The sequence below is a fragment of the Poromitra crassiceps genome (genome assembly GCF_964638095.1).
Source record: "Poromitra crassiceps genome assembly, chromosome: 7".
Taxonomy (NCBI): domain Eukaryota; kingdom Metazoa; phylum Chordata; class Actinopteri; order Beryciformes; family Melamphaidae; genus Poromitra; species Poromitra crassiceps.
The window spans coordinates 18,755,359-18,827,447 of record NC_139628.1 but is presented as its reverse complement, the minus strand read 5'-3'; the positions used below and the strand labels follow the sequence as shown (position 1 = coordinate 18,827,447).

The 72,089-nt window shown below is 43.7% G+C and overlaps 1 protein-coding gene across 1 annotated transcript; it reads left to right on the top strand.

Annotated features, from left to right (window-relative positions):
* Positions 1-58,132: 58,132 nt before the first annotated feature.
* On the top strand, positions 58,133-61,541 carry LOC310779452 (NLR family CARD domain-containing protein 3-like; the record flags this gene model as incomplete). The annotated part of the gene is made up of 3 exons (XM_083639985.1): positions 58,133-59,379; positions 60,462-60,528; positions 61,461-61,541. The coding sequence occupies 3 exons, from the start codon at positions 58,133-58,135 to the stop codon at positions 61,539-61,541; spliced, it is 1,395 nt and encodes a 464-aa protein (XP_083496111.1).
* Positions 61,542-72,089: the final 10,548 nt, after the last annotated feature.

The following is a 72,089-nucleotide window of genomic DNA, read 5'->3' as shown; positions in this document are numbered from 1 at the left end:
CTCTGGTGGCTGTGTGGATTTGTTGTTTGAACCGGGGAAGCGACTTCCTTAGGTTGACGTGGTTCAGGTCCCCCATAACAAAGACAGCTGAGTGCGGGTGGCCGTTTTCCAGCTCCGTAATGTGTGCAGCTAGCTGACGGGCCGCTGACAAGGCTCCAGCCTGAGGCGGGATGTACACAGCAACCAGGATGATTGAGGCGAATTCCCGCGGGAGGTAGAAGGGTCTGCAGTGAATGCTAAGAGTCTCGAGCTCCGGGGAGCATGAACGGTGAAGAGTTTTAGTGTCTGAGCACCATCGGTCATTCACGTGGAAACAGACTCCGCCGCCGCTGCGTTTCAGCGAGTCCTCTGTGCGATCCGCACGGTGAAGAGCGTAGCCCGGTAGTTGTACCGCAGAGTCGGGCACACCTCCGTGCAGCCAGGTCTCCGTGAAACAAAGCACAGAACAATCAGAGACGTCGCGCTTCGAGTTGATGATAAGACCGAGTTCATCCATTTTGTTGGTTAGAGACCTAACGTTGGATAAGAGAATACAGGGCAGCGGGGAGCGGAGTTTCCGCCGGCGAAGCCTCACCAAGGCACCGGCTCTCTTGCCTCTCTTCCTGGGTAGAGTTTGGCGGCGACCGCTGCGGCCTGAATCATTGGTCTCGTCCGTTGTTCGTCTAACAAAGTCATTAGACGAGAACAAAAGTTGCGGTGGGGACTGCTGAACGCTAACTCTAATGTGCAACAGTTCAGTCCTCTCATATTTCAGTAGACAATCCACTCGTTCAAGCATAAAACACGCAACAAACAAACGAAAACCCAGAGCAGCACTATGTCGCCATACACCGGCGCCATTTTTGACCATGTTTGTATGCATTGTCCTATTTTTGTGTCTATTTTGTGTGTTTCTTAACCTGTGAAGCACTTTGTGAGTCCTCTCTGTGATAAGTGCTATAGACAGGTTTCCTGGGCACTTCCGGTTTGCTTCCGGACTCGGCCGCGATCGTGTCTGTCTCTTCCGGTGTTTGTGAATACAGAGAAGCGTAACGTACTACCGTAGTAGCCATAGCGACCGCCGGAAAAATGCAAACGGGATCATTCTGCGAGTCTCCTATTTAACGAAAGAGTGTCTATCCCACACCCGTTGACAGTGGACACATGGGAAGATAATATGTGTAAATGGCCGAACGTAACTACAGGCAGGATTATAGCGTATTTTGAGGAATCAATGGCGGTGGACAGCAACGCGATGAACAATCTCAACAGCTCCGAAGCGTCAGCCAGACTAACGTTAGTTTACAGTCCTCTCCTCTGTCACAGTCAGTCAGACTAACATTAGGCTACAGTCCTCTCCTCTGTCACAGTTAGACTAACGTTAGGTTACAGTCCTCTCCTCTGTCACAGTCAGTCAGACTAATGTTAGGTTACAGTGACAGTACTCTCCTCTCTCACAGTCAGACTAACGTTAGGTTACAGTCCTCTCCTCTCTCACAGTCAGCCAGACTAACGTTAGGTTACAGTCCTCTCCTCTGTCACAGTCAGCCAGACTAACGTTAGGTTACAGTCCTCTCCTCTGTCACAGTCAGCCAGACTAACGTTGGGTGTCTCTCCATTCAAAAACAACACAGTTTGCCTTGATCACTGCAAAACATGACATGCCATGTGTAGCCTCCACACAATAGGGCTACACACGGTAAATCATGGTAAATCATGGTAAATACGCAGCACAATACCCGCCGTGGTAAACAGAAGAAGACTGGGATATTAACTTTAAGGCGACTCACTTCTAGACTTGAATGAAATTGTATTCACTTACTATCTGATCCGTGGATTACCATTTTACAATTTCGGAGATGAAATTGTAACATAGCAACGTTGGTCCACAAACGTTGCTATTTAAAAAAAAAATTGAGATCGGGTTGGGATTATAACGTTAGTTTGCCGAGTCGCACCTGGTAATCCAGAAATGGCGTTATGGTACCTTTGTCTACTTGTAGATCATCAAGAAACTTTAAATTAATAACGTTAGATGTGTTTAACAGAGCTGTATATCGGGTCTAGCAGCTGATCAGCAGCTCAGACAGCCTCAAACACGAGGTGATTGTCAGCTCTATAATTCGCAAAATAGCAGTGGATGGAAACGCGCATTGTTTCGCATTTTATTTTGCCGACTTGCAGGGACAAAGCCGTTTGGTAGCGGGCTGATGCTCAAAACACTGTCGATCCAACCACTCGTTCAGGCGTTTCTGTGTATTGTGACAGACAGCCACGCACTGCACAATGTGTTCCAGAATAACCCATTGTTAATAACGTCTGCTAACGTTAGTGTAGCTGATGTTATCGATCGTTGTAAAAAAGTTTGGATATTCCGGCTGCTGCCTTCTGATGTGCTCGCTGCTGTGGACGCAATGTGGACTTAAACGGAAGCCGGGGACACGAAAGGCTGCTATGGCGCCGCCCTAGGGCAGCGCTGGGAAACTCATCTATATAAATAAAATGTACTTACTTACTTATTTACTGAAGGCATCCCAGTCCCATGTCATCAGTGCCTGGAGCCCAGGTGGACTATCTTGTCAAAAGGGCATTTCTGTGTAGGGTTTGCATGTTTCCTCCATACATGACCAACTCCCCCCTCCCCAATTCCCCCCGCAAAAAGCCAGCGCACATAGTGAGAGGGCTGCAACACCTTGTATGCACATAATAAGAAACTCAACAAACAAGTTGTTACGTATTATGCCTTGGGGAAAATATTTGTATAGGTATAGGGGTGGGGAGTCCCTCCAGCAGGGTCACTGGAGAAAGACAGGTGTCAGGTTCAGGTAAGAATTTAGAATATGCACAAAGAAACACTGTGGAGCTGCAACTTAGAGCAAGGAGGTTTCTTGGCTCTTGGCTTTTTTATTTGGAAAAGTAGGATAAGACTTAAGGTCCTTACACATTGAGAGCGATGCGAATATACAGCACGAAATTGCGATGCGAGTTTTGACCCACCTGTCAATCACTGCCACAGATGTGTGCACGTCTGAAGCGATTTTCTGAGAAATCGACCGTGGTTCGAAAAAATAAACGCCGCAATATCGCTCCCCAAAACTTCGCCGTTGGTATGCACAGTTGCATTGACTGATATAGGTTCGGAAAATATTATTGAAGTGCGAATTAAACGCACAAAAAAAACGCTCCTGATGTGTAAGGATCTATAGGGAACATTCACACCAAAAGCGTTTTTGGATCTGCCAGCACCTTTCTGCAATTCATTCTCTATGTAAGGATGCGCTAAACGTGCTCTTCTTTCAAGGAATGCACCTGGCATTTAAACGCTGGTGGCGTCTAGTTTTTTTGGCGGAGCGCTCTGGGCGTTGTAAAGCTGACAAAGTTGAACATTTGGAGGAAAAGCGCGCTGCTCGTCTTTTCACTCCTACCTTTTCTCCTCCCAGAGGGATCCTCCACTAGCCTGGTAAACCAGCCCGTCACGTGAACTCACATTTCATTTGGTTCTCCGTGACGGTCTGCCCCCGACGCCATGGGGGGGGGGTTTAGCAGGGGCGAGAGCATGGGCGGGCGTAGTTGCCTTGACAGACAACTCCTTCAGCCAATCAGCGTCAGATCCAATCAAACCCAAATCCACTCGGGAGAATGGCAAAAACATATTTTCCGCCGAGAAACTCTGCGGTTGCCGCGATACTCCTGTACTTGTTTAATTGTTGTTATTGAGTCTATTTATGCAATAACTGCACTTTATGGCTGTTTAAACTAGACAAACGCTGACATGACTCCTCGAGACGATCAGGCAAGGAGGTGGCCATTACTGTTTTGTTAGTGCAGTGCTAGTGGTGTTCCTGATTGGCCAACTTGCGCTGTCAATCATGGACAATGATTGGCTCTTCCGCTCTTCCGCTTCTGCTAATAAATGAACCAAATGAAATGTGAGTTCACGTGACGGGCTGGTTTACCAGGCTAATCCTCCACCTCCGCTGCTGCCAGAATTGGCAATAATCTGGCTTTGTTTGTTGACAGTGAACAACATCAGACAGACAAAACCAGCTGGCTACCGTCTGTGTGGTCGTTGTGTTCTAGTGCACGCGACTGCAGGGGAAAACAAAACAAAATGCAAAAAAAAAACGCTCCGTGCGCTGTGTTTTGTGCACAATGGAAGCGCTCTCAACATGATTTTCATAGCGTTCTAACCACTGAGATATATGAATGGAGAGAGTGTCCCTATCTCCTCCCTGCATGTGTATTGAAGCCAAAATCCTGTGAAAATCAGTGAACCAGAGTCTGCGCAGTAGCTCTGTTGAGTTAAAACCTCTGAGAGCTCCCCGCCCCTCTGAACTTTCTTATGTAGAGCTGCTGTTTCTAGAATGCGCAGAGTGCGTTGTGTATTTATATACAGTCTAGCTCTGTAAATATGGCACTTTAAGTTGTAATATTTTTTGTCTCGTCAAAAGTAACCAGGAAGATTCCCACTATGAGATCAGTTTATCAAAATTACGCCTGTACGAAAATCTGATTTTGGTTGTCGGAGATTTCAGACCTCCGGGCTGCTGCTGACTGCTGAGTGCTCTCAGCGCTCTCAGCCCGGACTGGAAGTGGAGGCAGGCCTCACTCACTCACCCTCAGCCTCACTGGGGGGATTATCCGATGCACTGCTGTGTTGATTAAGCTAGCCTAATGTTTCCGTGGCATTTTGATTAACTTTATGATTTAATTCCTTTTGGAGCAAATGTTGGTTTTACAAATCTAACCTTGACGCTTTACGCTACGTTGTTTACTGGTATAGTGTGGGTAGCACAGCCTGTAACGTTCCATTTAATATAGCTCAGTGGTAACGTTAGCCTAGCTGCCTAGTCTCGTCTCTGTTAACAACAGCTAAGAAAGGAGCTTGTGAAGAACGAACATCCCCACAGTCAAAGCATTTCTCTGAGATATCCATATATCCGTTTGTTGCTTTAATACCAAAAATAAAACCTCTGTTTATGTGACGCTATTACGGCTAACCCGTTAGCGATTAGCTCATGGCTGGTGCTTGCGTACTAGGCCCCATCTGACCCGGGACGTGAGTTAACGTTATAAAACACATTTCCTGGCAGTTGGACAACCTGGTAAGTTCTGAAAATATGTGTATATTATTGTGTTATTCCAGCTATCGTTATCGGTTGTTAAGTTAGTAATATTAAGCCGATAAATAATGAAAAACAGCCGACTAGCGAAAGCGGCTAACGCTATTGCTATGTTAAAAACGCTGGAGTAACTTATAAAACACACATACTTTCTGAACTTACTTCAGTCCAGGCCCGTATCTAGCTATGAGGACAGGGAAGTCCGGACCTCCCTAATAATTTCAGAGAAAATAAGAAAAAAAACATTTTTTTTTTTTTTTTTTTTTTTACAAATGTAATTAAAAATATTTTGCAGTGCACTATGTTCCTTTCTTGTTTAAGGATGTTTCGGGAAATGAAAATGTAGCCTATTTAAATAGAATTATCAACAATAACAATCAAGGAAGTTACATGCTTGTAGGAGAAGAAGCGCGCATGCACGCACATGTTGTGTTGAACCAACCAACAACCAATAAGAATTGTTTAATCTGGCAATAAAGAAATGTGAACTTGACATGCTATTTTAATAGCCTACTCTAAAATGCACCTCCCACTATACAGCAAAGAGAGGAGTCAATGTTTCTTGATATATGCCATTCAGATCAGAATAATTAGTCTAGTCATTAAGTTTGCTGATAATATTTCTATCATGTTAAGTCTGTGTCATGTTAACTGGTGTATTCAGAGCAAATAGGGAGATATAGAGCATTATCATCATGCTATATATCTCCCTCTTTGCTCTGAATGAGTGAGAAAAGGAGAAAATACTGAATAATTACATCACAACAGTATCCTAATGTTAATTAAAAATGAGATATTCCTCTAAATATGGCTAAAAAAGGTAAAAAAATTTTTTTTTTTTTTTTTTTAAATGATATATTACTCTAAATATGGCTAAAAAGGGGGGGGGGGATAATTTTTTTTAAAATTCCGCCTCCCCTTTCCATGTCTGGACCTCCCCAATTTCGAAACTCTGGATACGGGCCTGCTTCAGTCCCCAACCAACGTTAATTCCTGGCGCACCTTTCTCAAAACAATGTTCTTTTTATTGCGCTCCATTGATATGTTTGGTAGCCAGCACAGCCACCCCATACCCGTGCTAAGAGCCTCTGTCCCGGCCCACACACCCAGCAGAGCCACCCAGACCTCCAGGCAGCGTTACATGAAAGCACAAAGCAGCACTGTGTCCTGTCTAGGGATGTCAATTTTCAGTTAATTTCACTTTCGATTAACCGACGCTAATAATCGATTAACCTATCGGTTAATTCATAATTTTTTAATATTAATTTTTTTTTTTTTTTTTTTTTTTTTGTCTATTTACTCAATGAGCTCATGCCCAAACAAGGCGTGTCTATTTAGATGCTGAAATGTTAATGCTTTTTGTGTTAAATTAACACATGAGACTGTATCCACAGTCTCATGGCTGTGCCATGAGACTGTGGATACAGTCTCATGTGTTAATTTATTAACACGTGTGTTTAATTAACATTAAACACACACATTAACACGTGTGTATTTTAACACATGTGTTAAAATATTAACGACAGTCTCATGTGTTAATATTTTTTTTTTTTTTTTTTTTTTTTTTTTTTTATATTAACTGATAGACCGACAGCAATAACCGAACAACGACGTTAGTGACGGTTAATCGATTAACGGTTAACCGTTGACATCCCTAGTCCTGTCTATGTCAAACTAACGCGAGTTCTATAATGTGAAGAGCCTGTCCAGCCAATGACAGCTTGAGACTGGTTGCCACAGCTGTCAATCATCCATTTTTATCCCTTTTTATATGTCAAATAACTACTTAAAACAAACTGATCAGAAAAATGACCACTTGCACAGGCATTAGCATGATAATGACTATCTAAAACATTTCTGACGTTTACTGTGAATATTTTGGTTGTGATTTTCCCATCCACTAACATGGGGAGGCGGGCCTTGTGACCTATACTGGATTCAGTCGTCAGGGCGGCGATCTGACATGCAGCGGCTTCACTAAATGGGACCTCAAGTGGCATCTATCTTTATTTATGTCGATGGTTCTAACTGAAAAAAGCGCTTTGGGTGTGAACACAGCCTTAGTCTCGCAGTAGCCAGCCATAGATGAATTCAAGATTCAAGATTCATTTTAATAGCCATAGCGAGTAATCATATTACAAACGAGGAATTCTAATTCCTCGTTTGTATGCAGGTATGCAGCGCAGGATATCGGACTTGCAGGGTCTGACCACGTATGCAAAATAAAAAGATGGAAAAGTTATTTGGCTGTCTATAGTTGTCGGCTATTATGCTTATAGAGAAAGTTGATTAAAAGTTGTATATATTATACACACAAACATGCATTATATATCATATCCGCCAACATTCCTGATTTAGGCGGGAGTCTCCCGATTTTCAACCCTTTCTCCTGCTGTGCTCCCGATTGATAATTTCTCCCGCTAACCTCCCGATTTGTAGGATATGTGTCATGGTACCTGGCAACCCAACCCAGAGGCAGTGATGCAGTGATGCATGGTGCGTAACTGCATCACTGCACTCGCTCAAGCTCTTGGTGGATGACCGCAGTCAAACACATCAATCACATCAACACATCAACACATCAACACAACACATTGTGGAATTATATGAAAAGTATAACAAATATGAATCCTAACCGACAGCACATTGTCACTTTGAATGATTTGGATAGAGCGAACGAGTTGAATGACTTCTTTCTTAGATTCGACTCGGACTCGTCTAAGCAGACGGCAGCGGATTTAAATCTTGATTTTAATTCAGTTTTATTTCCCTCGTGTAACACTTCTGATCGTCTGTTCATTGACCCACAACAGGTACAGAGCATTTTCAGTAAGGTTTGTAACAAGAAATCCACAGGGCCTGACGGCTTGTCGGCTTTCGTGCTAAAAACATGCTCAGCAGAGCTTACAGCTGCCTGGTGTCCGATCTTTCATCAGTTTGTAGACAGTCACATTGTTCCTGCCCTGTGGAAAAAATCACTGATTATTCCAGTACCTAAAGTATCTTGTCCTGCTGGGAATAAGGATTTTAGACCTGTTGCTCTAACATGTGGGGTAATGAAATGTTTTGAGAGAGTGATTGTGAACCATCTTAAGACAGAGATGACCTCTTGTATGGATCCCTTACAATTTGCTTACAGGGAGGGACGCAGCACAGAGGATGCTGCTGTCTGTGTGACTCACTTGATCAGTAAACACTTAGACTCAGACCCCAAAGCCTATGCACGCGTCTTATTTGCCGATTTCAGTTCGGCATTTGACACTCTCCGACCTCAGCTGCTTGTCCAGAAGCTAAATAATATGAACATTAATCCGTTCATAATTAAATGGTTCTACTCTCTTTTAACAGACAGGACTCAGCAGGTCAAGGTCAATTCTTCCCTCTCCACTGCTAAACACTGCAGTACAGGTGCCCCCCAGGGGGGGGTGAGCTCACCCTTTCTTTTCATGGCGTACACCAATGATTGCAGGAACAGTCAGCCAAGCAACTTTGTCATCAAATTTTCAGATGACACTATTATTTTAAGCTTGCTGCAGGGTGATGAATGCCCCTCTGTTTACTACAGGGAGATAGCTACTTTTAAAGAGTGGTGCGAGAGGAACCACCTCATTTTAACTACCTGTAAAACTAAAGAAATTATCTTTGACCCGAGATCAGTGAGAGCACATGACCCTGTGGTCATAGGTGACAATGAAATTGAGCAGGTCGGCTTGTATAAGTATCTGGGGATACAAATGGATAACATGTTAAAATGGGACGTCCATGTTGACTATCTGTGTGCTAAACTGACACAACGTTTGCACTTCCTACGGAGGCTCAGACTTTTTGGAGTGTGCACAAAAATCATGACAACATTCTACATTGCTGTGCTGGAAAGCCTGATCAGATAAGGCAGTGGTGCCCAATTTGGGGCCCGCGGGCCAAGTTGGCGGCATGGTTTGCGTCTCCAGTCAAGCTCAAATCTAGAATTTTAAAAATGGTGAACACAGCCATGAAAGTGATCTGCAAGAATGAATCACTGACGCTCCAGTCCATCTTTGAGAAAAAGGTCATCAGCCTGGCTCATAGAGCTCTGACCGACCCTTCTCACATTTTATTTTCAGAATATACCTTCTGGCAGAAGATTCAGAGCCAGCAGATACAGGAGCAACCGCTATAAGCTCTCCTTCCTCCCTACCTCAATTGCACTTCTTAACAAACAGCCTGCTCTTCCCCCAGGCTGCAGCAACCCATAGTATGTAGGTGGAGGCACTTTTAGTAGGAACGGTAATCTTAGCCCCATGTTTTACCTTCTTATTTTATTTATTTTACTTTTCATTTAATCTTATTTTAATGTTGTTTAATTAATGTTTTAATGTATTCTTTTATTCTTTTTTCCATTATCTCGCTGCTGGTTTTATTGTTGATTTTATATTCTTTTACCTATGGGTATGTATGATTTAAACTTTTTTAATTGTGCAATAGGGCTGTGCAATTTTATGTCTCAGTTGGCATCTACCCACTGTGTCTTAGTGCAATGCTGTGTCTGTCCTGTTTGTGTGTCACATCTCATCACAAGAAGAAGGGATGTGCTGCCAAATTTCAGTGCGAGACCTTCCCGTTTCTAACCGCTAGCCACATTAGCAAATACCATACGTTTTGCAAGCTCTGTTGTGCAACTATGCATTTTGCAAGCTATGTGCAATGTTGTTTTTTCAAGCTATGTATGTTCCCCACCATAGAAGACGGTGGGGAAAATTACGTTAGCAAAACATGCTAAACATTGATGCCAAACACAAACAAGCCGTGGAAGCACAGAGGGGAACTTCTACCATATTCACTGAAACTCTCAAAGTTTACATTTGATAATTTTTGTGATGTAAATTTTAGATGCTCACTTTTGATTACACACACACACACACACACACACACACACACCCACACACACACACACACACACACACACACACACACACACACACACACACACACACATATATATATATATATATATATATATATATATATATATATATATAGCTCTGATTACTAACAACAAGTCTTACACCTGCAATAGTCTATATTATACTTTTACTGTATCTAAAGATATCACATAAAAATGACTAAATACTGTTGTAAGCAGGGTTTGCAGCTTTTAAAAAGTAAAATTCAAGCACTTTTCGAGGTACCTAAACCAGACTCTCGAAGCCTTTATTATCACATATAAATATTAATTAATTAATTAATTAATTAATTAATTAAATAAATAAATACATACATATTGCTAATGTGCAAAACATATGGCATTTGTGATGCCTGGTGAATGAAGGAATTACCTGTTAAAAACAACTCAGTCTAAAAAGAAATAATAATAATAATAATAATAATAATAATAATAATAATAATAATAATAATAATAATAATCGTTTGTCCACCTACGGCCTAAAAACGTTTCAATTTCACAATTTTCGCTCAAATATTGTTAAATGGAAACTTTTTTGGGGGGAGGGGGGAGATTTAGGTTTAGGGGTAGAGGGTCTGATGTGGTGGCGAGACCCCGCGAAGGAGACTCCCTCCCACCCCCCACGCCTAAACCTAACCTCTCCCACCCCCCACGCCTAAACCTAACCTCTCCCACCCCCCATGCCTAAACCTAACCTCTCCCACCCCCAACGCCTAAACCTAACCTCTCCCACCCCCCATGCCTAAACCTAACCTCTCCCACCCCCCAAGCCTAACCCTAACCCCTTACCCTAAACCTAACCTCTCCCAACCCTCTCAAAACTCCCACCCCTGTAAAACACTGGATCTACTGTATGCAAACATTAAGGGCGCCTATAGAACTTCACCCCTCCCCCCACTGGGCCGCTCTGATCATAATCTGGTGCAGCTATACCCCATTTACATTCCCATGTTAAAAAAAACAACCCCCAAGCACAAGAATAGTGAAGGTCTGGTCTGAACAAGCCAGTGAGGCACTGAGGGACTGTTTTGAAATCACAGACTGAGAAATGCTCTGCAGGCCACATGGTGAGGACATTGATAGTCTGACTGAATCTATCACAAGCCGTTTTCACACGCAGATCGCGCAAAATTGCAGTTCAAAAGGCCCGCAAAACCGGCAGCCTCGCCACAGAAATTGCTTTCACACACAGCCAAGCAGCACTGCCACATTCCCGTCCTGGGGTGTGCTTTCAAGTGACATCCACCCCTCCTGGATTGAAAGGCGAGCGGAGGCATTTCCACCCAGCTCCTCGCCCAAATGAATATTTTCATAGGTTAGTGTATAGCCTAGGCTACTGTATGATGAACGAATTCATTCAACAACCAAACATCGCTGATGTATGCCAGCCAACGAGGTGCAGCTGCGGTTGTTAAGGATCAAGCTGATAAAGCTGCGCTCGTTAAGGATCAAACACGAAAGTGTTGTCCACATGCAGCATGGTAACAAGGCATTCAATATTCATCTGATCGACTTTATGCATCACAGACGCACCATCATGTAGCCTATTAGGTAGGCTACAAGGCTAATTCTTATCTTTTGGTTCCAGTTTTTTGTAAAGCAAATGATTCCCATCAAGTAGCCTAATTAGGGGCCATTCTGAAAGATGACGCCCACATATCAAACAGCTGCAGTCTGCATAACGTTCGTCGGGGGAATAGCATAGGCTATAAATGCACATGACTACTATAACGCTAGTAGTTTTTGTAAGGGAATGCACAAGTGGCTAGCTAGACAGATTGCAGTTCTGGAGCTGGTTTCCAGAGGGAATATCCTCAGACCAACTCGCCACAGACAGCTATAGTCCTCTGAAGCGTATTATTATATCCGTTAATTTTACCTAGGCTACTAATGTCAACATCGTTTGAGCATAAAGCCTAACCTACTTACAGGCACGGAGCATTCCTCCTGGCGCATGATTGTATAGGCTATATTGTATAGACCCGAGTGTTGTGTAAGGCAAGTATTGTAGTGCACATTGTTCTTTATAGGGCCCGAGCACCGGGCACCGGTGGCGAAGGCCCTATAGACCCCTTATACCAGTGGTTCTCAACTGGTGTAGCCTCAGGACCCACTATTTTCCTTGTCATGAAGTCGCGACCCAAATTTCAGATTTGTTTTTAAACCACTCAAATTAATTGCACAAAAAATAGCGCATTAATTTAATACACAATGCCTTCATGCACTGTTATAAACTTCAAATGAACAAAAAAGTGCAACAGAAGTGCAACTAGGGGTAAAAACCAATTGAAATAAGGCAGACTTGAATTACAGGCCTATATGTTTTTAAATTTAAACAAGTCAAACTGGTCATGCTCAGAAAGTCTTATTTGAACTGTATGAAATATGAAATAAAGGGCAGACTTATCTTGAATTACATGCCTATATGTTTTTAAACAAGTTAATAATAATAATAATAATAATAATAATAATAATAATAATAATAAAACAAGTTAACCTGGTCATGCTAATCCAGTTTCAATACTCTGAATTGAACTAATATGAAATAAAAAGGAATCACAGGCAGGCTATAGAGCTATGCTTTTTAGTTAAACTGGGGCCATGCTAATCCAGTTTCAATCATCTGAATTGAACTAAAATTAAATATGAAATGAAAAGGAAGACTTCTCTTGAATTACAGGCAGAGCATATGCTTCAGCTTGTTAAACAAGTAAAACTGGTCAGGCTAATCCAGTTTCAATAATCTGAATTTAACTCAAATGAAATATGAAAAAAAAAAAAAAAAAAAAAAAATTGGCCAATGTCCGCGACCCAATCAAAACGGCCCCGCGACCCACCTTTGGGTCGCGACCCACCAGTTGAGAAACGCTGCCTTATACGACTACGTCACACTGACATCATGCAGCGTCGATGCGCAAGACGGAGGCAGAAAGACAGACTCCGCACAGCCCTGGCAAGTAGTTTTCCACTGGCTGGAAAACTAGACGAGCTAGACATGTCTTCGTGTTGTGCAGTGGGATGCCAGAATCGGAAAGCTATTGTAGCAGAGTATTCGGGTCCGCCTATTCACACTTTGTTAATAAAATAATAAACGATAGAGCCAGGCTGTAACGTTATAACAAGCTTCTCCCCACATATCCTGTTCTACGGCAACTCGAGGGAACATACAGAGCCTCGCACACACGCAATAGAACACAACACAACACTGAACAGTCTGTTACACTATCAACAAGTTTTACCGAATCCCGTCAACTCATACTGCTTTTAATGCTAACCCTAGGCGTCTTTGGTTGCAAGCCGAAAGAGAAAATCATAAAAAATGCCCGACTTTGCAGTGCTCGCTTATTTCACATCAGGTAAGCTGTAGCTGTAGGCTGCTAGTAACAGCCACATCGCTCGGTTAGTTAACAACCAAGTAACATTAAATAATGTCATTATTGAGTTGAACTGATTGGAACGAGGACATCATTAAAAATGCCTGACTTTGTAGTCCTCATTTCATAATCAGGTAAGCTGCCTGTAGCTGTAGGCTGCTCAGCCACATCGCTCGGTTAGTTAACGACCAAGTAACGTTACATAATGTCATTGAGTTGTGTGCATTATCAACATAACAATATATCTTTGCAAGTTACAGAATAATTATCTACGCTATCCCCAGTTATAAAGGAATGCACGATATGTATTGCTGGCCACTCTAGGCTTGGCCAATTGACAGTGGCAGTGCGTATGGTATGGGTCGACGTATCCCATTAACCAACGTTAATTTCGATGCATAACATTGCTTATCACTAGGCGATAAGCTGTTGTAGTAAGCCGAGAACTGCATTTTAAAACTAAAATCTAACTGTGTGTCGCAGATGGGCACAGAGCAGTCCTGACAGCAGGGCTTTTACACAGCTCTCTGTGTCTGTCAATGCTGGGCTCACGGCTTTTTGCCTACACGATGCGCGCGCAGCTCCAATGTTGACAGCTGTATAAGGGGTCTATTGTCTCACTAAACACAGCAGTCTCACGTAGACAGAGATGCCGTCATCTCTCCACAGGCAGGGATGCCGCGATCTCTCTATATAGACAGACATGCACAGAGTATCACTGCTGTATCTCATTGGCTCATTTTTGGCAGTTTGTAAGTAAAATATAATCAAATTACTGTAGTTAAAAAAATCCATTGTTCTCAGGTGGGACAATGCCCAAAATGATCATAAGCGGAGTATTGATCACTATAAGCGGTTGATCACTATAACCGTGATCACTATAAGCAGGCTTTTGCAGGCCGAAACAATGTCAAACAAATGATTTCATTTGTGTAAATACAAGTAAATACATTATATTGTGGGAAAGAGTGGTACCTTTTCACACAAAAGCTAACAAGTACACATTTCATCTGCAGTGTAGTTTTTTTTATCACATCTTGTTTAGCACTTCTTGTTGGGATCTATATGGTCGCAGGCAGCACTTGCTGAGCTTGAGCTATTTGTTACTGTGCTATCTTTCTGTTTGAGTTGGTTTTGCTGAAACCAGTTACATTTCAAAGGTAAAGGAATGTCAGCAGGTTGTTACATGTTATGCCTTGAGGGACATATTAATTAGGGGGTGGAGGCTCACGCCACAAGGGGCACTGGACTAAGCAAAGTATAAAATGTAGACAACTTAAGACAAGGAAACACACTGTGGAGCTGCAACTAAAGCAACAGGTAGGTGATCGTTTTCTTGGCTCTTGACAAAAAAAACAGCCTTCATTTAAGAGATGTAATCATTTGATTGTTTTCTTTTATGACAATGATGAGCAAAGCAAAATAGATGTAACTTATTTTTTATTTATTTGGAAAAGTAGGACAAGACTGCAAAGTAAAAATGTGAAAAGTTATTTGGCTGTCTAGTTGTGTTACATGAACCTATGCTCAGAAGACAGACACAGGGACATGCAGAGAGAGACAGACAGATGGATAACATGAACCAGATTATTTTGATCCTGATGTGGGTTACTATTTTCTTTTACATGCTACTTTTTACTTTATTTGTTTATTTAGACGGGACAATGCATAATTAATGAACACAATTATCATTATCGGGTGCAATCACCTGTAAATGAAGAGTGTAAAAAATGCCGGATTTAGCCCGGAGGCTATTTTCCATCCGTAGTCCCCAGACATAAAAACAGGAAATATACAACAGGGCAACATCATAGAAAATAAATATAAAACAGGACAAACAACATAGGAGATAAAAACACTTAATACATCAAGATCAGGACAGTTGACTCTAATGTGTATCTGTATGTGTGCGTGAGTGTATATGTGTTATGGGTGGGTGGGTGGACGCGTGTATGCTGTGTGTGCATAATGTACCCTTTGTGTGCATAATGTACCTGTGTGTGCATAAGCATGGGCGCTATACTGCCCTGCAAAGCTAAAAGGGGGTAACTCGCCAGAGTGTAGAACTGAGAAAAATGATTTTAAAGTTTTGTTGTTGTCCAGCCAAATGTATTGTAGGAAGAAAACTGGAAATGTGTTAATTATTTGTTTATTTAATGTAGTTATTTATCTACATAATTTTTTTAGCTCAAACTTGACCTTTGACCCTTATTTGGAAGTTACCTTACTCTGGCTTTGCATTGTCTGCAAAATAATAAGGGGTGATGCCAAGCAAAAAGACCGTAACTTCAATTTGATCCTTCACTTGGTTGCTTATCACTATATAAAACCAGTATATATGATAATAACGATAACATGGACATGAAGTCTCATGTTCATGGCACAATTACGCTTAATATAATATACGTATAAATATAATATAACTAGATTATCAGGCCGCTACACATCCTTCAAGCCTAGTTTGGTGGGACTCTTGTTGGCCCGTTGTGTGTCTGTGTGTTGGCGCCTCGGGGGTTAATGTCGTATGAGCTGGCACATCTGGGGTTAATTTCATATGAGCGGCACCTCAGGGGTTAATGTTGTATGAGCTGGTACCTCAGGGGTTAATGTCATATGAGCTGGCGCCTCGGGGGTTAATGTTGTATGAGCTGGTAGTTGAGTGGTTAATGTCATATGAGCTGGCACCTCTGGGGTTAATTTCATATGCGCGGCGCCTCGGAGGTTAATGTTGTATGAGCTGGTACCTCTAGGGTTAATGTTGTATGAGCTGGCACCTCGGGGGATAATTTTATATGAGCGGCACCTCAGGGGTTAATGTTGTATGAGCTGGTACCTCAGGGGTTAATGTCATATGAGCTGGTGCCTCGGGGGTTAATGTTGTATGAGCTGTTAGCTCAGTGGTTAATGTCATATGAGCTGGTGCCTCGGGGGTTAATGTCATATGAGCTGGCACCTCTGGGGTTAATTTCATATGCGAGGCGCCTCAGGGGTTAATGTTGTATGGGCTGGTACCTCGAGGGTTAATGTTGTATTAGCTGGCTCCTCGAGGTTTAATGTTGTATGAGCTGGCACCTCGAGGGTTAATGTTGTATGAGCTGGCACCTCGAGGGTTAATGTTGTATGAGCTGGTACCTCGAGGGTTAATGTTGTATTAGCTGGCACCTCGAGGGTTAATGTTGTATGAGCTGGCACCTCGGGGGATAATTTTACATGAGCGGCGCCTCGCCTCTGGGGTTAATGTGGTATGAGCTGGCGCCTCGGGGGTTAATGTTGTATGAGCTGGCACCTCAGGGGTTAATGCCATATGAGCTGGCACCTCTGGGGTTAATTTCATATGAGGGATGCCTCAGGGGTTAATGTTGTATGAGCTGGCACCTCCGGGGTTAATTTTATATGAGCGGTGCCTCTGGGATTAATGTGGTATGAGCTGGCGCCTCGGGGGTTAATGTCGTATAAGCTGGCACCTCCGGGATTAATTTCATATGCGCGGCGCCTCGGGGGTTAATGTTGTATGAGCTGGCACCTCGGGGGATAATGCTGTATGAGCTGGCACCTCCGGGGTTAATTTTATATGAGCGGTGCCTCTGGGATTAATGTGGTATGAGCTGGCGCCTCGGGGGTTAATGTTGTATAAACTGGCACCTCCGGGGTTAATTTCATATGCGCGGCGCCTCGGGGATTAATGTTGTATGAGCTGGCACCTTGGGGGATAATGCTGTATGAGCTGGCACCTCGGGGGATAATTTTATATGAGTGGCGCCTCGGGGGTTAATGTTGTATGAGCTGGCACCTCCGGGGTTAATTTCATATGAGCGGTGCCTCTGGGGTTAATGTCATATGAACTGGTGCCTCAGGGGTTAATGTTGTATGAGCTGGCACCTCCGGGGTTAATTTCATATGAGCGGTGCCTCTGGGGTTAATGTCATATGAACTGGTGCCTCAGGGGTTAATGTTGTATGAGCTGGCACCTCTGGGGTTAATTTCATATGAGCGACGCCTCGGGGGTTAATGTCATATGAGCTGGTGCCTCTGGGGTTAATGTCATATGGGCTGGCACCTCGGGTTAATTTCATATGCGAGGCGCCTCGGGGGTTAATGTTGTATGAGCTGGTACCTCGAGGGTTAATGTTGTATGAGCTGGCACCTCGGGGATAATTTTACATGAGCGGCGCCTCGCCTCTGGGGTTAATGTGGTATGAGCTGGCGCCTCGGGGGTTAATTTCATATGAGCGGTGCCTCTGGGATTAATGTGGTATGAGCTGGCGCCTCGGGGGTTAATGTCGTATAAGCTGGCACCTCCGGGGTTAATTTCATAAGCGCTGCGCCTCGGGAGTTAATGTTGTATGAGCTGGCACCTCGGGGGATAATTTTATATGAGCGGCGCCTCTGGGGTTAATGTTGTATGAGCTGGCACCTCCGGGGTTAATTTCATATGAGCGGTGCCTCTGGGGTTAATGTGGTATGAGCTGGCACCTCGGGGGTTAATTTCATATGCGCTGCGCCTCGGGGGTTAATGTTGTATGAGCTGGTACCTCGAGGGTTAATGTTGTATGAGCTGGCACCTCTGGGGATAATTTTATATGAGCGGCGCCTCTGGGGTTAATGTGGTATGAGCTGGCACCTCCGGGGTTAATTTCATATGAGCGGTGCCTCTGGGGTTAATGTGGTATGAGCTGGCGCCTCGGGGGTTAATGTTGTATGAGCTGGTACCTCAGGGGTTAATGTTGTATGAGCTGGTACCTCAGGGTTTAATGTTGTATGAGCTGGCACCTCAGGCGTTAATGCCATATGAGCTGGCACCTCGGGGGTTAATTTCATATGAGCGGTGTCTCTGGGATTAATGTCATATAAGCTGGCACCTCCGGGGTTAATCTCATATGCGCGAAGCGTCGGGGTTAATGTGGTATGAGGGTGGGGGTGGTATTGGTCCGATGTCACAATCATATGACATTAGGCCTGCCCAGTAATGTAACTCATACCTCAACTCAACCTGAGCATTCTGGTGAGTTACCCCCTTTTTGCGTTGCAGGGCAGAGCATTCAGAGTGCAGTCAAACCAAACCAAACAACCGTAACTGATGTTACCTCAGTCTTGCTTGGCTTTTCTAGGGCTTTTGGAAGTTACTGTAAATATGACCCCCTATTTTCTCCAAAAAACAACACAATTGACTCAAGATATTTTTCCACGTGATAAAGCAGATCTTCAATGTTCCAAAAATGACAAAAATTGAGTTACCCCCTTTTAGCTTTGCAGGGCAGTATAAAGTGAAGTGTGTGCCAGATATAAAGTGTAGCGTGTGCTTATTGGTGTTCGCATACTTGGTTGTCTTTCAACCATTTTTTAAGATGTCCCCGGAACGTGGCAAGGGTGGGGCTTTCTCTTAAAGTGCCAGGTAGACTGTTCCATGTTTGGCAGCCTTTTATGGACAGAACGTTTTGACCAAAGGTGGTCAGTCTAGGCTGGACTGCACAGTCACCTCTGCTGTCTGATCTGGTGCCTATAGTCCAGTGTTTGGTTTCATTTGTATGAATTCCTTTACAGGCGGGGGAGCCAGTCCGTGTAGGCACTTATAAATAAAACAAATTGATTGTGCAGAATCTGCACAGCACTTTAACTGACCCGAATGACTTGATGTGGTATTTTATGTTGCACTAATATGTTGGGATCTGGCATGGCTGCCTTTCTTGATGGTGTTGGTGCTATGTGGAGGCAATGTCCTCCTTTTTTTCGACTTGAGCTGACCACTCCCGGAGTTATTGTATTATGATGATGCTCGTTATTGTCAGTATTTTATTGTGCTGTTGTGTCCTAACTCCTAATGCCTGCTGCAAAGCAATTTTCCTTTGGGATATCAATAATGTTGAAGTTGGAACTCTGGACAAAATCATAATTAGAAATATTCTCAGATTTGGGTTCGAGAGACAAAATCGGGCACTGATGTGGACTAAATTAGTGGGTCCTTCATATGAAAAAGATTGAGAATCACTGGCCTGTAGGTGACCTAGATATCTCTCTCTCTCTCCAAATAATGACATAATGTATAGTAGTGCTGCGCGATTAATCAAATCGCAATCGCAATCGCGATGTCAGCACGTGCGATTACATAACCGCAAAAGTGTGCGATTATTTTATTTTTTTCACGTCTTTTTGAGTGTGTGTGTGTGTGTGTGTGTGTGTGTGTGGGTGTGAGCCTCCTCTAAACTAACGTTACACGCGACGCAGCAAACACACGTTTCTCTGCCATCACACTGGGCATCAACACTAGCGGGAGACTTCTCCCATGCACTCCCGCAAATAAGTAATGTTATGCGCAGCAAAGTTACATCTTACCGAGAGGGAGAGAGAGAACATCCATGATCGCTAACAGCAAGCTATGCTACTAGCTAGCCTGTTCAGAAACGCATGTAAACAGCCGTGTGATTAGTGAGAACGTCAGTAAAATAAGGAGAGAGCTGCAGGTGCTTATGCGGAACTAGTGCACGATTAAGTGCACAGTGGGTAATGACCCGCTGTGATGAAGAATATAACGAGATTAACAAGGTTGATAGCAGCAAAACATTGTCGCAGCTGCCAGCACTGACAGCATCACCTCCAGCAGGCTAACTAGCCTGTCACATGATGCCTTCATGGTCCCTCGTTAAAGTCTGCAGATGCACGTTACCTCACCTCTCTCTCAAGAAGCGTCACGTGAGTGTGGCATTTAAGGCCATCTGTCGCTACAAAATAAATAAACGGGGTGTATCATTAGTATTACTGGACAGACATGTAACTAACTTTGCAACTTTGCTGAGCCATCTTCTATGTGCTGTAACACAGTGCAGTTTCTATTTGTCTGGTGTTTCTTTTTTACATGTTTGGGACAGGCAAATATCTCAAAATGTTTTATTTTTTTGTAAAGATAATTTTATTTCAAATTGTTTTATTTTTTTATTTTTAATATATTTTAAATTGTAACATATTTCATGTATTTTAGTCTGTGATATGTGAGACCGTGGTATTTTTGTCCAAGGTTATCATACCGTCAAAAACTCATGCCCGCACATCCCTAGATACCATTTGTTTATTATATCGCAATCACAATCGCAAATCGCAATATTGTCCACCCTAATCGCTAATCGCACCTTTCCCCCAAATCGTGCAGCACTAATGTATAGGACTAAATTAAGTAGCCTATACCTTTTGTGGTAATTCAGTAGCAGACACAATTTGATTTTGATTTGAGGCAAGTGATCATTCAAAACCAGACAGATCATCAATGTGTTGAAGGTAAAACCTGCATCAGTGCAGATGGATCATCAACAGTAAATGACCAACCCTATGTAATGTTGGTCATTCAGATTTTTGCTTTTATATGTTTTATTACTGAACATTTATGAATTCCATGATGAAAATAGTCATACATTATGTTATTGTGTTACTTACTACTGAATGGAATTATAGTGAAAATAAATAATTGCCCTTTTTGCTGGGGACCACCTGGAACCCATGTTGGGAACCACTGAATTTGCCCCCTCCTTTAAAAAGTGGATCAGATAGGATACCCAGGCCCCACTTTCCATGTTATTTCTATAAATTCCTGGATATGCCTCTAGAGGCAGAAACTTGTTGCCCTGCTCTCTATGGGCTGAAACTATAAGCCATGTTGCATGTGGCCACACCTCACTCAAACCAGTGTCAAAGCAGTTTTGAGGGGGGGAGGGGTCTCCAGCTATGTGGACATGTAGAACAGGTCTTACACCTGCTCAGGGGACTTAAATATATATTAACAAACGCATAACTGCAATGGCTTCAGCTTCAACCATGTACCCATGTATTATTAACACAAGCAAACACACAAAGCTGATTTTGATCAGTTTTTGCATTTTATTTATGGATAAAGTTCAACATTTTAAGAACACTAACCAGGTAATGCAAATATTATTTTGATATAATTCATCTTCACATTGGCATCATTCAAGAATTTTCGTTCAACAGTGCAAACAGCAATTTTACATAGCTATTCTTTTGAATAGAACAGACCTGCAAGAGTGTAATCATTAGTGCAAAAACATTTTAGATTTCAAATGAAATCTTCTGAACAAAAGAAAAGTATGGCTTTAGACTGAGGAGCTCTGATTACTAACAACAAGTCTTACACCTGCATTAGCCTATATTTGACTTTTACTGTATCTAAAGATATCACATCAAAATGACCAAATACTGTTGTAAGCAGGGTTTGCAGCTTTTAAAAAATAGAATTCAAGCACTTTTCAAGGTACCTAAACCAGACTCTCGAAGCCTTTATTATCACATCTGAATAAACAAAAAATAAATATATATATATATAGCTATAGACAATGTCCAAAACAAATGGCATTTGTGATGCCTGGTGAATGAGGAACTTTGAGAGTGCTCTGTGTCCGGCCACTGTCCGCAGCCTCTGGCTCCTGCATGACACCACAGACAGGCTAGAACAGGGGTGGGCAACTATTTTTCATTGGGGGCCACATGAGAAACCCAGATTGTTGCCGGGGGCCGAACAAATATTGTCATGCCATATCCCATGGATGGGCAACTTTGATGATAGAGAGGGCCACAAAAAAATGTCTTTGCTACCAGTTTTTGCTGAGGGCTGAACGGCGCCAGCGCGAAACATTTTGGGCATTTGAAGCCAGGTTTAGAGGAATAACCACCAATATTTGATCCTTTTCTCACTCACTCCTATGTCACCACTAGGGATGTTCATTTTGAAAATTTTCCAAAATCGATAATCGGTGAAAATTAACGATCAATTATCGATTATCGATCATATTAATACTTAGAAAATTTTCAATATTTTTATTTTTATTTTTTATTTTTTTTTACAAAATGAATGCCTATGGCAGAAAATACGAAAGACAACGTGTTCTCCTCAATGAACTCTTTATTTCAATGTGTCTCCTCTCCAACACTGCTGTCCCCGGCGCATGCTGGTGTGAATTTCACATGTTTAAAACAGTTTTGTTGGCACAAAGGCCCGTGCCCAGCCAGAAAACTAGAGACTATATGAAGCTCCACCTCACGTTAGTCGGCTGTGCAATGGAGTGGGGCGAGGAGGAACGAATTCCACCCAAACCTAGTCCCAATTTTTTTTTTTTTCTTTTTTCTTTTTTTTTATAATTAAAAAATCGATCCAAATGCCAAGGATTCCAATCCTTAACGATCAATTATCGATTTTCGATAATTGATGAACATCCCTAGTCACCACCTGCTCTCCCTGCAGGGCTTGAAATTAACTTTTTTCACCACCTGCCAATATGGCTGCTAGATGTTAAAGTTACCAGCCAATTCGAATTTCCACTAGCCGAAATGTTTTTCTTGAAATAAACCAGAATATGAGTGGGTTAATTTAAGCATTTAAGTATCAGTAAGTGGCCTGGGATTCTCAAAGCCTGTGTTGAGGGTCACACAAGAACAAAAATGCACTCTTGAAGCTAAATAAATCCAAAACCAACAAGTTAATTATTTAAATTTCTACTTCAATGTAGAACAGTCATTTCTTACACATGAGATTACTTTTAGCCTTTTAGTCATAAATATTATTGAAAGATATTCCATATTCCAGACTGAAATGCTATAACAGAAGAGTATTGGCCAGAATGACATGAACATTTGGACACTTATTCAGCGGGTATCTTGCACGTTGCATTCAGGTGCACTGTAAAAAAAAAAAAAAAAAAAAATTGCAATTCCATTGCGGGCCACACAGGGGGCGCCCGCGGCCGTGTGTTGCCCATGTATGGGCTAGAAGGAGAGAGGCTGCGGTGCCAGCAGAGACTCCGCTGCAGTTTTCTCACTCATACAAATAGCCCTTCACTCTTTGCACTGCAGTGTTTTTCCAATACGGGACAAATTGCGTTCCGTATCAGTTCAGTACGGAACACGTCTTTTTGTTTACAAATATGGGACGATTCGTGCTGTATCTTAAGGGACCCCTTACCCCTCTAATCACAACTTGTGATCAGAGAATTGTTACTTACCACCCAACTCACTGCCACCCCCCTGTTCACCCCCCTCCCCCATTTCCTGTATCTTAAAAGCTGTAGGCGATCTGACAACAGACTGACTCTTCATTGAAACCAGGCCAGATGTCCATTCCATATCAATAGGCACATAAGGAATTGCATGTAAGATCTATGCAATGATTTGGATAATATTGCTCTCTTTCCTGTTATTGCACTTATGGGAGAGAAAACAATTACAAATGAATTACAAATTGCAAACATCATCCTAGGCCTGAAAAACATATTGTAAAGTGCTAAATGTCTTTGATTGCTGCAATGTCCCAAAATCTGGCCACAGTAGCATGGTGCAAGACATGTTGGTTGTTTTCCACTCCTGATCTATGGTTTTGGTGAGTTTCAACCAGGGTTCAGAGGATTTACTTTAAAAATGCAATCCAAAACAATTACTAATCACCTGTTATAAACAGCCCAGTCTCAATTTTATTTTATTTTTTAAAGTAGAAACGTTTTTCCACGGCATAAAAACGTTTCTTTTTCACAATTTTGGAAAAAAATGTTAAATGGAAACTCCCCCCCCCCCCCCCCCCCCCCCCCCCCCCCGAAGGAGACATCCCTCCCACCCCCCACGCATAAAACCTAAACTCTCCCACCCCCTACGCCTAAACCTAACCTCTCTCACCCCCCACACCTAACCCTAACCCCTTACCCTAAACTCTGCTGCATAACTTTCGGTCCCTCGAGTTGCTCTGAGTCTGCATACTAGAATGGACTAAAATAATTCCATCATGTAGCACTTCTAGACTTTCTAAATGTTATTGGACCAAATTCTCGATAGTGAAACAGGTCATTTCACGTGGCTTGTGTTGTGATTACTGACGCTCAATGCATGTATGTATCCAGCTCAGCTCAGCTCAGCTGACTCAAGACCAGCATACTCGCTGACAGAACCACTCAGTTCATAACGCACGTCGTACACTAGTTGCAGTTGTAATGTTGTCATTTTGCAGTTCATCTCCAAAAGGCAGTGGTTGCAACTTGCAGGCATTTTATAATTTCATGGTTAATACTTTGACAGACGAACGTGAAGTATATTCAGTCACAGGGTTGGACTTGACAAAAAAACGGCCCTGGGGCCCTATCTTCCCAAAAACGCTAATTTAGCGTTTGCGCTCGTTTAACGCCATGCGCAATGCAAATTGGGGGTGGACACAAGCGCATGCCTGTGATAATTGTAGTGGGCATTGGCTGCCACATGCCAAAGCAGGTGTTTCAGCTCTAAAATGTGGTGATAGATGGCATTATGCTATCGAATGGCTCACTCCGAGCCCTCGTTCACTTTGCGATTTCACCGTGGGACATCCCTAAGCCCTCACTCCCTTCACGTGAACGCGCCTCTAAGGGGGTGAGTCAGTAAGGGGGCGAATTGGAATTGGGACACAGTTTCTGGGTTGATTTGTCTTACTTCCTGGTTGTGTGCCAGGGTGAGACCTAGCCAATTGAAACTATGATATGGAGACTACTCTTGAGACTGTGTGTGTGTGTGTGTGTGTGTGTGTGTGTGTGTGTGTGTGTGTGTGTGTGTGTGTGTGTGTGTGTATGTCTCAACGTGCTATCGGTGCGCGCATGCAGTGTTTGTCACAATATCCTGAGGATGATGAGAAGTAGATAGAGGAAGGAGAAGAGGCCCCAAAGTGTCACAATGATCTCCTTTCTTTGTTACCTTCCTCTGTTTAATTTCAACACTTCTGCTTCAAACTCTCCCCCGTCCGTTATACTTGCCTTTGCTACCACGCTCTCCTTCCTACTAGGGGTGTGCCACCTTAGGCACCTCACGATTCGATTCGATTACGATTAAGGGTGCTACGATTCGATTAAAAAACGATTACGATTAATCACGATTACGATTTCGATGCATCTTTTCCCCATACAGGATTTCTTTGTCAGTATCTTTTTCCCCATACAGGATTTCTTTGTCAGTATCCATTAATTAAAGGAAACAAACAAATTTACCTCCATTATCTTTTATTTAGATCAATCAGACCAAACACACAATACATCCAAAACATTTTACATTTCCCACAACAAAAAGCTGCTCTTTACAGGTGAGATTAAAGTGCCTTTAGAAACTTCTTTTATTTTAACCAAAATTCTCTGCTGTTTTCACAGATTTAGGATGAATATAAAAAACAAATAGCTTATTCTGCTGTTTTCACAGATTTCTGTACTGGCAGGATTAATACAAAAATAGCTTATTCTGTATTCAGTAATAGAAAATAAAACTTTTAACCAAAATCCTCTGCTTTTTTCACAGATTTCGGTACTAGCATGTTTGTTTAATACAAAACAAATAGCTTATTCATAAATAATAAATAAAGACTTCCAAACAAAATCCTTTACAAATGACCAGTGAGCAGCATAGCATCATCCCTGCTACTTTGAGCAACAGCTCAGCTGTATTTGCACCCGTGTGGCTCTCAGTCATCACTCTTGTCTGGAGGACATAACTCACCAGCTCCCAGTCTTTGTCACTTATGAAGTGTGCCGTTACCGTGACATACGATTGAGTTGCGACTGTAGTCCATGCATCACATGTTAGAGCCACCCTGCATGCTTTCTTCAGGGATTCCAGTACTTCGGTTTTGGTCTCGTCATACAGTTGAGGAACTGCTTTCTGGGTGAAATACTTTCGCGTCGGTAATTGGTATCTCGGTTCCAATGTACGCATCATAGCACGAAAGCCTGTGTTGTCGACGACAGCGTATGGACGTAAATCCTTAGCTATGAAGGTAGCAATGGAGGTTGAGATTCTTTTCGCCCTGTCAGAGCCGCGGGGAAGTTTTCTGAACCCGTCCTCAATTCTTCGCTGGTTAGCAGTAGCAACAACCAGCGTCTTCTCCGCCTCCCACTCGGGATGAAAACGCATGAGATGGTGCCTCATGTTTGTGGTGTTGCCACTGTACTTGATTCGTGTTTTACACGTCGTACACACGGAGTAGTTTCTGTCAAGCGTCCTTCTGCCTTCATGTTCATAAAACCCGAATCGCCTCCACACGGTGGATTTTAACCCAGATGGGTGAATCTTACGCTCAGTCAGAGCAGCTAGCGCGTTAGCTGCTGCCGCCGCCATTTTCTCTGTCTAGTGTCGGTCGTATGAGTCCGTCCCTTAAAACTGTCCGGCCGGCTTTTTTCGTTCCGGGCGCTACGGCTCTGTTTCTGTGGTCAGGAAAAGTAATCGATAATCGAGCATTTTGCATCGATTTAAATCGTTACGTGTCTTATCGCGATGCATCGAAGAAACGATTTTTCGGCACACCCCTACTTCCTACCTCCTCTCATTTCTTCTCCTCCTAGGTTTCAAAAATGTATTAAATGCACATATATACTCAATAGGAAAGATTGCATATGTTGTTACCTCATGAGGTAGAATAGTAAAGAGAAAACCACAAACGTAGCCTACTTCTTAGAAGTAGAATATAAAAGAATACATTTGTAAAAATCATTAAAAATAATAAAATGATAAAACCAAATACAAGAGCTTACAAGACCTTGAGTGACAATACCTAAGTTGGGAGGAAGGAGAGCTTGTAACGGTTACTCTTCAATCGACTAGCTCTGTAACGTCTCCCAGAAGGTAACAAATCATATTCAGAAAATAAAATATGTGATATGTGATGGATTCTTTAGAACTCTATGTGCCAGACTGATTACCTGAGATAAGAGACAGAGATAACGAGGGAAATAGTGGAAGAGAGATACAAAGTATGGAGGGAGACAAGATAGGTGGGTTTTATCCTCATCTCCACTTGGACAACCATTTTGAATACCATATCAGTGGTGTAAGGGATCAGTTTGTCCCAGGCCTGGGCAAAAGACACAGGTGGCCCTGTGGAGAGGCTCTGGGTTATGGGCCCCCTGAGCTCTTAGGCCCCTGGCCCTGGGCATGGTAGGCCCATTCAGTAATACATTCCTGCAAACTTGGCTAAGTTTCCTTTACTGTGTGCTGATGAAATTTAATAGCCTAGGATTCAGTTTTAATTTCGAAGTGAATTTCATTTGTTTTGAGTTGACCTTTAAATTCAGCTCAAGCAACTAACCTTGCTAGCTTTGCATACAGAATACTATTTTATGTTAGGCTATAGTGCAAAATTGTTTTTGGTTCATTATGAAAATGTGATGGGATGAACTGGACACCATATTCTCAGTAGCCTACCCTATTTAATGGGAAACCGCAAATCAGCAACTGTTGTTTACACACAAACATTGACTTTATTGACCTCAGAGATTACTTCTGTGTACTTATACTGTATATTATTCAACTCATCATGAGAATACATGTCATTCAAGCCTAATATGAAGGCTCTATGACGATTTTGAAAGAAACTGCCTTTTAGAGCTCAAAATTGGCAGCCATCTTGGATTTGAAGGTCAAAAATAGGTCAAATCATTATATAAACACCAAATATGTATTCCTTGACCAAAATAAACTCTGAAACCATGTATTGTGCATCATTGTAGGTCAAACCATTAAAAAGTTAATTTCCACGGCAGCCATTTTGGATTTTGGTCTCTCAAAAAATGTCCCCGCCTTTTTTTTAAATACACCCTGGCTAAATTTGTTTATTAACCCTCCTAGATGACAAATCCATTGAGAAACGGACCTTCGCTCTCCACGGTCACGGAAGTGCCACAGATGACCCTACTAGAGAGGCAGTAAACATTGGCCTGTCACCTGAGTGAAAGTTCCTACTTACAGTTTGGTGACACAAAACAGAATGGTGACACCTACTGGAACAATTTGGTGTCCCCAATTACACTCTGGAAATGGCTTCTACACCCTGCTTCAAATCCTTCTTTATAAATTTGAATATAATGCAACTTAATCCCCATCCCCGAACCGACAACCTCTGGCAACCTACCGCCAAAGTTGCCCCCTACCCCTACCCACCCTAATGTAGCAGGCTAAAATCGGGCCTGCAGCTGTCTGTGACGTCAGACAGATTTTAGATCCCCTCTAGTCTGCTGTTTAGTTGACTGTAGATTATGTGGTTAATGTCTCCATCTAGTGGACATAGTAGAACTACTTCACCTGATCTGTGGTGACTCTGCGTCTGCTCTGCGGGTTCTGGCCTCTGCCGTTACACCAGTGTATCTTAAAGTGTGGGGCGCGCCCCACTTGTGGGGCGCAGTGGTATTACAGGTGGGGCGCGGGTGAAATCCGCGGAACCAATGTTTTAGCCATTTTTTGGTCGGACTTCTTTTCCCCGTGAGGAAATAAACAAACCCCGCGCTTCCGTAGTGACACGTTCATTCATCAGACAGACTGGAGGCTGTTTAGTTTAGATTAGTGCACAATGAAGAGACATTTGGCTGGGACAAACAAGGAGTCGGAGGGCGGCAGTCAACTAAAACAACAGAGACGAAAATATGATGACGCCTATCTTGCTCTGGGATTCACAGTCAATGCGGTAGGAGACGAGGAGAGACCAGTCTGTGTTCTCTGTCTGAAAACTCTGGCAGCGGACAGCATGAAGCCTAACAAATTAAAAAGACACTTGGAGACAACACACCCCACTTTCGTCAATAAGCCACTCGGGTTCTTTCAGAGGAAACTCTGTGAATACCGCAAGCAGGAAAATCGCTTTATAAAAGTGGCATCAGTGAACAGCAAAGCACAACTAGCGTCATACAAGGTCGCATACAGAATTGCACAGTGCAAGAAGCCGCACACCATCGCTGAGGAGCTCATACTCCCAGCAGCTATCCATATGGTGTCAACTATGCTGGATGAGACCAGCGCTGCAAAATTGAAGACTATCCCGCTGTCCAATGACACAGTTGCAAAACGTATATGTGACATTTCAAATGATCTCGAGGAACAACTCACGGAAAAACTGACAGACACACGTTTCGCCTTACAAGTGGACGAGGCTACGGACAGCAATAAAGACTGCTTGCTTATCGCCTATGTTCGCTTTGTCACGTCGGAGTCACTGAGTGAGGATTTGCTGTTTTGCAAGTAAGCAGAGCAACAGCTGAAGAGCTATTTAAGCTTCTGGACAGTTACCTGACACAACACGGGCTGAATTGGGAGAACTGTGTGGGTTTTTGCAGCCACTAATACTGAGAAAACTTGAGTCCTCACAATTATTATAATTATTTTCTGCACAGGTTGCACTTTATTATTGTTTTGAAAAGATTTGCACTGGAAAAACAGGCTCATTGCAGCACTTAATACAGTGATAGTGACTTGAACTCACAATGAAGATATTTGAATTTATTTTGTTTTGTAGAGGTTGCACTTTATTGTTATTGTTTTTGAAAAGATGTGCAGTGCAAAACAGCCAGAATATAGAAATGAATGGTCATTATGTCAATAAAAGTTAAACTTGGACCGTTTTGTTTCAATTTTGTTGGGGCGGTGGGGCCCAAAAGATTTTCTTCCTCCAAAGTGGGGCCTGACAGAAAAAGTTTGAGAACCACTGCGTTACACTATAGACGAGACTTGTTTCCCCTGAAGTTATGAGGTCGCACCCTCACATCAAATGAACACAGATACAGGACTGACAAAGGAGAGTATTAAGGAGAGTCTGTCTCTCTCTTTCTCTACAGATGAAGGCAGACATTCTCTGTCTCTGTGACTTGATGCTGTGAATTCACCAGAACATCTTCCAAGGTAATGCTCACTACATTTGTCTTTGTTTACTGAGTGTTTGTTGTCTGGCAACATGTGAACAAACTTCTGTCTTTTTAGATTCTGTACTGTTAGGAGGTCTCTCTGATCTTCCTGCTTAAAGGAAAACAATTTGATAGATGAATACACTATCATGTTGTATGTTATGGCTGTATGTTGACTTTTGCTAGATTAACTGCTGTAGTAGGCCTATTTCAAATCATGAACCTGCTATTTGCAGATGGCGTTCATCTATATATAATAAGAGAAGTGTCTGTGTGAGCAGAATTTCAGCCGGCCACAGCTATGCCGCTTTACGTGGGATCGGGCTGAAACTTTCAGGGGGTGCAAAGAGCACCCGTGCGGGTGACCTGACAGAGGTGGATTTTTTAATTAGGTGATTGCCCTAATTACCTAATGATGTGATGTCATTAATGATGATGTCATCAGTGATGACGTCATCAATGATGATGTCATCAGTGATGACGTCATCAGTGATGATGTCATCCATGATGATGTCATCAGTGATGTCATAGAACAGGCGAGAGAGCAGGCGAGGCCACATAGCGGCTGAGCTGCGGATGTGAGGTGCAGTGGGCGAGCTGCAGAACGGGCGAGGAATAGTCGCTAGTATAATAAAGTTGAAGTTGTGTGTCTGTGTTTCACACTGCATGAAAAACCTGCTTTCCGGGCAAGTAAATGACTGCATAGTGCTCAATATGTGAACACTATGTGGTACTTTCATAGGCGGAGTTTGACTTTTAGCTCTGGGGGGGCCACTTCTGCATTGGTTTTACATTGGAAATTTTGCCCATTTGATGCCAGATTTAGAGGAATATCTCATTTTAAGGCTGGCATCATCATGCTCTCTCTCTCATTATTGTTTAACTCATTCATGGCCAGTTTAGGACTGCCAATATTTAGCTCAGGCCAAAGATTTTCATAATTGTTGGTCATCATTCAAGACCCACAGTAAATTATCTATTACCACCAAAGTGATTTGCAATACCTCAAAATGAAGATGTACGTCTCTGGGTTCACCAGAAAAAAAAGTGAGCTTTTAGCATGTTCTGTACTCTACTTATAGCCATTTATATACACCCTGTTTTCACCAAAAAGGTCTCTCTGAGAAGAGAAATAGGAGAAAAGGGCATTTTTGTAAAGGACACAATCTCAGGCAGAACTCGCTCTCAATTCTTTTATTTTGAACTGTATTGACATCAGACATGTAAATATTATTCGTTATGACACAAATGACAAAAATAATAATATATATATATATATATATATATATATATATATATACATACATGAAGTGCTTTTTTTACATTCAACAATACAGTTGAGTGAGTGGGGCCCATGTGTGTCTCTTTACATTACATTACATTTCGTCATTTAGCAGACACTTTTATCCAAAGCAGCCTTGTAGCAGTAGAGTAACATCAACACACACACACACACACACACACAGAGAGAGAGTTCTGTCCACAGCTGCTGCTGGATCGCACCTCCTTCCCAGGGAACACTATTGATCGCCCCGCAAATTAGCATAGGAGGAGACCACCAAACTGGTCTGAGATCAGCGTCTAGCCTCCTCTGCCTCTGCATTGTTTTCCTCCTCCTCTCGTTCGGGCTGGGACGAATGCTGGGACACAGGAACGGGGTCCGGCTTGGCTTTGGGACCAGGCGCTGGACCTGGATCGATCATGTTGGTCACGGGTTTGACTACCGCGAACAACTCAATCCAGGTTCCCTGCCCTGCAGCAAGGCGACCAGCGCAGCGCGCCGAGGGGCGTTTCAATGGCGTTTCTCCTCTCTGCAACAGGCAGCGTTTCTCCGTTTTCTCCTCCTCCCCCATTTCAAAACAACAGCTGCGTAGTTGTTTGATAACGTGTTGTCGGCTTGTCTTTGAGGCCAGGGACCTGATACCATGTCACAGGCTGGGGAAGTCTTTGAACTACGCGCTGCACTAATAAAAACAAAAACACGTCAAACACGTATTTGGCTGGGAGGCACATTCCTGATAAGACGTTAAAGACGTATTTGGCCATGAATGAGTTAATAAGTATAAGAATGGAAATATAAGAAATATTACAATATGAGTAGAATTACAGAACATTACTACTCATTATTGTATGTTTAGTAATGTATATTATATAGTGCTTCACTGTTCACTGTTGCTTTTGACTGTGCTCAAAGACACTTTACAAATACAGGATAAAACAACTTTAATAAAGAGAGAAAATATTAAAATAGATGAGAGAGAAATATTATTGGTCAAAAGCAACAGTGAAAAGGGCTTTTTTGGAAAGATGACATAATGAGTATGAAAGACAATGAGTTTTGGCCTGTCAGATGTGACTGGGGAGGGCATTCCAGAGGGAGGGGGCGGCAGCAAGGCCCTGTCAGAGGCCCCACTGTCACAGCTTTAGCAAAGAGATACCTTTGATTCTTGTAAAAGTGGATATAAATTGTATGATCATATTCAGCCAGACAGTGAGATGGAGATTTACAATGTATATATATATATATATATATATATATATACGACTGTGGGGGCCCCCCATTAACTCATTCATGGCCATATACGTCTTTAACGTCTTATCAGGAGTGTGCCTCCCAGCCAAATACGTGTTTGACGTGTTTTTGTTTTTATTAGTCCTTACAGTAGTTCAAAGACTTCCCCAGCCTGTGACATGGTATCAGGTCCCTGGCCTCAAAGACAAGCCGACAACACGTGATCAAACAACTACGCAGCTGTTGTTTTGAAATGGGGGAGGAGGAAATAACAGAAAACGGAGAAACGCTGCCTGTTGCAGAGTAGGAGAAACGCCATTGAAACGCCCCTCGGCGCGCTGTCGCCTTGCTGCAGGGCAGCGAACGCTGGATGAGTTGTTCGCGGTAGTCAAACCCGTGACCAACATGATTGATCCGGTTCCAGCGCCTGGTCCCAAACCCAAGCCGGACCCCGTTCCTGTGTCCCAGCACGAACGAGAGGAGGAGGAGGAGAAGGAGAACGAGGACAACACAGCAACAGACAGGAGGAGCCATTTTCCAGAGCACATTTGCGCCATGCAAAGACCCGCCGGGATTACATTGAAAGTGACTATAGGCTCTTTCAAACACAGATCACGCAAAATTGTAGTTCGGGAAGCCCGTAAAGCTTGGCAGCCTCGCCACAGAAATTGCTTTCACACAGAGCCAAGCAGCACGGCCACTTTCCCGTGCTGTGGTGTACTTTGACTCTCAGCCATCACAAAGCTCCCAGTCGTCTGAAGAGGAGATGGTCACACCGTTGCGACTCCAATGCGACAGGACCCTGATGATCGCGGTAAGGAGTCATTTTGTTGTTGATATATATGCATATTGTGATGTGACGTGTGATTGTGACGTGTGATTGTGATGTGATGTGACTATGATGTCATCTGTGTGTGTGTGTGTGTGTGTGTGTGTGTGTGTGTGTGTGTGTGTGTGTGTGACTACACTGTCTCTCTGCATTCTATCATCGTATAGTTTACTGAGACACTAGTACACTACACTGTCTCTGTACTAAATGTGATTATATAGTTTACTGAGACACTACACTGTCTCTCTGTACTAAATGTGATTATATAGTTTACTGAGGATATGTTGCTTTTATTTCAGATGAGGAGCCGATTGTTGCACAACCCAGTGAGCCCACATCTCAGAATAAACAACCTAGATCAAAAGGTAAGATCTTGTTTCCCTCTTTTCTGTCTTTGCCCAATATAGCTGATCTACAAGCTTGTGCGTGTGTGCAATGTGTGTGAGTGTGCTATAGTAATGTATTTGTATTTCTATATTTTTATAACACCTATCCTGTATCCAGAGCAGCAATGGTACTGCATGGATGAAGTGCCGTGGGAGCCAGAGGACATCCCGTTCACTGCAGTTCCTGGACCGCTCAACAGTGCTGCTGCGCTGGAGTCGGACAAGCCAGTGGACTTCCTGGAACTCATCCTGACCGAAGAGCTGCTCCAGTATGTTGAAGATTGAAAACTCATTTTCTTTTCTTTTTTCAACTTTTTATTTTATTTTTCAGTGAGTCCACCTTTGGGAAAAAAAACTCACCTTTTCAAGCTCCACTTGAGTCCCTCCTGAACTAACCCTTTTGATGTAGCATCTTCCCCCCCCCTTCTCCACCCCAAACCCCCTCCCCCATCTAGCATCTTCCCCCCTTCTTCACCCCAAACCGCCCCCCCCCCCCAAAAAACAAAAAAACAAAAAAAAACAAAAAAAAAACCCATTGATGTTACTCTACTGCTGCAAGGGTGTATCTGTGTAGATGATGTTCCACAGTTGATTCCACTAATGTTGACAGAATGTGACATTGTAAGTCGCTTTGGATAAAAGTGTCTGCTAAATGACGAAATGTAATGTAATGTAAAGAGACACACATGGGCCCCGCGCACACACACACATTCACACTCACTCACACTGAGTAAACTGTATTGTTGAATGTAAAAAAAGCACTTCATGTATATATATATATATACCGTAAATTCCGGACTATAAGCCGCACCTTTTTTCCCGTTTTTTGGCCTTTTTTGGCCCCTGCGGCTTATATAACGGTGCGGCTTATCTATGGATTTTTTCAAAAAAAAAAAAAAAAAAAAAAAATCTCTCTTTTTTAGCACTCTTTCTAACTATAAATCCTATATAACTATAATAAGTTTTAATTTCCTCTCTTGCCCTCTTTTCACCACACTGTATGACACTGTATGACACTGTGTGCACTGTAAAAAACAACACAGGTGGTGTTGTGTTATGTTGTTTTGTTGAAATGTTAATAAATGGGAGCTTCCTCAAACAGCCATCTCTTTCCCGACAATCCCCTCTGTGCATGAACCCTTACATAATGGTAATTAAACATTAAAACACAATAAAAAAAAAAAAAAAAAAAAAAAAAATACCATTAAAACACCCGCGGCTTATAGTCCGGTGCGGCTTATATAAGAAAAAAATAGTCAACTTTGCAGGTGCGGCTTATACACCGGTGCGGCTTATAGTCCGGAATTTACGGTATATATATTATTATTTTTTGTCATTTGTGTCATAACGAATAGTATTTACATGTCTGATGTCAATACAGTTCAAAATAAAAGAATTGAGAGCGAGTTCTGCCTGAGATTGTGTCCTTTACAAAAATGCCTTTTTCTCCAATTTCTCTTCTCAGAGAGACCTTTTTGGTGAAAACAGGGTGTATATAAATGGCTATAAGTAGAGTACAGAACATGCTAAAAGCTCACTTTTTTTTCTGGTGAACCCAGAGACGTACATCTTCATTTTGAGGTATTGCAAATCACTTTGGTGCTAATAGATAATTTACTGTGGGTCTTGAATGATGACCAACAATTATGAAAATCTTTGGCCTGAGCTAAATATTGGCAGTCCTAAACTGGCCATGAATGAGTTCACTCCGCCCATGGGTACTTTTCCAGTCCCGCAAAAACCAGTAAACATACCAGCTTTTCACACCCATGGGCCATTCATATGAATGGGCCCGTGGCAGGGGGCACTTAATACCTCTGAGGGGGGCATTCAGAGGTAAACACGATTTCAGACGGACAAGCCCGTCTTTATTGTCACACGATTACACATCAACACATGCACGGACGGCCACAAACACATACATGCTGACGGTGGCCGGTGAAATTTGTCCTCTGCATTTAACCCATCCTGGCTTGTCCTTTCCTCCGGGGGGCAGGCCAGGAGCAGTGGTCGCTTTTTCTCGTACAGCGCCCGGGGACCAACTTCGGATGTTGTCGTCACTGGTCGGATGACGATGACGATCTGATCTTCTGCATGTTTTTAATGGGGGGGGGGGGGGGGGGGGGGGTTATATATACGGAGGAACCCCCCTGGGGGAGCACGGGGAGAACATGCAAACTCCACACAGACAGAAAGGCCCTTACGACGAGATACCCCACCTGGGCAGTAGGCACTGAAGATATGGGGGTAGGGATGCACTGATCGATCGGCACGTGACCGGAAATGGCCGATTTTCACGTGATCGGCCTCGATCGGTGATCTGCGCCGGTCACTCTAAAATGCAGATTCTGTGAGCTGATTTTCAAGTGACGTGCGTGAACCCAAAAGCAGCGAGACGTGGATGAGTTGCAGCCAAAACAAAAGCTGCCACTACACAGTACACACATGCCACACAGCATGTCTTCGTCGGTGTGGAGCCGCGGAGGGGCCGGGTAGGTTGGAGTCCACAGTACACTCCAGTCTGAGCGGCTCGCTTCACCTCACCGTCCCCTCTTCCCCGACCAGCCTCCACATCACCGCTGCCTGCTGCTGCTGCTATCTGTCAGTCACGTTGTAACCCTAACCCTAACGTGTACAGCCAGGAGAGGACTTTTGTTTCGTATTGCGAATAGAACGAAGAACATAATAATAAAACGCATCAGACCAGTGTGCAAGGTTTTCTGTGAGAGATGATTTTTTTTCGAATGGCGGATTAAAAAAAACGCGCTCTGTGTGTAAACTACGATATTCAAACTGAGTCAACTCAAACTCATTTCCTCATCTAGGCTACTCAATAACAGCCAAATCCACAACTGTAGAGTGGGCATGGCTTCGAAGGTCTCTGGGCTCTAAACTCCTTGTAGTCTAGCAGCAAGTCCTCAAAAAAGGCTTTAGTTTTTGAGATACCCCTACCCGAGGTAGAACAAATGACAACAATGATTTTTCTTATCTTTAGGGTCTCCCATTAATGAAATTGATTGTTGTCAAAAAAAAATTGGGGGAAAAAATGTTTTTTTGGCTGTTCTTTAGAACTACCCCAATCCCTGAAAAACAGCCAAATTAGGCCAGTCCGAATAGGGGAAAGGTGACAAAAAAGCCAGTAACTTGAGAATGCTCACTCCTCATCAGATTTGCTGAGGTATGAACCAGGTGGCTGCCCTACATCACCAAATAGTCAGAAAATTATTTACCTAAAAAGATAATGAATTATAGTCCTGTAAATATATAGATTTAGTTTAGGCGGAAATTGGACTTTGTGGTGATAGGAACATAGGACTCCATCACTTTTCTCTCATTTATCAGAAAAACTGAAATCCCTGAAAAATATACCATTACGGAGTTGTCTAGGGTGCTATTGAACACTGACCAGTAGTTGTATGGAGATATCTGGTACAGTTGTATTGCAAATGAGATTTCTTTAGACATAGGCCTACTACCTCTTCTCTGAAACAGTCAAATTAGGTGGTTCCGAATGGGGGATAACTGGCATAATAGCCTGTAAATTAAGAATGCTCACTCTGATGGTCATCATATTTGGAGAGGGAAATACCAGGTGGCTGAACTACATCACCAAATAGTCAGAATGTGAGTAACCCAATAAAATAAAGTTTATCTAAATTACAAACCGCCTGGAGCGGCTGTAGCTCAGGAGGTAGAGCGGGTCGTCCACTAATCGCTTTGGATAAAAGAGGTCGGTGGTTCGATTCCCACCTCCTCCAGTCTGCATGTCGAAGTGTCCTTGGTCAAGCTACTGAACCCCAAATTGCTTCTGATCGTGTGCCAGCACCCTAACCTGCCGCCATCGGTGCATGAATAGGTGAATGTACCTACTGATTGTAAAGCGCTTTAAATAAAAGCGCTATATAAATGCAAGCCATTTACCATTTACCATAAAACAGAAATAACAAGGTGTAAATATTGGAAGTTTTATTGAAACTGGAACATTAATCCAAGTATAATAGTAATCATAATACATAATACACAATCACAAAAACAGACTAGAAAAACGGACTAGAAAACAAAATAACCAAGGCAAAAATAAAACAGAACAGAGAAATAAAAAGTGGCTGCTTATTTGTCCAGGTATATGGACACTTTTTTCACAGCCAAAGTCCAAATATCCAAATATGAAATGCAGTATCAGGCCTTTGTTGAACGTATTATGACCCTACCAGATTATTGTGCCAGTGTTTGGGAGTCTGGGGCACATTCACAACCTTATACTCCATGGACTGCAATTGTAAGGATTGCAAAATACTGATGCAAACAAAACTGTCTAAATATTGTTCAGTCTGGAGGCAGCCTGTCTATCTGGAGACGATCATGGTTAATATACTGCATCCTTAGTATCATTGTCCATTTGTCAGATTAAGCTATCACAACGTTACATTCTTCCCTCTTCTGTGTATCATATTGTAAGCTTTTTCCGAAGTATTTGGATCTTTCATTGTTGTTGCGCATAAGATGTTGGAAGGTCAACAGAGAAGCACTGGCACTTTCCACTCTCTCAGACAGCGATATGGTGTCACAGTCACATGCCCAAACCAATGTTATGGAGTCCTATCGGCAAGGGATGGATTGTCAGAGATGGAGCCATTAAACCAGTCCTATTTAGGAAACCCCCAGCACCTACAGAAGTGAGAGACATTACTTACTTGTATTGCAAAGATCCAAACTGTTGAGAGAGACGAAAGTGCCAGTGCCTCTCTGTTGGCCTCCTCTGTACGGAGTTCTGCACCTGCTGTGCAGAATGTCAAAATGTGTCCCCAAACATCTGAGGAACCTGACATTTGACATTTTAGTATCTATATACTTGACCTCTCACTGAAACACATCTTATGTACGCGCAGCAACAATGAAAGGTCCAAATACTTCGGAAAAAGGTTACAATATGATACACAGAAGAGGATTTCTTTTTTACATTGTGATAGCTTAATCTGACAAATGGACAATGATACTAAGGATATATTAAACATGATTGTCTCCAGATAGACAGGCTGCCTACAGACTGAGCAATATTTAGACCAGTGGTTCCCAACCTTTTTACACCAAGTACCACCTGAGAAAGTAGTTGGCTCTCCAAGTACCACCATATGACCGACGTTAAAATACAGTCTATTCAGCTATGCACAGTTCACGCAGGAGGCAAATTTATTCCAACCTGCAGCCTATGTGCAACCTGCAGCAGCTGCACTTGTGCTGGGTTGACTGCTGTCTTCACCTCCTTGTGCTTCATCGTTGCTGCTCTCCTCTACTACAGCTCTTTTACGACTCCCTCCCGTTTTGATCCACTTTAGCATCCCTCCTCGTCTTTGTTCACCACTTGTGTAACCATGCGGGGCGGGCAGGTAATTGTGCATACGCAACAGGTATAGTGTCCGTCAGAAACAAATATTTGTTTCTAAATCTCAAGACATCAAAATAAACCTCAATTTCAATGATCACAAGTTTATTTTCATTCGTAGTATTATTTTGATAGATAAACATGTTTTACAATTGATTTTAAAGTTGGGTTTATTTCATAATTTAAACATTGGGATTCCAGGGATCAAGTACCACCAGCAGGGGGGGGCGCAAGTACCACCTACCTTGAGAAACACTGCCAATAATATTAATAATTATTAATATTATTTCACTTTCACTTGTTTGAAAACTACTACTAATGACCACCATGGATTTTGCACAAAAACTAAAAAAAAAACTAAAAAAAAATAAAAAAATCACAGAGCCTTCCAAGTACCACCAGCAGGGGGCGCAAGTACCACCTACGGTACGTGTACCGTAGGTTGGGAACCACTGATTTAGACAGTTTGTTTGCATCATTCTTTTGCAAGCCTTACAATTGCAGTCCATGGAGGATAAGGTTGTGAATGTGCCCCAGACTCCCAAACACTGGCACAATAATCTGGTACGGTCATAATACGTTCAACAAAGGGCTGATACTGTATTTCATATTTGGATATTTGGACTTTGGCTGTGAAACAAGTGTCCATATGCCAGGTCAAATGAGCAGTATTTTGTTTTCTAGTCTGTTCTCCTGTTTTTGTTCATGAAATGAAATGAAGCACTGAGATTTGGGGCTACCATAAAACCAGTCCCACCTCGACTCAAACAACCTCCACGAACCATTTCAATATGGTTTCCGCCCTAATCACAGCACTGAAACAGCCCTGGTAAAAATAACTAACGACTTCCTCCGTGCAGCTGACTCTGGACTCCTCACCATCCTCATCCTCCTTGACCTCTCCACTGCTTTCGATGCCATCTCCCACCCACTACTTGTGGAGCACCTGGCGAACATTGGAATCACTGGTGTTGCACTTTCCTGGTTTGCATCCTACCTCCCGACAGACAACAGTTTGTCCAACTAGGGAACCACTGGTCCGGGTGTTCTGCCATTTGACCCAGTGGTCAGTATTGGGTCCACTCCTATTCATCACCTACCTCCTCCCCCTGGGTAAAATCCTCCGACACTATGGTGTCCAGTTTCACTGCTACGCCGATGATACCCAGGTCTATATCTTCACCAAACCCACCACCGCTCTTCCTCCCACCTCCCTCACTGCCTGCCTCCAGGACATCAGGAGCTGGATGAGCAGTAACTTCCTGAAGTTAAATGCCAGTAAAATCGAGGCCTTCAAAAACATCCTGGCCAAAGCTCAAAACACCACTGCCCCAAACATCATCATTGACAGCTTCCCTGTTCCCTTCTCCACCCAAGTCAAGAGCCTCAGCGTAATTCTGGACAGCACCCTTTCCTTTGCACCCCACATAACACCCACACCCCACCAGCTCAGTGGCCTTGTGGTCTGAGTGTCCGCCCTGAAACCGCTCCCCCAGGGGATGGGGCAAATGCGGAGAACAAATTTCACACATTGTGTGACAATCAGTGGGACTTTACCTTTACTTAACTTATAAAAAACATCACCCGGTCTGCTTTCTTCCACATCCGCAACATCTCCAGACTCCGCCCATCCCTGTCCCAACACAGCACCTTGCCTACCCATCAAATTGCTCAACAGACTCCAAATGCCTGGATCATGCCTGGATCATCACCCGCACTAAATCATCTGACCACCTCACCCCTGTCCTCATTCAACTCCACTGGCTTCCCATTCACTACTGGATTGACTTCAAAAACCTTCTGCTCACTTACAAAGCCCTACACAACCTAGCACCCACCCATCTCTCTGACCTCCTCCAGGAATACACCCCTTCCCGCTCCCTACGCTCTTCCTCAGCTGGCCTCCTGACCGCCCCCCCCCCCCCCCCCCCCCCCCACCCTCGCCTCAGTACCATGGGTGCTAGGGCCTTCAGCTGCTCTGCACCCAGACTCTGGAACTCCTTGCCATCACACATCCAACAGTCTGACTCCATCACCACATTCAAATCCCACCTCAAAACCCACCTGTTCAAATTGGCCTACTACCTTTAATCATATACACTACTCAATCTGTTATTCGCCTGCCGTGTGTATCTCCTGTCTTTTCTTATATCTACGCTCGTCGTATTTTAATGATGCTGGTGTTTGCAATGCTTGTTTTTATGTATGATCTTTTAGAATGTCATGTCTCTTTTATGCACTGTACAATGACCTTGGGTGTTTTGAAGGGTGTCACCAAATAAAATGTATTATTATTAGTATTATGCCACTTATCCCCCCATTCGGAATTTCTGTTTCAGAGAAAAGGTAGGCCTAAAGAAATCTCATTTGCAATAGAACGGTACCAGATATCTCCATACAACTACTGGTCAGTGTTCAATAGCACCCTAGACAATTCAGTAATGGTATATTTTTAGGGATTTCTGTTTTTCTGATAAATGAGAGAAAAGTGATGGAGTCCTATGTTCCTATCACCATAAAGTACAATTTCCGCCTAAACTAAAGCTATGTTTACAGGACTATAATTCATTATCTTTTTAGGTAAATCATTTTCGGACTATTTGGTGATGTAGGGCAGCCACCTGGTTCATACCTCAGCAAATCTGATGAGGAAATGAGTGAGCATTCTTAACACATTGACTGCCAGCCCTTTTTTCAATGCTGTAGGTAGGTTCTGCCAGTTTTTTTTTTGAGGATTCTGGCTCATTTTACAAGAGCCGAGGATTCTTTTCTGTTAAGACTTCGTGAACACCAATCATCTAAAAAGAACTAATCAGGGCTCGACGTTAACTTTTAAAAGTGGTTGCCGGAGGGGCAACCTGGCAAGAGCTTTTGGTTGCCCGAATAAAAATATGGTTGCCCAATTTTAGTCGCTTTATATTTTGAGTAATTAAGATACTATGCAGTCATAAGCCGGCTTAATAATGACGATGTGACAGAAAAGTAAGTATAATAATCTATAGTATAGTATAATAGGCCTATTCAGTGTGCGCACCGGGTGTAGTAGTAGTAATAATGATAATAATAATAATAATAAATTTGTGTCATTTCGTTTTCTAAACAAATCTTATTTTTTGTTTTTATAATGCATTTGCACTGAAAGGATTTAACTAATATTTGTGAACTTTCATTTTCATATATTTTTCAACAGTTATTGTTCATATTGTGCTTAATTTATTAATTAAAAGCGTTATTGATAATTAAGTAGCCTACCCTCCTCCAGGCCCGGCTCCAGACCCAAGTTACAGAGGGGGCCTGCCCCTAGCTTGGGGGGGCCAAGCTACCCAAGGGGGGTCCGGGGGGATTCTCCCCCGGAAGAAGATTTTGTACATTTTAAAGTAAAATTCGTCAACCTGGTGCATTTGAGAGCAAAATGAAGAGGCTAAATCTGTGAAGAACTACACACATCTCTAATGTGTTGTGACTTTACAAATAATTAGGCCTAAACAATTAATATTAAGTGTATTTACACATTGTGCACAAATTGCATTCATTGTGACAAATTTACAATAGTTAATATCCAGCCAGAATCATTGCAAATGGATGTTCAAAGTAACAGTTAGCAATAGCATTGAGTTAATCAATGCCTAATGACAGCCAGATTCCATGTTAAACTTTAAAACAGAAAAACGTTTTTAGCAACAAAAAAAAAAAAAAAAAAAAAAAAAAATTGAATGGGGGGGCCAGTTTGTTAAATGGGGGGGCCCGGCCCGGTCAGGCCCGGCCCGGTCAGGCCCGCCCCTAACGCCGGGCCTGCCCTCCTCATGTTCATTCAGGGATACTTTGATGACAGTGGTTTGGGGCCCCCACTCTGATGTTGCATAGGGCCCCAAAAGGCCCAGAAGCGGCCCTGCAATCCCTCTCTCTCTCACCCCGTATGAGAGGCTGACAGGCCAGGGATGCAAATCATTTCTCAGCACATATACGCGGTGGTAAAACGTTTTTGAAGGATGTCCTGGTCGAGGTGTATGTTGTAGGCTTGTTGTAGGCTTGTTGTAGGCTACATGCTTTGCAGTATAGCGTTATGCTGGAATTATGCTTGAAGTTTGGGCTGTCGCACGGAAATGAGAGACACTGAATCTTGACGAGGAAACGTGTGGAGCGTTTATACACTGTGTGTGGGTTTCTGCTCGCGGAAGTGAGCTGGAGTCTTGAAAACTCCACTTTGTCCGCCCAGCCGCGTCCACGTAGTTACACAATTCGGGGTGTGCACAGCCAGGCGAAAACCGTCTGCACAGCAGCCTTGTGGAGGGGCGCGTCTGCTGATTTAACTAACTTTTCCGTGTGGACACTCGCCGATGCGGGAAGCATATGAGACCTAAGCGCTTGTTGTAGGCTACATGCTTTGCAGTATAGCATTCGTTTTCCGTCCCGTTCAAAGACGCACGGGTATTTCACCTCAATGACAATTTCCTCGTCCTTTGTTTCTGTGCGGGGCTGCGGGCGGACGTGGTTCTTCTTGCGTCTTGCAGCCGCTGTGATTGTGTGCGAGCAGCCCCACCTGTCCCAGTCAGTACTCGTTAAACATACCGCACGTGCAGCATGCATCACGTAGGTTCCGACTGGTAATTAGTAACATCGTTTCGATTGTAACAGCAATAAAATGTCACATATATGTCACTCACAACAAGTATTAAAACATTTATTTGGTGTATATTTTGCTGTTTGCTGCTGTACATATTTTGTTGCATGTTAAATCGTGGTTGCCCCTGGGGCAACCAAAGACCGAGAAATGGTTGCCCCATGTTTTTTTTGGTTGCCCGGGGCAACCGGGCAGCCGTTAATGTCGAGCCCTGCTAATATAATGTGTGCTTTCTCTGTCTAAAAGAGTTAGTTTGTAGAGTTAGTAGTTATGTAGATATTAGCCGTTGAGTACAGCATGGTTTCAGAGATTTTCAGAGAGTTTTGAGATAAATGGATTTTTAGAACCACCTCACGTGCCTGTGATTATGGGTGCCCTTGGGCAAGTCTGTATACTGTATTGTGTGTGTGTGTGTGTGTGTGTGTGTGTGTGTGTGTGTGTGTGTGTGTGTGTCTCCAAACTCCTCCCTCCGTCTGTGCTGCTGCTGCTGGCTCCGCGGCCGCTCTCGGGCAGTCTGGATTACTGTAAAACGGGCTCGTTCGTTTCTTGAGGTGTCGGCTGAGAGCTTTGAAGAAGCTTTTGCGATTCTGGTCTTATTTATGCTCAAAGGTACTCGAGTGTGTGTGTGTGCGCGCGCGCGTGTGTGTGTGTGTGTGTGTGTGTGAAATCGAAAGCGTTTTCGCCCAGCTATTTCCTTGAGAATGGCTTTCTCCCGCGGACCCGCGGCTGTTTTTGCTCGGCTTTCTCTCTGTCTGGAGAGAACTGTCGCCACTTAGCTGGTCGGTAAAATAGATTATACACATTCTCTTCCTCCAATATTGGTATAGGAGACGTAAAAGGGGTTGATCGATGTCCCACCGTCAAATTTTTTTTTTTTTATGTAAGCCGAGATATCTCGTCTTTGGCACTCAACGGTTGGATCCTGTAAGCCGAGATATCTCGTCATTGGCACTCAACGTGTTAAGTTATTGGCTTTTTTGTCACCTTTCCCCTATTCGGACTGGCCTAATTTGGCTGTTTTTCAGGGATTGGGGTAGTTCTAAAGAACAGCCAAAAAAACATTTTTTCCCCCAATTTTTTTTTGACAACAATCAATTTCATTAATGGGAGACCCTAAAGATAAGAAAAATCATTGTTGTCATTTGTTCTACCTCGGGTAGGGGTATCTCGAAATCTGAGGGCCCTTTCTGCTAGACTATTGTCCATGGATAACATTTTGACGTTTATTTATTTTATTTTATTTTATTTTATTAGTTTATTTGGCAGGGACATAGGCCTATACAAAAAAACATTAAACCCCATAGGGGAAGAGATGCTTTGTAACAGATTTAGCCACAGGCTACTTTCCATCTGAAGCCCCTGTTCTGTTGCACCTTTTTTCTTTTGGAAAAGTAAATGCATGATAACTGTGGGATATACTGGAATTAATTGTTTTATATTCATTGTATTTACACAAAAAAGAAAAGCTCTGTCCAGTAACCTGGAACACTTTTATTTTGAGATGTTTTTGAGTGAGATCGTCCTACCTCATGCAAATGATAAGAAATGTGACATGAATGTTAATTTTCTATTAAAGCAAAGTTAAAAAGTAAAAAAATAACCTGCCAATTATTGTTCTTAGAAAAAAAATCGGAATCGGCAAAAATCGGTATCGGCAAGTCAGACTATTCAGAAATCGGAAATCGGAATCGGCCAACAAAATCGCAATCGGTGCATCCCTATATGGGGGGGAACACAACCACAGCACTCACAGTGTCCCAGGCGAGAATCGAACTCAGGACCTTCTGACTGCGAGGCGACAGCTCTACCACTGAGCCACCGTGCCCCCTATAGAATAGACTGTCTGGGTGCATTCAATGTGATCACTCCAATTATCAGTTTGGAGACAGCCAGGCTCATAGCCATTGGCTCAGGGCTGATATAACTAATCAGTTCATTGTATTTGTAGCTGTTTGTAGTTTTCATCCAATGAATACCTTCCCATGGCGAGGGGTGCCATCCATTGGGACAGCCCCTGGCCATGGGAAGGTATTCATTGGATGAAAACTACAAACAGCTACAAATACAATCAACCGATTGGTCCTATAGATCAGCCCTGAGCCAATGGCTATAGGACAGTGAATACCCCCCCCCCCCCCACCACCCATTATTAATAACATGAATTTCATAATAATAAATTGTGTGTACATAAGCCTACATAAAAAACTGCACTTACTGGAAATACATTCATGTTGTTGTTACCCTATAAGCCGCAGAGGTGCTCAAATTATTGCCTATGAAGGACCACAATGAATCTGGATGGATGGCTGTGTTCATGTTATGTGAAATTACATTAAATTAATTTATTTCATAGACTATTTACATTCTAAATCTAAAATAGGTCTCCTATTTTCATGTATTCAAGTATAAGCCTGCCATAGCCTCTGAAAGACAGTAATATTGGTATTTTCCACACTGCAATATTGAGATCAGTATATTGGGAGAGAGGAAAAATACATAATTCGAGAAATATGTTGAAAAGCTTAAGGTTTAATATAAACCACACTGCACTGTAAACAGAAAATATGGAGAAAAAAAACACAAAAACACAGGGGTCCTTCCCCAAATTCAATAAATGACATGTCATGACATGACATGTACAGTGGTAGACGGATCTATAAGCGTGTTTTACCACGATGCGGCAGTAATTCTGTCTAACGGTAGAATGTGGTATCATAGTGGGCCACTAGAGGGCAGTAGCGCACAACTACCTACAAGCGGCGAGACCAAGCAGGGCCTTCCCATAAGCTCCGGGAAGTTTTTTACAATTTAAAGTTTTATTTCATCACTAAATTAATTTCTGATGACTTTTGATGCCTACAAGCGGGGTAGTAGGTTTCAATAAGTGCTACTTTACGAACATTTATGGCGAAAAATGGCAAAAAGCTCCAGAGCACAATTAGCTGAGCTTTTTATTTGTGTATTATCCTGCGCTGGTATTGCGCAATACCCTCTATAATAATACAGATATTTATAATAAAACAGATTTATATATGTTTTGTTTTGCCAGGGTTTTTTTGTTTTCTCCACAGGGTTAGGGTTGCAACCTGTAATTTTTTATGAAACATTCGCACTGTTCCGCCTTGCTGCTCCGACGCTTTCAGGTGGAGGCGGGTTGTCCGCTACGGCGCTGTGACAACGACCATAACCAGAGTAGGCCTATATTGTTTGATAAAAATATGTTTTCAGACAATGGGCACGGCGCGCGCGCACGCACGCACACACACACACACACACACACACACAAAGGACACAGACTAGAGAGTGTACATTTTTATAATAATAGTAGGCTACCATGCAGACTGCAGCTGTTTGATATGCGGTATTCTCATATTAGCCTATGAAATCGAATCAATCAATCATGTTTTGTCTCTCCCCTTGATGATTAAAGTCCCTGGAAACCAAAATCCACAAACTAACTATTAAATCCACTAACTAACTATTATTAAATTAACTATTAAATTTAGTGTCTTATGTGCGTAATTGTGTGCCTCTGAAAAGAGAGAGAATTACTTTCAACCCTAACCCCAAAAATCGACACTTTTCTACAAGGTCTGGATTTCCATTTCCTCATTGAAGATAGCGGAGCGCGCAGTGCTAAAATGCAGGAGCTTTAGCACGTCATAAGATTTAATCGAATCACACACACGCATGCACGCACGCGCGCACGCACACACACACACACACACACACACACACACACACACACGCACAGTAGTGCTGTGAGCGGCGAGTGTGTTCGCCGAGCAACATTCCTTTATTTCCATTTCAATAGGTTGGCTACATGAGACAATAGACTAATAGACTTGTGAAACATTCCACCCCCATCTCAAGTGTCTCTTAAAATGCGCATCAGCCCGAATAATGACAGCAGCCCTCATCCCAGCTCTGCAGGCCCAGTCTGAGGCCCGTGAGGGGCATGGTAAACTAAAACTAATAGTTCAGCCTGTAATATTTAATTATTTTAGCTTGTAATTAACTCTTTCAGCGTAATACTTCAACCTGTAATACATAAATAAATTATAAATATATAAATTGTACAAATACGATAGCCTATATATAATAAATTTATTAATAAATATGATATAATAAAAAATAAATTATATATATATATATATATATATATATATATATATATATATATATATATATATATATATATAATACATATTTATTTATGTATTACAGGTCAAGGTTTAAAGGTTAAAAAGCCTTTATTGCCATATCAGAGTTGAAAATAACACTGCCCGCTCGCAGGGCCATCAGGCCTTCATCCCTGCAGCGTGTTATTTTAAATTCCGATATGCCCTAGAAAAATAAATAAATATTATATATATAGGCTATATATATATATATATATAATACATATTGATTTATGTATTACAGGTTTAAAGGTTAAAAAGCCTTTATTTCCATATCAGTTAAAAATAACACTGCCAGTGCCCGCCGACCGGTTTCAGCCTCGCAGGCCGTGTTATTTTTAATTCCGATATGCCCTAGAAAATAATTATTATTAATAATTATTATTTTTAACCTTTAAACCTTGACTGTATGAGTTGAGTGCCTGAATAAAGTTGCTTATTCATAGATACTGATTATTATTGGGTTAATTTGTGTAGCATCGGTGGAGGCGACTCCGGCCACATCACGCGCCCCCGCGGAGGAAGAGACTCTGGAAGCGCATGCACTGAAGAGACAGAGGCGGTTGGGGAAGACACCCCAGACCTGATCGAACCAGATGAAGTTGAGCGTGTGTGTGGAGGGGGGGTGGGGGGAAAGAAGATAGTTCATGTTTATAGCTATAGCCTAAAATTAAGCGTTCAGAGAATAGTTTGTTTGTGTGAACGTGATATGTGCGGGTGTATGTTAAAACAGGTAGCCTATTTGTTAATAATAAATTAACGTTTGGATCTCTGTGAGAGATACTTAATGTTTAAAACACCTATTCTTTAAGAAATGCACCGTTAAGATGTGAAGAATGTAGCCTTAGCCTACTGTGCATGAGAGAAGTAAAGAGTTCCTCATGGTTACATGACAATGTTTTGCTGCTGTGTGCTGCATTGTGCATGCTCTGCTGTTTGTTCGCCAATAAAGAACACGTTTGGAACAGTTTGTCTGTTTATTTAACCGTAGATCTTCTCAGGGGGAGTACAGAAGCATTTCTGCACCTTGGAGAGCGCAGCAGCGCTTTGCCCCGAGTCCAGAGACATATTACAATAAATTGTCATTTTGCGGGTTTCTGGGTTGGGGCGGGCTCGGCATTAAAGCCGATTTTACGGGTTGGGTTGGTGCGGGCTTTAAAAAAACCTGACCCGCGCATCACTTAGCTATTCCCCCGACCAACTATGCAGACTGCAGCTGTTTGATATGCGGCGTTGTCTTTCAGAACGGCCCCTAATTAGGCTACTTGATGGTGTGTCTGTGATGCATAAAGTCGATCATGCAAGTCAATGCTATTTATTTATTTGTTGATTTATTTGTTGATTTATTTATTTATCTATTTATCTATTTATTTATCTATTTATCTATTTATTTATTTATTGGCCTCTTCCAGGCCAGGGATTTTATTAAATGCCTTGATGTTGCTTTTGCACTGTCAGTCACTACACGAATAACACATCGTTGCACGTTCCAATTCTTCAGCACACTTTCATACTTTCGGTAAATGCGATCAGCGGTATGGTGATCATGTGATCACAGCCTAACAGAATGGTGTGCCCCATGAACGTCCCGTCAATGAAACTGGCCACGATGCCCAATGTTGTTGGTTCGCCTCGCTCATAAATAAAACATATTCAGACGGTCCGAAATTAAATTAACATTATAGGCTACTTTTTTATTTTATTTTAACGCTATATTGGGGCCTATTTAGCTGGCGTAATTACCTGTTTTCTTCCCGGCGCTCCACCGCTCCCCACGCCTAAAATAGCTTATAGTTTCATTTGAAACACACAGACAACGAACCAAGTAGGCTACCAACTCAGCTCAAATTTAAAGTTATTTCGTTTGTAAATTATTAAAAACAGTCAGACACCTCAGGCTATCATTGAAAATGTTTTTAATTAGGCTACATGAATAAACAAACGTCTTCAGTCAGGGTTCCATATTCCAGTATTTCTCTCAGTCAGGATGCTCTCAAGGAATAAGATACTGTATAACAGAATAAGTTTTCAAAAAATGACTTTTGGGGATAATACCAATCGACTCTAAATCTTCTCCTTAAGGTTAAACCTTTTAAGGAAAACATAAGATTTAAGGGTGTTTTGTGCAGCCGATTCTATTTTATGGACACCTTAACTCTGACTCTAAGGGAAATCTTAACCTAAGGTGCTTTGTGCAACTGGGCCCAGATCTTATCGCGTCATAAGATTTAATCGAATCACACACACGCATGCATGCACGCGCGCACACACACACACACACACACACTGACACACACACAGTAGCATAACATTAAATGATCTCTGTCAATTTAAAATAAAGTGCAATTTAAAATAAATAACAGTCTTTCTTTACAGACTATACGTTATAGTAGCTAGTCTATAGGCTACTATCCTTCTATAGCCTTGTCAGCTGACAAGACAAATCCATCACCCTTTTCTAATAGCGCCCGCAGTCCATGTAAATCATTTTGAAAAATGATATATCCGTCACGGTTGGGCCTTTGTGTGCAATGAAGAAGTAAGTAACCGACCAGCATATTTATTGTTGTTTTTAACTGAGCAGCCTACTACTACTAGCCTGCACTTTGAGTCGCGCCTGACTCCGTGACATGACATGTTTGTGAATGCGCATTCGCAGCGGTGCCGGGCCGGGCACTGGTGGCACAAATACACAAATATTTCCGTGCCATGCCGGCCATGAGTGGAAGCCGTGCCTGGTTATCTTTCCACCAGGCTAGAAATCCAAAATGCTGCCAGATAGGCGAAGTTGTGCCTTTTTTTGCGACAAGGTTCGTCTCCTCATGATTGAAGAAGGGAAGTTTCCAACAAAGCCTCTAGTTTCTCTTTCCCGAAATTTCCACACCAGCCGCTCCCCCTCCTTCCCTCTCTCTGCTGGATATCTGGCGCTAGTCTTACTTTCGGTTTCAACACCTGCCCCGCATTTATTGCTGTTTAAATGTTATTTCTGAACTAAATTCAAACCTGAACCGAATTAATTAATGAATTAACGAGTGGTGAGGCTCACGGCTCTTTCCCTTTGCACTGCACGCACAGACCGCGCACTGCGTGCAGACCACAGTCTAATTATTTTGAAACATTAAAACATATTTTATGTTTCAATGAAGATTTTGTTTGCTAAAAATATGTTATGTATCACAAAAATGATTACATCGATTTTTCTTTCTTTATTGTCCTCGCTTTTCTCTGCTTCCTCAGCCTGCTGCAATTTCATGACATTGTACTGTGTGTGTGATTACGTGATGGAAAAAAAAGAGGAAAAAGTCTGCACACTAAAGCTCCCTTTATGTGCATTTATTTAGCACCGATAGGATGTGATAAATAAATGCACATAAGGTCGGAAAAAGCATCCCCGAACGTCCCGTCAATGAAACTGGCCCGGCAACACTTAATCTCAAGGATGCTCACAGATGACACCTGGTGGTCAACGGTGCAACTACACCTCCCTGGGTTTTAATGCCGCCGCGCGTCAATACACAGCTTGCGGTAAGGCACGCTTATTGATCCGTCTACCACTGTACGTTCAATAAATGACAACACTCAAAAACAATGTCACTCCACACACAGCTTGTTGGCCAGCGCAAGCGGGCTTTGTCCAGTCTAATGTCCAGTGCCGATGCTCGTGAACGCTTTATCGCGCTGGACATATGCTAGGTTCCGACCTAGCATGGTTTTTTAAATTGACCAGGTCTACTTTAAATGTCTTTTTGCATCTGGTTAAACTTTTTGGGGTTGAAGTCTATCCAAAAATGGTCCCTGTAGACGTGGTGGGCGGGGTGTCATGTGGGAGGCTGGGTGCTCATGAATGGCATCCAGTCTATCCTGAATCACAGCACACAACTCACTGAGCTCCTGGCTGCAAAAAGATGGACACCGCACAATCCAGCCATCGGCGCTGTCTACACTGCCATCTTCTTCATCAGACATAAAATCCTGAGAGACGCCCCTAATAATAAAGTTGAAGTTGTGTGTCTGTGTATCATGGCTCGGAAATTAGCGGGAATGCCAGCAAAAAATAAAATAAAATTGCGTTACTGCAATTTGCAGTGTCGGATTTGGTGCAATTTGGAAACGCGATGTTAAACTAAACGAGCGACTAAACGGAGGAGCAGCGAGCTGCTCTGCTCTGTCGCTGTCTGTCTGGGTGCAGCAGGGCTGTTTGCTGTAGGCACCGTCACATCACAGCAGGGTGGGGCTTCAGGGCTCTGACTGGCCGGGGGTGCAAGCCCCGCTCGGTTGAACTGCATGATAATGACTAATGAGCATACAGTAACACACACTAGCCAGGAGCTTAGACGCTATAGTCTTGCTGAAGCGTGCATGCAGAATGCTACTGTATTGATACGGCATGCTGTGACGTGTGTCTGCGTAGTGTACGTGGTCACACGTTGCTGCTGTTTAAGCTGGTAAAGTGTCAAAAGTAAACTGTTCCAGTGTTTTCTAGTGTTTCAGCTCAGTGTTCAAGTGGCTGGTTTAAGTGTTGTGCAGAGTGATGGTCTGTGGGTAGAAACTGTCTTTGTGTCTGGTGGTTTTGGTGTACAGTGCTCTGTAGCACCTGCCAGAGGGGAGGACTTCAAACAGATCATGGCCAGGGTGATATTGGTCAGTGATGATCTTTCCTGCCCTTTTCTTGACTCTGGAGGAGTACACGTCTTGGGCCCTATTCTCCCACAGGCCTTCGGCGCTAAAACGGGCCTTAAACGCAAAAAAACGTGCCTTGCGCCTGCCTCGGGAAGATATCAATATGGCTTTACGCTGCCAAATGCGCTTTAGGCCGAATGGGCGTGGCGCAGTCCCAGAATGGGCGTGTCGGCCTTAAATACCGGCCTAATGATATCTTCCCACCTGGCGTAAATTTAGCGCTTTTGAAAACCAGGCCTATTCAGTGCGCCAGTTGCGCGGAGCGCTCCCCTCTGGCTCTCCTCTGTCACCCTTCTCTGTGTCACTCTCTCCCTCTCTCCTCAGTCTGACAGGCACAATACGACTGTCTCTCTCTGACTCCCTCGCTCAGACAGACACAACACACGTCCCATAGGAAAAAGCAGTTGTAAGTTCACTGCCTGTGAATGTCCCAGCATGCAATGGGCTACTCCATTTCGCTATTAACTCATTCACTGCCAATATCTGACTGGCATTTTTGGCACAGGCCAAGTATTTCCATAATGTTTGGTCATCTTTCAAGACCCACAGTAAATTCTGTACTAGGACTACAGTGATGTCCAATACCTCGAAATGAAGATCTAAGTCTCTACTTTCACCCCCAAAAAGAAAGTTAGCTTTTAGCATGTTCTGTACTCTACTTATAACCCTTTTTATACACCCCATGTTCACCAAAAAAGCCTGTCTGGGAAGAGAAAAGGGAGAAAAAAGCATTTTTGTAAAAGGGCACAATCTCAGGCATAACTCACTCTCAATTCTTTTATTTTGAACTGTATTGACATCAGACATGTAAATATTATTCGTTAGGACACAAATGACAAAAAAAAAAAATATATATATATATATATATACACACATGAAGTGCTTTTTTTTTACATTCAACAATACAGTTTACTCGGTGTGAGTGTGCAGACAGACAGACAGACAGACAGACAGACAGACACACCGACAGACAGACAGACAGACAGACAGACAGACAGACAGACAGACAGACAGACACACACACACACACACACACACACGATCCCCCTTTTAGATTTCTAACCCAACATAGGATAAGCAATAACCACGCCCTGTGGCGCTGGGATTGGCCAGGAGCAACACTGGAGGGCACGCAGCCCAGCGATTTCATGAACCAACTGAAGAGCTCTTGAGAAGGACAGCGGGCTGCTGTGAGTGCCTTCTGCCCGCTGCTGCCTAGCTGTTCCTGTGTTTATTTTTGATTTGTTCTGGTCCATGTCTCCCTGTCATATCAACTCTGCTATTTGATCGTTCCCGTTTTCCCCTCGGCAGGGACCTGTGTCTGTGTCACAGGCTGGGCAAGTGTTTGCTGCAGGCGCTGCACCAATAAAAACAAAAACACGTCAAACACGTCTTTGGCGTGGATGGCTATTTCTGATAAGACGTCAAAGACGTCTTTGGCGGTGAATGAGTTAAATAGCAACCAAATGAGCCGAAATAGATATAAAGGTCGATCTAAATAATGTGTAATGGTAACACAACCTGCAATTGTAGAACATTTCAATATTGGACCAAATAAAACATCGAAATGAAAACACCACCCTATGTGAAACCTATATGTCATCCTGGGCCTATATATATCCCTTGTCGATTTAAAGTGATTTAGATAAGTGACAGCGTAACGCGCTTCTACTGTCATGTCCTACTGTGATGTCCGCTCCAATAAATTGGCTCTACTTCACATTTTAGTTTTCCAATAAAAACACATTTATGCAATGACTTTACATAATGTAGGCTATATTTATGTGCATATCCTACCATCCTAGCAGGGGAGAGAAAACGGGGGGGCGGGGGGCAGAGCGCTTGGGTTTGTCTGGTTTTACTGGACCACTGGAATTGGAGCTTAAAAGGCAAGCGTGTGATTCGTTTATTGCACTTATCCAATGAGCATGACGGTGCATAATTTTACGCTTAAAAGGCGTGGTTGTAATGCTTTAGGCTGTGTGTAGCGCCAAAACACCAAGATATCAAGTGCGCTGGTCCACGCCCACTGCGCCAGGCGCTCGGCCTAGAAACTACGGCGATGCAACGATAGGGGCCCTTGTCTCCAATTTCAAGGCCTGAGGCAGTCACATTCCTATCAAATCTAGTCTTGTTTCTCTCTGTTAATTTCTGGGCGTTTCAAGAAGCCAATTGGTAGCTGTCTTCTAAACCAGAGGTTCTCAAATGTTTTTCAGCCAAAGACCCCTTACAAGACAGAAAATAAAATACCGGGGACCCCTTATTCTGATTTGTGATTCTGGGCTAAGCTTAATTGTTTCCACTGTAACGAGCTTGACTTTTAAATTGATAGGTTTGTTAGATTAGAATGTAATTTATGAACCATTTTAGATTTAAAGCATAAAACAACCTCTAACAATATTCTGTTAAATCTTTCTTTCGACAGGGTTACCCCATGGGTGGTATGGAGTTGTTCTGATTTTCTGAATACCTGTGACTTCACATAGCTCCTTGATCAATCTGGATTCGAAATCATGCCCTTGGTCGCTGTGCAACTGCTCAGGTATGCCATAACAAACAAAAAAGTAATCCCACAAACACTTAGCAACTGTCCTCCTGACTCTCTGATTGTGTGTGGGAACTGTGATCGCAAACTTAGTGGTCAGTGTACAGTTTATCTTTAATATTATTATTTTTGGGGCATTTTGCCTTTATTTATTTGTATATAGGACAGTAGACAGACAGGAAAGGTGGGGGGAGAGAGAGGGGATGACATGCAGCAAAGGACTGCAGGTCGGATTCTAACCCGGGTCGGCCGCGCGAAGGGCCGAGTCTTCGTATTATGCGTGCTACCAGGTGAACTACCAGGACACACAGGTTTTTGTTTTTCTCACTGGCATCTGGAGGACTGCTCCAAACGTATTTTCATTGTACTTGTACAGTGACAATAAAGTTACTTACTTATGGATATCCTTTGTGTTGCTACTATCATCCTCAATCGTCAGGAAATCCATACATACTCTAGGGGTCTCGTATGTTTACCAGGGGCGCTGCTTTTTCAGGAAGACCATTTCTGCAAAACATTTACAAAATTTTCTGTAAAACTAGTTGGTATGTAACCTGATCTCCATCCTGCCGTTTCCGGTATAATACATCGTCATGTAGTTCCAATAGATTCCATTCCCTTAGCAGGATTATGGAAGGTTTTCTGAGACCCTGAGTAAACCATGGTTTATCGACAGGTGTGTATGCTATCTGGAGAAGTGGAGGAGCATACCTATATGAGGAACAACCCCACCCCTATTTTACAATTGTAAAAACAAACCCTTGGAGAAAAGGTGTGGGAGCTCCACTCCCCTGCGCTCCCACAGCACTATACACTCCTGTTTATCTGTGTTACTGGATACAATCTTGCCTGGTTTCACAAGTGGAAAACAAATGTTGAAAGTAGAGTTGAATAGAGATAAGACAATTTGATAGAGGAAATGTGGATCTGGTTGCTTATACACAGCGTGAAGTATCGTCAATCAGCCTTTCAAAGTGTTCATGATTTCATTTGCTGAAGATTCTGCCTTTTTATTTTTTAATTAATTGTTTATATATATTTTTTTTTACAGCCCCTTTCTGACACTTTACAATAGATAAAGTTGGTTCTTGGAGTTGGATATTTCCTGTGATTTTATCAGGGAGCAACAATGGAGACGGATAAAGAGAAGCTCTTGCAAGCGCTGAAGGATTTGAAAGAGGAAGAGTTCAACAGTAAGGACCTAATGCAGAATTAAGTCATGGGAAGATTAAAAAGGGGACATTTGAAAAAAGATCAAACTTATCTAAACATGCCAACAATGTATATAAAGTGCAGGCTGTCATTGTATCTACTTTTGTTGACCTACATCCAGACAATAGAGGTGCAGAGAGACAGGCAGCCTTGTAAGAGTATGTGTTCATTGTATTTGTATTTGTGTTGATGTAATTTCTATGGATTTGAATAGACAGTGGGTGAATTCTCACTTTAGTCACCTTGTACCTGTTGCATCGTCACTTTATCCATAACGCCAGTAAAGAAGGTCCTCTGGGGTATCAGAAAATCTAATTAGATCAAGCAGCCATAGAACAGAATGATTAAAGGCAATTATCAGGAAAAGCACAAACAGCCTATACTATTTCACCAGCCATAAATCTGACAATTTGATTATTTGTGATTTTGAAATATGAATTGATGGATTTCAGATAGTAACATTTTGGAGATTAAAAAATAAGCAGACATAAATATATATTTTCAAATGAAAGCCTTCATGTTGTAATCCTTCAGAAGCAAAGTAGCCTATAAGCTGATTTTTTCATTGCCTTTCTCCTCAGAGGAACACTTTGTGGATGAACATCGGGTTGAGCTGATCCAGAAAGTGACCATGCTCACACCGATCTTGGATAAACTCCTGAAGGAGAACGTTGTCACGCAAGAAGGCTACAATAAGGTCATATGTAAACCTACCACTCAGGAGCAGATGAGGGAACTGTATGAGTCACTGGATGCTAGTGGGGATAGAGGCAAAAATATCTTCTGTGATATCCTTAAGACAGAAGAGAAGCTTCTTGTAGAGGACCTTGAGGAGAATCAAGAAAATGGTAAGTTACAGTGATGAACAGAAAAACTTCTAAGATCAAGGGCACTTAATTGCGTGGAAGGTATGGGCAGAAATAGATGTCACTAGAAAGTGAAATTGAATAATTTATATTTGAATTTGAATTGCTCAATTTGAATAGTTGCATTAAAAACTCTATTCTCACTTTAGTCATGTTGTACATGTTGCATAGTCACTTTATCCATAATGCCAGTAAAGAAGTTCCTCAGGGGTATCAGGGCTTTTATACAATCATTACCAATGTTATGTGTATTGTCTGAAAGGTTTCCCCCCAAGTAGTTTACATACATGATCATAACAAACAGCATGAGAAGTGCAGCTAGCTGCTGCTTGGTTAACATACACAACCAGAGCTTTATGGGAATCAGCACAGTGTGGATTCCAATTGGTTGCATGAAACTCCAGCAACAGCTATCTTATACCTTACACCAGTCAGGACCTGTTGTCCACCCAACAGTAATGAGCTAAATAGAGTCCATTGAGTTGTGAATGTGTAAATTATCAGGAAATGATTGCATTACTCTTTACTTGCCTCTCAATGATTTAATCTGTTGTTTATTCATTTAGAAACATTTGCAGAGTGTCAACGTCAACACAAATGTAATCTGAAGAAGAACCTTCAGGATTTGTGTGAGGGGATTGATACAGCAGGAAACTCAACACTTACAAATCAAAACTACACAGAGCTTGATATGACAGTGGGAGAGAGTGGAGGTGTCAATGATGAACATGAGATCAGACAGATTGAAGCAGCATCCAGAAGCCAGAGACCAGAAACACCAATCAAATGTCAAGACATCTTTAAACCTTTACCTGGAAGAGATAAACCAACCAGAAGAGTGATGACACAGGGAGTGGCTGGCATTGGGAAAACAGTCTTAACAAAGAAGTTTACTCTGGACTGGGCTGAAGACAAAGCCAACCAGGATATAGAGTTCACATTTCCATTCACTTTCCAAGAGCTGAACCTGCAGAAAGATAAAATGTACAGCTTGGTGGAACTTATTCATCGCTTCTTTCCTGAGACCAAAGAAGCAGGAATCTGCAGGTTTGACAAGCATCAGGTTGCGTTAATCTTTGATGGTCTGGATGAGTGTCGACTTCCTCTAGACTTCCTGAACAACGAGATCCTGACTGATGTTACAGAGTCAGCGTCACTGGACGTGCTGCTGACAAGCCTCATCAGTGGGAACTTGCTTCCCAAAGCTCGCATATGGATGACCACTCGACCTGCAGCAGCCAATCGGATCCCTCTTCGGTACGTTGACATGGTGACAGAGGTGAGAGGCTTCAATGACCAACAAAAGGAGGAGTACTTCATGAAGAGATTCCCAGATGAGGCCAACAGAATAATCTCCCACATCAAGACTTCACAGACCCTCCACATCATGTGCCACATCCCAGTCTTCTGCTGCATGATTGCTAATGTTCTGGGGGCTCTGTTAAAAACCAGCGAGAGAGAAGACCTGCCCAAGACCCTGACTGAGATGTACATCCACTTCCTGGTGATTCAGACCAAACAGCAGAACGCCAAGTTGCATGGGAAAGCTGAGAAAGCTTCACACTGGACGCCAGAGAATAAGGAGATGATTCTCTCTCTGGGAAAACTGGCTTTTGAGCAGCTGGAGAAAGGCAACCTGATCTTCTATGAAGAAGACCTGAAAGAGAGTGGCATTGATATCAGAGCAGCCTCACAGTACTGCGGAGTGTTCACACAGATCTTTAAAGAGGAGCGTGGTGGGTGGGAGGACAATGTGTTCTGCTTTGTCCATCTGAGCCTTCAGGAGTTTCTGGCTGCTGTTCATGTCATGGTCTCATTCATTGACTCTGATGTCAATCTGATGTCAAAATCTTCGTGGACTCTGAAGCTAGGAGTCAAATCTAAACCAAATGTCTACCAGAGTGCTGTAGACAAGGCCTTACAGAGTCCAAATGGACACCTGGACTTGTTCCTGCGCTTCCTCCTGGGTCTTTCACTGCAGACCAATCAGGAACTCCTTGAAGGCTTGCTGACACAGAGAAGAAGTAGCTCACAGACCAAACAGAAAACAGTCCAGTACATCAAGGAGAAGATAAAGAAGAAGAATCTGTCTCCAGAGAGAAGCATCAATCTGTTCCATTGTCTGAATGAGCTGAATGACCATTCTCTAGTGGAGGAGATCCAACAGTCCCTGACATCAGGAACTCTCTCAACAGAGAAACTCTCCCCTGCTCATTGGTCGGCTTTGGTCTTCACCTTACTGTCATCAGAAGAAGAGTTAGACGTGTTTGACCTGAAGAAATACTCTGCTTCAGAGGAGGCTCTTCTGAGGCTGCTGCCAGTGATCAAAGCCTCCAATAAAGCTGTGTAAGTGCTTAGAAAACTGGATAGATTCAATATATCACACCTCATTCATAGAGAATATGAAAAAAAATCAATGCTCTTGTTTCTATCACTAATTGCCGGACACAGGAGGGCTGGCCTAGAACAGCATCAGGGGCTCACTGACTCACTCAGTAACTCACTGACTCCACATTGTTGAAACACACATGGGTGTTGGCCATAGGCATAGGAACGTGCTAGAGAGCCGGGATCGAGGGGTGGGTTGGATTAGTGGATTAGTATGGGTGATGTTTGGGGGGTGGAGGGTTCATACGCAGTGTTGGGGGTTGTTACTCAAAAAAGTAATATATTACACATTACACTTTACTTTAAAAAAGTAATGCTTTACTTTACGTAATTACTCCCTGGAGTAAGTAATTTGTTACACTACTCGTTAAATTAATTTTGTGTTACTCCTAAACATCAACTGAGATGCATTGTCAGTTAACAACATTACCTTACGCTACATATGCCAACATATCAGCACAAATCCATATCCTAATGAGGACATACACAATATTGTAGAAAATAAATGTATTAAACTACTTAAACAATGGAATATTATGTACAGGGCACCACCTCATTTCTGTAATCATGTTACTGATGTACAATCCATGGAAGCATAATTTTAACGTTATTTAATGTCAATCTAGAAGGAAGTCTTTTCGGTAATTTAATATTCTCAAGCATTGAGGCCCATGTTCAAATCACAACCTCTTCTGTGCCAAAAAGAGACTGGAACAAAGATTTGCGTTTGGATGATTGTGTGATGACAACAGACACTCCTTGAACAAAATTTAATGTGTCAGCAACGAGCCTCACTTCTCTCGCCACCTCCTGCAGAACGAGATCCAATGCGTGGTTACTGCAATGGACGTAAAGGGAGCCTGGACACTCTGCTTTTAGTTTTGCTTGGACACCATTCACCCGTCCAGACATGTTTGATGCACCATCAAAACAATATCCTTGCAGCCGTTCCAAAGGGATGTTTAAACGGAGGAAAATGTCCTTGATGCATGAAAACAGTGTTTCTGCTGAAGAGTCAGGTGCACTGTAAAATCCAAGAAACATGTTCTGTGCTGTCAAATTTGAATCAACAAACTGCAAACAGCATGAGAATTGCTCACATGTACTAATGTCTGTCGTTCCATCTGCTGTGAGTCCAAAAAAAGAGCACCTTTGAGTTTCAGAGACGATCTCTCGCTGTATGGCATGACCAAATATTTCAATTATCTCGTTTTGGATTGTATCGGACATCCAATTATCTCTGCGTAAAAGCCATTCTCTTGCTTTCGGTAGTGAGTGCGTTCTTTCCAACATGAGCTGCCAAAGCACGCCATCACGGTGGGCGTGTCCTCTGAGTGGCATCCCTTGTCTGCCCAGGAATTTAATAGACCGAAATAAAAGTTCCAGCACCGTCCTGGCAATTTGTTGATCATGAGCCGCTAACTCGGAGACCATGGCATTGATTATAGTTGCTTTACGCATAGACAGGGCATGCACTGAATCGGAATGTAGGTCTGTTAACTCGTGCTAGAAAACTTTTCTCTTGCTTTTTTCCAGTTGCAAAAGCCTTCTTTAGCAAAGGGGGACAGGGAACTATCATTATTCCGACCAGGCAGTAATCCCGCAGACGCTACTTTGTTACAGATAAAGCAAAGAACACAGTCTGTTTCTTTAACATAATGCAACCATTTCCACTTTTCAAACCATGTTGTTTGAAATTACCTCTCAAAACGCTCTGAGCCGAATCTTCTTCCAGGAAATGTAATGTTTTTTGGTTGAAAGGGTTGTTCTTCGTCATCCAGGATAATGAGAACCGGGTCCTCGGTGCGGCCGCCGCCGCCGGTAGTCCCACTCCCAACACATGCAGCCGCAGGTGTCGGTAATCGTGAGGCAGCAGCAGAGGTAGCAGCAGGCTGCCTAGTAGCGGCGGCAGCGGCTTGTTGATTCCCTGAGCACTGGGCGCTGCTGCTCGGCTCCCCAGGGCCGGTAGGCCCAACACAGGCTGAGCTAGTGCCTTCACTCGCGTCAGTGGCTTTTGATGCCCAGAAGATCCAGAGCTCTGACCCTCGCTGGTGGAGGCGGAAGTGTGCCCTGTTGCTGCTGCGGACGCGGTGGTCGTGATGCTGTTGTTGTTTCCGTCAGACGAACCCGACATGTCTTCACTGTCAGTAACGTTGACATTCACTCTACTTTTCTTCTTTGAAACAACATTGTTGCCAAAGAAATCAGATATTCTTTTCTGCTTGCTGTTCGCCATTTTGCTTTCTGCTGCCACATGTGGACGTGTGTGGAGGTCTAAGGTTAAGTGGATATTGAAGCGGGCGGAGCAGAGGCGGAGCTTCCATTGAGATTTTAACATGAATCACTTCCTCTTTCAAACATAGTCTGTTTTAACACATTCTACACATAGCCTACTTATAAAACAGTTTATGCTTAGTTTTGTTTGTTTTTTAATTTAAAACGTTAAATTTTTTAAAGTTTCGCCAAGTGAAAATGCGGGGTTGGGGGGGGGGGGGGGCTGGGGCTGCGTCAGGAAGGTGCAGGGGCTGAGGCCGCCACCAGAGGGGGCTGCAGCCCCGGATCAGTCACTGTGTTTACAATGGTCTATGTTGAGCCATTATGCCCACCGTAGTAGTTTCGTGAAGTTATACTACAAGAATGGATCAGCTGAAGGGACAACCAATGAATCATCACTCATCATGCCTAAAACTTAACCAATCGTTACTCCTCCCCTCCCCACAGCCCATCAATTCTAGTCACACAAAAGACGTGTTTACAGTGAGCTGTTGTATGCGCAATCGAGTCAATGAAACGTTAGGGTTGTGCTACAACCCGGGTTTTATGAGTGAGAACGAGAGCTCTCACTCTAGTGCCATCTTCGCTGCGCACACAGCCACTGGAAGAATGTTATTTTTGCTCCAAAAATGATCTTTATATAAAACCAAACCACCTACCGACACGTGGCATGGTAACCCTGGAACTAAGGCGGCCACCCACAATCCTTTCCCCGTGACGACGTCACGTCCGCCCAGATTCCAGGGGGTCGCCACTCCTTCTTCCAGCCCGCCTGCGCAACGACCCTGGGTAGTGAGAGCTCTCGTAAAACCCGGGTTGTAGCACAACCCTAACGTTTTACTTTGTTTCGAACTCAAGCTCTCACTCTAGTGCCAAATTCAACCGCCCTTGCTGCCGGGAGCACTCCTCAGAGCGACCCGAGAGGCATCGGTGGGCAACGGACGCATGGCGAATCGCCCATGCCCAACCGTGTGGCATTTGGAGACACAACGACACTACCTTCTCGCCATTGACAGTACCGCATGCGCGAAACACGAACCGGACATGTCAAGACTGTAGTACCTAACAAACGTGTGATGAGAGGACCATGAGGCCGCAGCGCACATGTCCTCGACCGATACACCGCACAATAATGCGGAAGACGTCGCAACGCCCCGCGTAGAATGCACCTTCGGGGGTACCTTACCCGCGGCATAGTATGCCAAAGCAATCGCCTCCACTATCCAGTGTGATAAGCGATCCTTGGAAAGGGGTCCGCCCTGGGCCCTCTGCCTGAAACAGACCAACAACTGGTTCGAAGTGCGTAATGAGCGCGTCCTGGCCATGTGGGCCGAGAGCGCCCTTACGGGGCACAGCATGTGCAAACGTCGCTCCTCGTCCGAACTGAACGGCGGGGGAGAGAATACTGACAAGTCTATGACCGTAGACCTAAAGCTGGCATTAATATTCTTAGGTTGATAAGCCGGGTTAGGTCGCAACGTAACCCTGCGCCCATCATCCGCGAAAACCATACAGGACTGTTGCACCGAGAGGGCAATCAGGTCACCAACCCTCTTTCCTGACGACAGCGTGGTCTTCAAAGACAGAAACTTCAAATCGACGGAGTCCAAGGGCTCGAACGGATGACCCGCGAGCCCGTCGAGCACCGTAACCAAGTCCCTTTTGGGAAAGACGCACCACGACGGCGGGCGCAACCTACACGCTCCCTTCATGAAGCACGAGACCAGAGGGAACGCTCCGCGGAAATCGCGGCTACGTACACCTTAACACTTTGAGTGCCACGGCCCTTGGGCAAAAGGTTGCTTGCTGTGCCACATAGGCCGCAATGCATTTTAAAACAGTCATATAATTTCTTTAATAATTACTATGTAAACACTGAACACGCACAAATAACGATGAGACTCTCTTCTATCACCTGCAAAAAAAAGTTTATTGATCCCATTTTCCGTTCTTTAGTTATGAGCCGGAGAAGATAGCTTGATTGAACGAAAAACAGACCTTTTTTTCTACGAGCTGAGATAATGAGCCTTTTGTGAAATTAAACATTTCAAGCACATCACTGACTCTGAAGCTAATTTTCTGATGTAGTCACACCTCAAAAATAATTTCCTTCAATAAAACAGTGAAGGCCAGGGAATTTTGTTTGGAAGAATAATATTTTTAGCTGCAACCAGCAGCGCTGGCCCCTGCGTGCGCTGCTGGTTGCAGCTTCTTGCTTCTGCTGGTGGGCATCGGATATTCTGGCTTGCGTTTGCCAACCCTGTCCTGCTGTCTGGGTCTGTCTGGGTCAGTGTTGTGTGCTGCTCTGCGTGCCCCACCTCCCCCCCTCCTCCTCCCCCCCCCCCCCGTTGTGGGAGGAGTGTCTCTCTGCTCTGCTCGGCTCTGCTGTTTGCTCTGCGTGTGCTCAGCACTTGAAAAGTCCGCTAGATCCAGCTTTTTTACAGCCGCGTGTACCAGCTCCCATGCTTCCAGTTGAGAATAATAACAAATCCACGGCTGATCATGCCAATGGGCTGTTGCAGCGCACACGGAGGTGCTCAATTGTGATAGCAGATTGGCTGCTGCAGGGGCACAGCTAAACGTTATGCTTCAATGAAGCAGCTGCATACGGACGGATGCGATGCGATTTCCTTTTCCCCAACGACTTCTTCTGTGTGTTTTACTCCACGTTCTCTTATCTGGAGAGCGCTGTCGCCACCTAAGGGTTCTGTAAAATAGGTTAGACACATTCAATAGCTCTCATATTGTAAGAGGCGATGTAAGAAGCTGAGATGGACACCCCCCCGTCAAAAAAACAATTTCGAGTTATTGACGCCATTTGGCGTCGCTGGCACTCTACGGTAAATTTCTAATGACGCCATATGGCGTCGCTGGCACTCAATGTGTTAAGCGACTGCGGGGACTGGCCCGCATCAAGAAGGCTCTGAAGGAAACAGAGAACTGACTGCACACCACAGTTCACTGGATCCACGCCTTTGTCCGTGCACCAACGCGAAAAGACCCGCCACTTGTACGTGTACTGAGAGCGGGTCGAAGCAGCCCTAGCACTCTGAATAGTGCACACCACATTATCAGGCAAGCCTTGGGCTAGCAAATTGTCCCGTTCAGGAGCCAGGCTGCTAGCTTCCACCTGCTGGGGGAGGGGTGGAGTACCTCCGCAAACCATATCTGCTTGGGCCAAAAGGGGGCCACTAAAATAGGCGCTGCTCCCTCACCCTGTCCAACACCTGTCAGATCAGGGGGATCGGGGGAAACGCATAGAGCCCGTCCCGGGGCCACGCGTGCGCCAGCGCGTCGTGACCCAGTGGGGGGCTGTCCTCTTGGATCGAGAACCACAGTGGGCAGTGCGTTGCGTGCCGCGATGCGAAGAGATCGACGTGGGCGCAGCCGAACCTGGCCCAAATCTGTTCCACCACCTGAGGGTGGAGGCAATCTGACGGGGATTGCCCAGAGACAGCACATCGGCCCCAAAATTCAGCCAGCCTGGCACATGAACCGCTGACAACGAAAGGAAACGGGGATACGCCCACAGGTGAATCTCTGCCGCTAAGTGGTTCAGCGCCTCTGACAGCACACCACCCTGCTTGTTCAGGTGGGCGATCGCAGCTGTATTGTCCGAGCGGATCAGAACATGATGCCCATGTATGAGCCGCTGGAAGTGAACCAGAGCCAGGCTCTAGCACGTTTATGTGGCGAAGCTCCTGAGCTCTCCACCGGCCGTTCGCCGAAAAGCGCCCGCAAACCGCACCCCATCCCCAGAGGGAGGCGTCAGTGCGAATGACCAACCTGAGCGGGACAGGGCCCAACTGAGTGCCTCGGTTGACGGTCCCTGGCCGGGTCCAGGCGATGCCTGAGAAACCAGATCTGGAACGGGCACATGTGTAGCCTCCCCAGTGGGAGCACATGCACCACTGAGGCTATCAGCCCCAGCATGACTGTGCACTGATGCACTGACACAGAGGGACACAGACTCAGAGTCTTTGCCGTCCGCACTGTGCAAGCCTGTCGCTCTGGCGAAAGGCGGGCCAGCATGGCCCGAGAGTCCAGCTCGAGCCCCAGGAAGGTCGCCACCTGCACTGGGACAAGGCAACTCTTCTGCCAGTTCACCAAAAACCCCAAGGTCTGCAGGTGATATGTCACCATCTTGGTGTGTTCCATGGCACAGACCCTCGAGTCTGCGACTATGAGAGCATCGTCGAGATAGAGGAAGACGCGAATCCCACTTGCGCGGAGGGGAGCCAGGGCTGTCTCCACGCACACCGTGAAGGTTCGTGAGCTCAAAGACATGCCGAACGGCAGGACACAGAATTCGTAAGCCTTTCCCAGGAAGGAGAACCTCAGGTATTTTTTGTGTCTCTGAACCACAGGGACATGAAAGAACGCGTCTTTCAGATCCACGGAAGTAAAGAAATCCCCCCGCCTCAACGCATTGAAAAGGCGGGGGAAAGAGAGCATTCGGAAAGGGAACTTCCTCAGTGTCTTGTTGAGACGCCGAAGGTCCAGAATTGGACGCATGGAACCGTCCTTCTTGGGCACGGCAAAGTACCTGTGATAGAAACCCGAGCGCACCTCTGCCTTGGGGACCGAGCAAATCCCTTGGCCCCCTTGGCGAGCAGCGAAGTAACCTCCTTGCGGAGTATGTCCATGGACCTCCCCTCCATGGCCAAATCGGGGACCCCGTCGAACGTGGGTGGAGGTCTGGCAAACTGGAGAGTGTAGCCCTTCCGAAGGGTGCGCCGTAACCATGGGGTCGGAGAACATAGGAGCTCCCAGGCGCTGAGCCTGTCGGACAACCAGTGGCGTCAGTTTGGTAAAGGCCAAAGTATGGCAAGGTCCGCGGTGGGGGGGTTTAGGGGGGGTATCGCCCCCTTGCTTGAAGATCTTTTGTGAAATCAGTTGTGCAATAGACAATTTTCATGAGTTGTTTCTATGCAATTAATTTATATGACATAATGTCAACCTTATAAGGTTAACTAAGGAGACAACTACAGTATAAGTAGTAAACATTTTCTTTATTCTAGTCACTGTAAAACTAACATAACAAGTTCATTTTATGAATGCTGAACAAATGTGCACTGCAGGGATGCAGACCCATGGACAGTGACAACGGTGACAGCAGGGCACTGCAGGGCAGACATAAAAGCACTGAAAAACCATTTACTTTTAGTGTCCTATTTTGGAATGAAAAAGGGGTCTGTCACCTAAAGGTGACTAGTTTGCATTCCTGGCAGTGTTAAATAGCTGGCTTACTTCACAATCGCGGGTGACATTAAGTCTGGTTTTTCACTAAAATAATATATAGAACATGTTTGTATTGACATGACATGCACTTGTCATGAATATGTTACATTTGAATAAACAGTGGTATGGCATTTATACAGTGTGTAGTGGAGAGAACAATGGACTAGGTGCTAGTTAGGGGTTTGTCACCAAATTCAGCGGTGCGTGAGAACAGAGAAGGCCATCACCTTACCACTGTTATGAGCCAAGCAGTCCACCATACGGAGGGCATAGTCCGTGGCCATCCGGAGCTCGGTATACATCTCCGGGGATGGGTTACCCTGCAGCTCCCTCAGGAGGACGGCCTGGTAACCCTGTAGGATGGCCAGGTTATTCGCCATGGCGGCGGACTGACCCGCCGCCAAGTAAGACTTCTCGGCCAGCTTGGCCATTAACTGGCACGCCTTCGAAGGCAGTGTCGGCCTGCCGGAGGTGGAGGTCAGATGAGACGCCACCACTTCCTCCAGGGGGGGCATTCTGGAGAATGCCAGCCGTCCCTCGCCGTCTAGCGCAGACCAAGGAGCCATGCCCGCGCAATGCGGCTTGACCTCCTGTGGTCTCTCCGACCCTGTCTGCATGGCGCAGACCACGTCCTCACAGACAGGCAAGCGGCGCTTTGAATTGAGGCATGGGCTCATTGCCCTACCTAAATTCAGACTGCCCGTCCCGCTCGGATTGGCCCTGAAGGCCCTGAGCAGCAGGGGCTTCACCCATGACAGGGTGGAGAGATTCAGCGGACGCGCTCCTCTCGAGAGGCGTACCGCTGGGAGGAATGTCCTCCTCAACAAAGAGCTTAGCTCTATGACGCAGCACGGCTATCTCGAAAACAGCACAGAGGCTGCAAGACCGAGGGTTTAAAAGCGCCTGTGCAGCGTGCTCGTGCCCAAGGCAGAACACGCACCTATCGTGCCGGTCAAAGTCGGCCAACGTAGCTTTGCACATGGCGCACCCCCTCGCTGACTCTCCCTTCTCCATGCTCATAGCACGAGAACAGCAAGCTAAATAGCAGCAAGCTCCCGCAGGCTATACCCGGTTAGCGGGAGTACCGTAAGAAAGCTAGGAAACTAGTGTGAAGAAGCTAGGCAGTAAGCCACCCGGAGGCTAGCGAACATGCACGTGCAACAGTTACGAAAACGGCTAATAGCCTGACCCGAAGGGAAGGCAGCACACGTGTGAAAACCGCAGAAGCTAGGCAGTAAGCCACCCGGAGGCTAGCGAACATGCACGTGCAACGGTAACAACGTGTCACGGTATAAGCAAGAGAGACAAGCGCGAGCCAAGCTTACTAGCCACTCTAGAAATAAACTCCTCGGCCAAGGAGAAGCTAGTTGATGCTATTCGCACGGATGCAAGCTAGCTATCTAGTTAAGCACAGAGCGGCAACACACTCGAGTTAATACTCTCAGAATCAAACGTTACCCCAGCCGGGGTGAACGTATGCAAGCTACACGGCGGTAGCCTAAGCAGAATGTGCTAACAACACAATAAAAGGCAAGGCGCCCTTAGCTTTTGATGAGCTCGTCCGTCGCCGCTGGTGAAGAGATGCAGGAACGGGTCCCCGAAGCCTGAAGAATCCCGTCCACCGTACGCCTTGTTTAGTCGGGCAATAAGACGGAATTAGCTCGGCTAGAGAGCGCAAACGTTAATTAGCAGACGGAGCTCTGAATAACGCGTCCTTAGCGGGCTGGAAGAACGAAGGAGTGGCGACCCCCTGGAATCTGGGCGGACGTGAAGTCGTCACGGGGAAAGGAATGTGGGTGGCCGCCTCAGTTCCAGGGTTACCACGCCACCTGTCGGTAGGTGGTTTGGTTTTATATAAAGATAATTTTTGGAGCAAAAATAACATTCTTCCAGTGGCTGCGTGCGCAGCGAAGATGGCACTAGAGTGAGAGCTTGAGTTTGAAACGAAGTAAAACCACGTTTGTACGGCAACCATTTTAGGGCATCCTCCTCATTCAGAGGTTTAGCTGTCATTCCTCAGTCTAAGCGTTGTCAGTTGTCATGTCTCCTAGTAAACCATGTCGAGTGTGCTCTGAAACACCTTCAGTCCTCACACGAAAACGCTGTCATTCTTCCTGCATTACTGTTTCACTCCTCACACGTCAGTCATCGCACAATACGGCTTGACTCGTCAGTCATCACTCCTCACGTCTCATATGACTATGGCAAGTTATGGCACTCGCCATACCTTGGCTTCTAGCCACATTTTAGAGACAAGGACAGAGAGAGGGAAGGGGAGGAGAAGAGAGAGACGAAGAGGGAGAGAGAGTGCAATAGTGTGCAGATCAAAGCGCCTTAACGAGCACATGTTCCTACCATTGCGAAAACCAGATGGCTACATGCTGTGACACTTGTTGTGATTAATTCTTCCTGAACAGACCTCCTTACTTACATATTCTACCAATTATGGTGTCTGTTCAGCATACCTTGCAGACGGCCTTTCTGGCAAATGACTGATGGCTTAAATCCAGTGGCGGGTGCATGTCCCGGAGGGCTATACAGTACTACCAAAAATTGGGCTGGGTGATATGGTTGAAATCAATATAATAATCAAAGGATTTTTCTCGATATCAATGTTGTTCATGCTAATGTAGGTTATGATGATGTATCCTATTTAAACTCAGTTCGTGGAAAACAACCCCCCCAACAACAAAGGATTCTCTGACAGGGATAATTTCCACAGTGTAACATACCACAGTTTCCTCACACCATATAAGCTATACTATTGTTTTTACTGCTGTAGTGTGTTGGTCATGTTTAACAAAAAGTAGGCTACATTAATGTAACTACTTTGTGGTAAATTCTTAATGTAGGCTAAACATTCATATTTTTTAGAGGTTAGAAGGTTCCTTGTACAATTTACAGCATTAATTTTTATGCACAGCCTGTGAGGTCCTGTAGTGCTTATCTTTAGTTTACATTTCAAAATAGTGAACTATGAATGTGAACTATTTCATTTAAAGTTGTGTGAACTGAACTTCGGGCTAGCATTGATATGAACTTGCACAACAGTGGACAGCAGTCTTGGTCCAACCTAACTAGGCTTGCCTGGTCTTCTTCTCCTTCAGGCTGAGTGACTGTAATCTGTCAAAGAGAAGCTGTGCAGCTGTGGCAGCAGTTCTCAGCTGCCAGTCCTCTAGTCTGAGAGAGCTGGACCTGAGTAACAATGACCTGCAGGATTCAGGGGTGAAGCTGCTCTGTGCTGGACTGGAGAGCCCACACTGTAGACTAGAGACTCTCAGGTAAGATCCATTCACTTTTTCCTCGTCCCTTTCCCCATTTTTTTCAATTGAATTGACACATTTCTCCAAACTAAGGTCTGTGCTGACTTGAACTGTGTTGGATTTTCTCTGCTTACATATGTTTTAACACTAGAACTCCAGGAATTCTATAACTACTAGAACTCTCATACATTATTTGCATATGATTTCAATAATCATATACAATCGAAGAATAAATGGATCTGTAATGTTAGGATAGGTAATAATAAATATCAGGAAACACAAATATAAATTTGAATGTACGTGAAAATGTATTAGTTCATCACAACCACAGAACCAGCTATAATATTACAGATATACAAATTCGAATTCGATCAATATTTTTTCAATTTCTTTGGAAAATAAAAACAATTTAAAAAATCCTTCTAACAATAACTCATAAAGTGTAACCAATGTGTATTTCAATTCACAGCAAAAACATGTTTGGACACATACGAAATAAATACACCCCAAAATCGACAAAATGGTCAATCTGACAGGCAAAGGAAAATATTTGCTTAACTGTTGGAAAGGACAGAGAGAGTAGTCTTGCTTGCCAAGTGCAGTGAAGACGGGTAGAGAAAGAGAGAGAGACCTGAAAGAGAGAGAGAGACCTGTATCATCGGTGCGTAGCCTATTGCAGAATCCTGCTGATGTGGTCACTGTCCATAACGGGTTGTTCCTGCCGAGTGTGTTATTTGTTCTTAGCTTTGTAATAGCCTAAAAAATAAATAAGTAACAACCACTAAAATTATAGTCTCCACACCAGGGATACTCAACTTGCTTTGACCAGGGGCCACTTTTGCAAAGTGACAGGAGGCCAGGGGCCAGTTAATAAACTAAGATTAATATTATTTTCTTCTGTAGTGGATTGTAGTGCCCCTGCCATAATAATAAACAACAAAAGTTAGAAATTCAGTTTGCTCACTTCAATTCAGTTCTCAAATCTGGTCAGAGTAAATCCTCTTCATAAACAAATAAATAAAGGCTGTCTCCAAAAATAAAATTAACCAAACATCTCTTGTTTCACACATGATAGATAGGGGAGCCAGTCAGTACCCTACCGCGGGCCGCATCTTGCCCCTAGGCCACAAGTTGAGTATCACTGCTCTACACCGTCTATTACAACATCTGACCTTCCTGTTCAAAAGTTAGGCCTACATTTTCACTCTACTGGATGGTGGCCATCTTGGATTCTTTGGTCAAAATGATGTCATAACGTCAATGTCAGAAAAGATTCCAATGTCAGGATCGGAATCCTTGTGGTCAACTCGTATGAAAAAGTGTCTTCATACATGTGTCTAGGTCCTCTGGTTCAACCGCAACACGGGCCTGAACAACGCATCCAAGACAGCGTCTGTGAGGCTTGCCCTGGTGCAAGCCATAGTACTGTGTCTCGCTCTTCTGTGTATGTTTTATGTTAAAAATGCATCTTGTACACTCAAATACACACGACGGGAGCTTATTTCGATAAGTTTCAACCTGGCTGCTGCAGATCCGTCACTGATCCCAACGTTACCTGCAGATATCGTAGCGAACAACAACTCGCCTAGCTATCTGACTTCCTGGAAGCGAAAACAGGGCAGGAGCAGGCGT